A 59,928-nucleotide genomic window follows, 5' to 3' on the forward strand; every position below is an offset into this window, starting at 1 on the left:
CATTTGACTTTTGATATTTTTCACCATGTTTTCTCATATTTGAAATTTCGTAACCAAAGTTTTCAACCATTTCCTTCCTCATAGCACGTCTTCTAGTTCTCTTTTCCGATTAGTATGCGTTCATCTTCTGTCGAAATGTTTTAAATTGGCATAAATCCCGTTTTTCCTCCCAATCCCTCCGATCTAGCCATCAAGCATTGGCATAAAAAAGACAGAGAAGAAGAAGCCAAATCGTTTTTGCCAATAGTTAGAAGAAGAAGAAAAAGAGATAGTGGGTGGAGCTAAAAAAAAAGAACAGAAGCAGAAAAAGACAGCGATAACATGCTGGCACCGTTCGACCCCTTTCCTTCAATTTTAAGTTACCAATTTTCAGAATTCGTCTTCTTTCCAGTCCCCATTCCATTCTCCCATCATATTGAAAATTTCTGTTCCGGTCGAAACGCCCTTGGCCTCCGTAGGTACCTATTTAGTTTCGTTGCCTGCCACTAAGTCGCCTATAATTGCAATTGTTATGCTCGTATTCTCTTTATGCACCTCATTTTGTCTCCTCCCCAATCTTTTTTTCTCCCGGTTGATTCTCGTTCAATTTTTTCACTTTTTTTCTTTTCGTGCGTTCTTTTCTTTTCGAAAGACCGAATCTTCAAATTTTTCCAGTCTACATACTCAATTATGTCGGATCACGAGAATGCCGCTGAAAACGCTTCCGAGTTCCAATACAAGCAACCACCACAGAAGACAATCGACGAGCTGCTCAAGGCTGATCAGGTAGGAGATGAATTCGATACTTTTGGGACATTCGAACAAAACACGGATTTAATAGATTTCTGTCCATTGACATCATGTGATCATCTTCATCGATTCTCAAATACAGAATCGAGATTCCCATGAGATACTTTGATCGCAACATGAGAAATCCTATTTGTCAAGAAAAACTGTGTGTGAAATAATATATAGGAGAAAAAAGCCAGAAAAGTCTGTCATGAGAACTGAGAGAAAAAACTGAACACTTTGAAAAAACAGACCACTGTAACCGAGTCTTGGGATCTGCAATATCTCATCCAGGCCCCAAAAGCTAATAAAAAAGACTGGAGATTCAGTTGACTAGTCTATTGATAAGATTCAGGTCTCGGAAGCTTTACCGACTTTGGTACCAACTGTCAACTAATCTTCAAGGGCTGATTTTGTCCAAGAATTTCTAGAAAGATCCTAATTGAGATCTTAGGAAGATTCCTTAGAGTCCAACTTTACTAAACCATTCAACGTTCCAGGAAGACGAGTCACTCAAGGTCTACAAGGAGAAACTTCTCGGACAAGGAGTCGTTATTGTCGACGAGAAGAACCCATTACGTGTCATCGTTCGCTCTGTGGAGCTCCTTATCGATGAAAAGACTGCTCAATCGTTCGACTTGTCTGATCCAGCAAAGCTTTTGAATTCGGATTTGTCGGTTAGCATCAAAGAGGGATCGAACTATCGTCTCAGCTTTGCGTTCCACGTCCAGCGCGAGATCACTTCTGGACTTCAGTAAGTTTTTTTCTTCATTTTTTAGAGTTGTTGGCAAATTTTGCAATATCAAGAACTGAATCATTCTGAATAATCAACAATTTTAAAGCTACAAGCACAAGGTGAAGCGTTCGGGAATCACCGTTGAAAACGAGAAGTATATGATGGGAAGCTATGCTCCAAAGCTAGAAATCCAGGGTTACAAGTCGCCAAATGAGGAGGCTCCATCGGGTATTAAATAAACTCGATCATTTTTCAATCCTAACCATCTTGTTTCAGGAATGATCCATCGCGGAAAGTACAAGGTGCACTCGAAAATCACAGATGATGACAAAAACGTCTATCTTGACTGGCAATGGACGCTTCACATTACCAAGGATTAAATATGTCTCAAATCCTGGTCATTCCCCCATAATATTTATACCATTGCAATTCGTCTCATCACTCTGAAAATGACTTCTCCTTCTCCCTCTCACTGCTATCCAAAAAAGTTTTACCGAAATCAAAAAAAAGTTGTTCAATTGTATTTAATCGATTGATACAGAAGGCACTAATTGTGTGTTGTGTTTTTTCTCCAAGCTGATTCCATATGAAGTGGTATGCAAAACTGAAAATGTTGTATTTATTCAATTGGTTGGAATTTTATTAATTGTTTAGTGGCTCGAAAATTCGCGATAAATCGAATTGTCAATTTTGCTAGTTGTGAATCGGCATAGAGACAGCGTTGTTAAGTGGAGTGATGAGGGAAACTTGATGATAAGTGATTTCAGATTCATGCAAAAGTTTGGAACAATTTCCATAGAGAACAGCTTTTTCCAGGAACTTAGGTCCCTCAACAATTTTTTTCGGAAAAGGAACCAAAACTGATAATTTTCTGTATTCCCACTTTCCAGAACTTTATGGTAGTCCTTCTTAATAAAAACCCAAAATACAATGAATCAGAGTTCTCATGAGAAGCGTCACATGAGTAAAACGAGAGATGTTGTAGAATGCGTATAATCAGAGTCCTTCTCAGTAATATGAGAGATTTCCCGTTGTTTTCACCGTTTATGACGGGAATCATATATAATTGAATAGCTCTTATTTTGTATTTTGTACTGGTCCACCATTCTGTTCCATATCCCATCATTTTGTTGTCTTCACTATTGTAAGTTCTCCAATTCACACTTTCTTTCAGTCGAAAACTTGAAGCATGAGCCTATTAAAGTGTCTGAGAGACGTTTGTCTTATAAAACTTCCCGTTTCCGGAATTTTTCTCGACTTATAGTTCTGCTAATCACAAAAAAAAATTGAGGCTATTTTTATTTTTGTGTCATCTCGAAACATCTAAAAATATTACACTCGAACCTAAACTGTATGACGAGACAAAAAAAATCATTACAATTGCGATTCCAAGCGATAGTTTTGTTGGAATCTCTCCTTCGCAAACCCTATCGATTTGAAAAATATGACTGGCTATTTTGTTGTCAACCTTTTTTTCCTAAATTTTATTTTCCCCATTTTAATTTTCATTTTCTCAAAGAGGTGAGTAGCCCCAACAATCACGCTCTTTTCGTATTTTCTTGTTTTCAAAACATCTCAACTTGAAGCATATAATTATCATGACATTCCTTATTTTTCTGTTTTTCCCTATCAAGCTTGCTGGATTTATCTCCTTACATCAGCTCACAAATTTTCGTATTTCGAAAATTGTGTCACACGTCCTCCAAATGTTTTCTCTTTTACACACTTTCTCGTTACAGTAAGCACAAACGATTTCTCCGATTTATACTTTGTGGCTAGATCATAAGATGAATCTTTTCGGAGTTAGATTCTGCGTCTCTTCTTACTTGATATCCTCATGGCAACCTGCCAAGTACTGGTGGAGGACGTCGCTCTTTTGCGTTTTAATTTACTTCTGCCTTCTTTACTATACGAGTGAAGACCTATGTTCTTGTGATCATACTCGTTTCATCAACAGTTTCGATTTTTGTTTGTGAAATCACGAAAAAAGTTCTTATCGCAAAAGTATCCCATTATCAGGGGCAGGAACAAGTAAAAATATTATCAAACTTTTTCATCCATTTTTTGACAGATGCGCTCAACTTTTTTCCTTTTCTCTTATTTTTCCTTGTCTGGTTTTGATTCACGTGTCGTATTCTTACTTACAAGGAAAGGTCAATATTTTTTAAATCCAAATTGAGATGAAAACTTTAGGATAGGATAAGATCAGCCTATCTAGACATTTCTGACAATATCTGACCTATAAAGACATTTCTGACTATTCAATTATCCGATCGCCAGTTTCAGCCGAGTTACATCAGTTCCTACTCCAAAAAAGCGCGTTTTCAGTGCAAAAACAAAATATTTCTTGTTGTTCTATACTTAGATCTCAATGACATTTTACATTTCAAAAATTTTCTTTTCTTTTCTATACAAGAAGTGGTTGGATAGTTCGAAAATTCTGGAGTAATTTTGAGAAAGCGTCTGAAATATAAAATGTCATTTAATTCTGAGTATAACACAGCAAATTTGATGTTCTAAAAAGTTCTAGAAATTAGGAAAATATTTTTTCAGTTGCTGTCTTTCGCTGAAAACACGTTGCTTCGTAACTGATATTACTCTACTGAAACTGGGGCATGGATTCTAAAATTTTCAAAAATTTTTAGATAGGCTATAACCTATCCTTAAATGTTTATCAAAACTTGTGTATACAAGTTGTTGAGGTTTCATTGTTAGTCACTACCCATTTTTCAGTATATTCTGTGTCCAATGGATCCTCCCAATGAAGATGAACCCGACAACCCTACAACTATCCTCGACCTTCCAGACATAATAATCCAGACAATCTTCTTGAATCTGACTTTTTTGGAACGGTTCGTTTGTTGACTGGTTTCTCAACATCTTTTCTCTTTATGCACATTTTCAGAATGTCTTTCTCGATGGTTTCTTGGAAAGCTAGACAGATCATGATTAATGACCCTCACAAACCGCTTCGATTGATGTTTATTAGAATTGATGGAAGTTTGGAATTGCGAGTTGACGATATTTCGTTTTCAATGTCTCCCTATGAAATGAGTGACTTCCCTAACAGAAGTTTACCGGGAAGAAGACATATCAAAGTGAAACGATTGGAAAATGAAGAAGGAACAGAAAGAACGTTCACTAAGTACTGGGATAATCCAACCGGCAGTTTCAACAACTTCATAAAAGTGGCTCAAGAAGTACGTGGAATTGTAAAACTTAACGGTATAATTTTCGCCCTGCGAGACCTACCATGCCACATATGGAAACTCCACGATATTCTTCGTCCAGTGAAAATCAGTGAAATCAGTTTTGACGAATTAACCGACAAACACGACAGACACATTTACGGTGTTGTTCGGAAGATAATCGAGTATATTCTTCCAAATAACAGTTTTTGCATTTCGTTCGACCCCTTCAAGTCAGTGGCAAGAAATCAAACACTCCACAAAAAACTGCAAAAACAGAGGAAAGCTTGGATGTCAAGAAAGTTCGACCGTTTTATTCTTTACAACTTTCCGGTCTCACTCGAAGACGTCATAAATATGAGAAGCAGAAAAGTTTACTGCAAATCCTATTGGACGAAAAGGATGATGAGGACATTCTGTGAAAAATGGACAGACGACAACGACAGTAACCTTGAATGGATGCAAATGGAAAATCCCCGGCTTTTCGGACCTGACAAAAATATAGAGTCGGTTTTGAGCGGATTGAAATATGTGAAAACCAAAAGAGAATTCGATACTGTGAATGTTCATGCTGACGAACGTTTTCACACAACTAAAGTTGGATACGATATTTGCCGAAAAGATGGAACGCTTGCTAGTATTTTCCACGTGGATCACAACAAAATGGAAATGTATGTCTGGCCAGAAACTGGTGTGATTCTGAGCAAAACCAATCCCTCCCGGTTGCTCTTCAAAAGTCTAGAATTGCATTTTATTGGAGAAAGCTCGCTAGATCAACGAAATTTTTATCTGACTGTTCGGATGGAGGAGGCAACACACTTCTATTTCAAATGCTCGTTCTATGTTCAGAGAGAACGCATCGATGGTCTTAATTAAGAAATTAGATTTTAGACTTTTCCATAATTATTTTTAGATACGTTCATACGGTCAAACAAGGTCAAAACTCCCTTGTAGGAATCACTTATAACATCGGATGTGTCTTTCCTTCAAATGAACTCCAGATCTACCAATCTCGACATGAGATATCTCCATGGGGTACAGACTGCGGGTTCTAAGAAAAATAATATAATTCAATATCTCAGGTTCATACAATGAAGGACAATATGAAGTGTCATCCAAAATGATCGATGAGTACGACAACGTATTCGTCGTTTACGACTGGACACTTATTGTGATTCCTGGCACCGCTAATTTTTTTCATATGCGTTTTTGTTTTCTATAGTTCCGGCCTTGCTACCTACATTCATGTATCATTCTTCATTCCCGTATCATTCCTTAATGTAAGCCTACCGTCAACTTGGAGCCAATTTATCTCGCTCCCGGTAAGAGATGTCAGAATGTGGTAAAATGGCGGAATACTTTCAATTTTATGATAAACGAGTTGTCAGTTGACTATTTTTTTGACATCTTCCCCGGCATCAAATTATAGGTATTTATAACCGTCAATATATCTGTTACATTCTATTCATTGTCTTAATGAAAAAAAAATACTTTGAATCCTGGAATATTTTTCATAAAGTTAAAAAGTTCATAGACCAGCCGTAAGGCGTACATATTTACCTGGAAGTATAATTAAGGTTTAATGATTTTTCAACCCATCTTCATCTCTTGAAAAGAAATCATTTTTCCTAAATGAATCTGATGGTTATTCTCCGAATTTCGTTTTGGATTGCTACCGTATCAGCAAATCAAACTATCTACGACGCAATGAACAATGCGCGAAGATCATATGCCGACTTACAAGGTCTCAGTATGTGGAAACTAGTAAGATCTCATCCTGAACATTTCAAAAGTATCTGGAAAAATTTCAGAAGGTTCGCCCATATCTCGAAGAAAAAGCTAGAACGTTCTTCTGTGGATTTGGGACTCAACCGAATTTTCGAGTATATTATCAATATCATACACGAGAAAATCTCACAAACTTTCTTCACTACTGGGGGAATCAAAACAGCACACATCCCGAAGATGACCGTGAAGAGTTTATCAAAATGTTTCGAGATCAGAAATATTGGTTCACTGAGGTTTTGAATCCGGTCCAGTACTTTGTTGGGTGCGGCATAAATATTTGTGAAGGTTTCGAGCGGTTCATGGATAAAATCGTTTGTTTATTTGGGCCAGAGTAAGTTTGTTAATTTATATCTCAAAGTTTTACCCATTTTTTCAGGACCAAATTAAATTTCGACTCGCCAGTCAGTGAGACGAATATTCCCGAAGAATCTCGTTGTAAACCTTTTGGAAGATTTGAGAATCGACTTTGTGTCAAATACCGTTGGGCTTATAAGATGTTGAAATAAAGTATATGAACATCGTGTTATATTTCATTGGATTTCTTGATTTCCAGAATTTGTTAAATGTTTAAATCCAGGGTTCAAATTATTTATTTTGCACAGGTTTTTATGCCGATCAGAATTTTGAATCACAATCGAAAAAGTCAAAATTCATCAATTATTCTGGATGGCTTGTTGAGCAGGAATATGACGATAGTGAGTGTAGCGTCCATGCTTTTGGTAAATAACACACAAGTAGCTCCGGTTGATCTCACAGTAGAGCACAGCGGTGACGCCGTCATCATTGTCGTCGAGGAACAGAAAGTCTCCAGGTGGAACAAGATCAAAAAGAAGAGCTGCCATGGCAAACATGGTTGGACGGACGCCCTGTAATCGCATCAGTGATGACCTAGAAACGTTTCATGTTTACTTACATTTATGAACTCCGGTTCTTGCTCTCTTTGAATGCGTTCTGGTGGGAGATTCTGGTCAATGACATGTTCGGCAAAAACGCGGTTCTGCTCCATTCCGACCGAATAGAAAATAAAATCTGAAATACGCAGTTTCAGATAAGCTTTATATAGAATCCGATGGGAGGAGACTTGCATGGGAGATATGATATATTTATCACGTCGTTAGAGACGAAGATGTTTTGAAAATTCAAACAAAATACCGCGGAATGTAGGAGAGAAGTGTGATTGTATGAGATAAACTCGGTACAAAACGGCAGGGATGCGTTTTTTTTGTAAGCGAACGTCAAGGATTATAAGATCACGAAGAGAATCTGTTCGAGAATCATGAAAGTTCGTGAAGGAATTTTCAAAATGATTCATGATTTTTAGGTTTTGCTTATCAACCGGAGCGATCACAAATCGACGCATAACTTGGTTCAAAATTGGAGTATCTGTTAGAATCAAAAATTGAATTCAGAACTTGATATCATAAAAAATTTTTCTGTCTTTTCAGAAATTTTTTTAGGGTCAACAGAAAAGAATGGACAATTTTTCTGACAAGAAAAAAATTTCAAGATAAGAGCGTCCATAAAAAATAGTTATTTTACAAAAAAATTTGAAAAAAATTTCAAATATGAAGAACCCGGGCCCGCCGGGCCCTGGAAATTGTTGGCCCGGCCCGCGAGCCGCGCCCTGATTTTGCAAGTATGCTTGATATGGATCCACGAAATGAATAGCAAATTTCAAAAAAAAAACATTTAAATAATTTAAATAAGCCAGGCCGGCGCCACTAGGTCTAACTTTTTTGAATCACTATCGCTGGTTTGAAGTTTTCGTATATTTTGAATCTATTCGGAGTATTACTTTGTAGATCTGGTCAAGTTCTACTCTTTTTTGATTTGAACAAATTCAAAGTTTGAAGCAAGTTATGGACCTTCCAGAAATCGGGTTGAGTTGGCCCAATTGGCAAGAATATTCCAAAAGCCATACCGAAAAAAAACACAAACTTATTGATAAAAAATAAAGTTATTCGATGGCTTTCAAACGCCGGCATTTGACCGACTCATTGTCTAGACATATTTGACATTTTCAGCTTTTTCAACTAAATTCATTAAGACTTATCAAACCTTTCATTTTCAAGTGTGTTTTTATAAATTCCCAGTTGAAAATGTTTAATATCTTTTCAATAAAATGTTTTGTTCAAATGGTTCGGAAATTCTAGAAATACATGATTTTCTATATTTTATATTTCTCTCTGGTTCAGTTGTTACTTTTCGACCCCTCGTCTGAATAAAATCTTCCAGGTACATCTCTCCCATTTCCACTACTCGCTGTTAATCCTGAACATGCCCAACTTGGTTTTTCCACGGAGGCTTGTCCAACAGACTATAAAAGACCTCCCAATCCAACAAAAGTGCTACCATACTCTCCACTCATAAACTTTTTCTCATGTTGTCCATCTGAATACTATCACCCTAAAAGCGACAAGTCCACGCCTACTTCTTCAGGAGCTACTTAGTTAGATTAGAGATTTTATGGTTTTGGTACCACTCGTCCATTTCCCGAAAAGTTCAGCTTTCTCAGTTACTGAAGTCATGAATTTCTCTTCTCTTCTCCAAATTCTACTCCTCGTTTCCTTTCCGATCATCGGATCCGGAACCCGTGTACAGTGTGATATCGTTCTCGAGTGTGACCTAGAGACAAGCTGTTACTCTCTCAAGGGTAAGTCAAAGAAACTAGAGTTTCAGAAATTTTGAGTCCTGATTGAAGCACTTTTATCAACTGTTCTACTGGAATGATAACATTTTTGTTTGTATTCTGATAAAACCCAAAAAGCTGGGCTAGAAGTTGATAAGAATTAGATACATGCCTCGAAAAATTAAAAAAAAACGGCATTTCTACCATACCCACAACTTGTACTCTGTCATAAAAGTATGCTTTGAAAATTCTAGTAGAAAATCCCTTAAACCGTTAAATTTAAGCTCAATTATTTTGATTTCTGTGGAAGAAATCAAAATTTTGTCAATAGATAAAATATTGTCCATAGTATGATAAATAATTTATTAGTTGACTAATTCTTGATATCGCATGAAGTGGGATAAGTCGGCTCAAAGTTCATAGTTGGGGTGATATTCTATTAGAGTGTTAACGGTATTTTTGTCTGCCACCGCAATATAAATAAATATATTTTTGTAGATCTTGTCAATGTCTACTTTTGGGATTTTCAATTTGATGAAAAAATTTAATTTTCGAGAGAGTTATGAGCTGGCCCGGTTGACAAGTGTTTGTATTCCAGGTGGCTTTCCATTCGTGTATGGAAAGCAGAAGGACGATTCTCGAGGTAAAAAGTACAGCATGTTCTTGGCGAGGAACGTGGAGACACTCCGCTGCGTTCTACTGGACGCCGAGCAATACGAATTGTGAGGAACCGGATGCATCGGCTGATATAAACAAAAAGAATGTGCTGAACTCTGTATATTTATCTCTTATAATAAACTTTTTTCTTTGATTTTTCTAGAAGAAGAATGTAAATGAAAAGGATGTTTAGATAACAATCTCTTTTGAATTGAGAATGGCACGCGTTTCTATAGGTTTCAACCCGCCTCATTTTTTTTTCACTTTCCACCAGTCAAATGATACAATTATGATACAATCTCGCCTGCTGCTGTTGTTGTTTTCTGTGTTTCTCCCCCTTCCTCACTCCCTCTTTTTCTCACTCCGTCCTTCAAAATCAATAACAACTGTATGCCATTCGATGCACTCTTCGCTCATACTCAGCACACACATACACTCATACATAAGAAAACAACCCCGTGTGCCCCATCGGTCGGTGCCGCAGACTTGTGTGCGTGGAATATTCAGGGCACGCACGCGGCACGCGACGCGTCCTTCTCTCCTCCCTCTCTGTTCCACTCGGGACCCCGCGCATTCTCATACTGTTATTGTGGCAGCGTTCGCCTTTCCGCACTCTTTTTAGGCCATTTCTAATTCTTTCTTCGCTCTCGCTCGTCGCGTTTTTGCGCTTCTCTCGGTTTTCTTTTGCTTTTTCTTGCTCTGCGTCTCTTTTTCAAAGCTTATTCAGTGGATTTCTGAGCAGCACTCTGTTTTCCGCATCTCTCGCAGAGAATTAAAACGAGCGGCTGATGCCAGGCGAGGGACCCGTTGAAACCTATTAATGAAAAGACTCGATTCTCAGTCATCGGACCTTACTTTAGGTTAGATTTTGCGCCTAGAATACAGTATCCTTCCGCTTCTATGTATCTATCCGATGCAGTTTACAGCGCTTAACCCTTGTCTCTGTAGGTCTAATTACTCCTTCAAACAGTAATCAGCTCTGCGCTATTTTTCGTTGCCTGTCACCCGTTCTATCACGAATAGCCATCTATATTCTATTCATATGCTATGAGGTGCCGCGTCGTCGTTGCCAACAGCAAACTGTTGTTGATTTGAAAGGGATATCAGAGACTGTGGTCGTTTTCTAGACGCAGGCATTTTTGGCGCGGGAATTGCTGCAGCCAGCCGTTGCAAAAATCTATTCTCTTTTCGATCTAACACCTCTCGCTATTCTCTTCTTCTCCACTTACAGAAAATATAATTCTGAATTTTTCAGAGAAACATTGAGACATCCGAGGATGTCGATCCCCAGACACAAAACCAATAATGAGGTATAGAGATTCTAGTGACGTTTCCAGAAAACTTATGAATCATTTTTCAGATAAATCAGTACCGATGCGAATTTTGCAATCAGGTATTCACCAAGTCCTGTGCCTTCAGAAGTCACGTAGCTACGCACGGAAATATTCATTACGGCTGCAGCAAGTGTCATTACCGCAGCAAGAAGAAAGGATGGGTTTTGAAACATATCAAAGAGGGTCATAGGAAGCGTGGAAGAGTCATTTCTTACAATTTCAAGCTGACTGATGAGGTCCTAGAATCTTTGGGTGCAACAAACGTTGATGGTACAGGAACTTCAAATGTTTCGAATACTACTGGTTCAGGAGCTCCGGGTGCTTCCACCTCAGATGACCTAGGAACTCCAGGTGATTCTACAACTGATGGGCCAGGAACATCTGCTGCCTCATCGTCGGATCGCACAGGAACCTCTGTTGTTGAAGCCAGCACAGCGCTCAACGTCGTTACAAGCAACACAAATTCGGTCGCACATGCTTCTTCGGCTTCCTCTCTTCCCAGAGCGCACAATATCTTCAGCAACTACGGAACACGTGGAACAATCAAGAAAAGGAAGTTGGAGGATCATGCTGCACAATCTCCCACAAATGGATCTGCGTCGAGCTCTGTTCCACGTAAGATGATTCTGAACAATTTTTCTCAAAATATAGATTTTTCAGCACTCCCGGTGTCGAAAAGTACTATGAGCCGAACAACACCAGCTTCAAAGGTTGCGGTCTTAGCCCAATCTTCTACTTCAACTCCCATTGTCAGTGTCGGGACTCCATCGAACCGCTCCGTAACTCATCCTGTGAATGTCTCCATCCATGTCACAAGAAGCAGTACTGCTGCATCATCTCAGAAGGTTGCTGCTCCAGCTGCTCTGAAGGTCTCACCTAAGGATCAGAATTCTGAAATTGCTGCTTCGTCAGTTAAGAACGTTGCTTCTACTGATTTGAAGATTGCATCTAAGTATAGGAAAGTGGAAACATCTACGTCTTCAGTTCAGATGGCTGTTCCCACTACTTCGAAAATGGTAGGAAAGGAACAAAAGGCTGCACAAACTGTTGCAAATGGAACTGCATTGACTCCAACTGTCACTGTCGGGACTCCGTCGAAAGCCGCCGTTGCTCAAACTGTGAATACTCCAATCCACGTCACAAGAAGCAGTACATCACGAGCTGACACTCCACCGCCGAGAAAAACATTTACCCTATCTCCATCTCCCAAGCGTACGCCAGGATTTGCTTCAAAGACAGCTACACCAACTCCACAGGATGTTGCCTTACACATTTCTACCCGATCAGGAAGTACTATTTTGCCAACTCGAGTCAAAGCGACTTCAAGATCTGTCGTATCAAACAGAGCGATGCAATCTTCAAAGCCCGTTTTACGATCTGCCTCCTTCACTAGCAGACTTATTTCGATTTCTGGAAAGTATGGAGAGCCGACTTCAAATACTACAACTCCAAGATCATCTTCTCAAGCTGCGAATCCTTCTTCTTCTTCAAAGGCTAATGCAACACGACCAGGTGCTAGTACTGCTACAAAAGGTAAGCTAGAATAGCTGAAGTTCAATCGACCAAAACCTCTTACAGAATCTACACCAACAGCGAAAAAAGTTTCCCAATCTCCAACGGTTTCGACTCCGACTGCGGTCAAATCAATTAAATCCAATAAAGAGGATGCGAAGCGAGTAGAAGTGAATGTTTCATCACCGGCAGAACCTACAGTAGAAGAACCTGAGGAAGAACCAGAGGAGGAACCAAAAAGGAAACCAGAGGAGGAACCAGAGGAGGAAGAAGATCTCAAAATGTACTCAACTCCAAAAATGGCTCCAGCGGATTCAAAAGTTGTTTCAACAGTTCCATCAACGGAGAAGATGACTTCTGCTCTATCGACTCCAAAAAGAAATGGAGTTGCTTCTGACACTTCAAAAACAGCAATCGACGCTTCAAAGATTGCATCCAATGCACAGACAGGTGGAACAACTACATATTTAGCTCAGAAGGTTGGTCTTACTACATCGAATGTCGCCTCCGAGAATCAGCATGTTGGAAGAGCTACATCAATGGCTCATCAGGTTGCTCCAACTTCTCTCAAGATTTCTTCGACTGCTCCTGAGGTCTTATCCAAGAAGCAGATAATTGAAACTGCTCCATCTTCAGCTCAGAAGTTGGATTCACCTACTCCGAAGGCCGAAAGCGAGGTTAAGCAAATCGAAACAGCTGCATCGTCAGTTGGCAAGGTAGCTGTTCCAACTGATCTCAAGGTTGCACCCATGGATCAGAAGAATGAAATCGATTCAGTTCAAACAGTAATTTCCACTGTACCAAATGTCGAATACGAGGATTTGAAAATCGGAAAACCTACGTCTTCAGCTCAGATGGTTGCTCCCTTTACTTTGAAAGTCGCTTCCAATGATCATGATGTTGGAACATCTACATCTTCAGCTCAACGGAATGCTCCAACTTCTCCGAAGGCAGCTTCGGCTGCTCCTGAGGTCGCATCCGAAAAGCAGATAATCGAAACTGCTGCATCTTTAGCTCAGAAAGTGGATTCGGCTACTCCGAAGACCGAAATCAAGGATAAGAAAATTGAAACAGCTGCATTGTCAGTTCAAAAAGCGTCACCACCTATTCCAAATGTTGCACGCGATAATCTGGATGTTACAACAGCTACATCATTGGTTCAGCAGGTTGCTTCAACTTCTGCAAAGTTTGCTTCGACTGCTCCAAAGGTCGTAGCCAAGAAGAAGTTAATTGAAACTGCTGCATCTGCAGCTCAGAAGGTTGTACTGAATGGTCCGAAAATTGCACTTACTGATACGAAGATTGAAACGACAACATCGTCAGCTCAGAAAGTGGATTCATCTACTCCGAAGTCTGAAATCAAGGATGAAAAGGCTGTATCTTCAGTTCAAATGGCGTCATCACCTATTCCGAAGGTCACACCTGACGATCAGGATGTTGGGGCAGCTACATCATTAGCTCAGCAAGTTGCTCCAGCATCTCCGGAGGTTGCTTTGTTTTTTCCTGAGGTCGTATCGAAGAAGCATATGGATGAAACAGTAACATCGTCAGCTCAAGAGGTGGATTTTCCCACTTTGAAGGACGAAATCAAGGATAAGAAGGTTGAAGCTGCTGCATCATCGGTTCAAAAGGTGTCACCACCTATTTCGAAGGTCGCATCCAACGACCAAAAAGGAGTTGTGTCTTCAGCTCATAAGGTCGCATCAAATGTTTTGAAATGCGAAGCTGCTACATCTTTATCTCAGAAGGTACCTAAAACTACTTCGAATTATGCATCGAACGATCAGAAATTTCAGACAGCCACGAAAGTTGCTTCAACTGCTAAGGTCACAATCCTGGATCAGAAAATGGAAACTGCTTCATCTTCAGCTCAGAAAGGTTCTGCTCCGATTGTTACGGAAGTTGCTACTCCATCTGTTCCAACAGTTGCACTTATAGGCCAGAAAGCTGAAACAGCCGCAGTCCGAAATCTTGTTGCAACTATTTCGAAGATCACAGCTAAGGTTGAGAAGGTTGGAACTGCCACGTCTTCAACTGGGAAAGCCGCTTCAGTTCGAAGGGTCACATTCAACGATCAGTATGTTGGCCCAACATTACCTTCAGGCAAGCCTGCTCCAACTATTCTGAAGAAAGCATCTAAGCGTAAGCACGCTGAATCATCAGTACAGCAGGTTGTTGATCCAATTGTTCGGAAGGACATATCCAAGAAAAAGAAGACTGCTTCACCTTCAGCAAATAAGATCACGGAAACGACTTTAGCAGTTGATACAACCCCAACTTCGGTTCAGAAGGTTGCTGAAGCTGCTCCAAAGATCCCGGCCACTGCTCAGCCAGTTTTTCCAATTACCATCTATACAGATATGCCGGTTCTGACAACTCTTCCTGCTGAAAAGTCAACTATTCCAGACGTCCAAGAGTCTACTCCACATGTCCTGACAGCTTCTAGAATTGTCAAAAAAGCTGCCAGACGCAAGCCAAGCTCCGCATCAACAGTTGCTGAGAAAACTCTATCCGACGATGAGGCCCTAATGCTCTTTGATGATGCACCCACACTGGATGGGCCATTCGAGAAAACAGAAGAACCTCCACCAAAACGTCAAAAAGTTACAATTCCGGTTCCAACATCACCGTTTTCACCTCGGAAAACGTTATCAACAACTCACCAGCCTGGACGACGATACACGCTGAGAACGGCCATGATTGAATCGAGACGTGCAATGCTTGCTGCTCCAGAATCAGATTCGAATTCGGAGTCGGGTTCGAATGAAAGTTCAAAGCCACCCACATCTGGAGCGCCAGAGAGACAATCATTTCCAATCCTAGAATCACCGACTTCTTCAGAACCACCGCCACAACTATATCCAGAGCCAGAGCAACAACTGTCTCCAGTCCCAAAGCTACCGACTTCTTCAGATCTAGATCTACAAAAGTCTTCGTATTCAGATGCACCGACTTTTCCAGAAACAGCGCCGCGACTATCTCCGGAACCAGAACGAGAATCATCTCCAGTCCTAGAGCCACAACAATATCTAAATCTAGAGCCACCCGGTTCTCCAGAACCGGTGCCACAGCTATCTCCACGTCCAGATCCACCCAATTCTCCAGAACCAGAGCCATTGAATCTCGAAGTTTTGGCACCTCAAAACAGAGACCGCAGTAGAGCGCCGGAACAGCCTGTACAACTGCAAGCCGTCTATCAAACGCAGTGTGCACTATCTCCAGCCACTCTTGACCGATTTCCCTATACTTGCCACTTGTGTCCAAGCCGTTTCGCAAACCACACTCGAGCGTCATTCCACATCATGTCTCACCGAAAATCAGACCATCTTGCTCCAAAGGAAGTAAAAAAACTCTGGGAGAAGCGTCAATTATCTAATAAGACGTATAAGCTTGAATCTAAGAATTTCCGAAAATGGATAAATTGTCCATTTCTCAGCTGCCCTCCCGAAAAAAGAAACATCACTATGCATCCCATGGGGAAGAAATATGATCCCAATGGCGAGGATACCAAGAATCAAGCAATGTATACTGGAGCAAATGGATCGCTGCCAGGATCGTCTTCTGGGTAAGTTGAATTAAAATTGACAGTTGCAATTTGATTTTTTTTCAGATTCATAGGCCCGCTCGTTCAACCACCAGTTAAGTGGCTAGCGAGAAAGGATCTTATGGTGGGACCTATGATCAACTACGGACAAAAAATGATCTATGAGAAGAAAATCCATTTTCTTTGCTCGCAGTGCCCTTACGTCAACTCGGATATTTCGTCTCTCCAGCGCCACTTCCGCCATCACATGCACGAATTCAGGCGGACCTGGAGTTGCACCCAGTGCTCGTACAGTTCTTACCATTTTGCTGATGTCTATAAGCACGTCAAACTTCACATGGATATTCCAGAAAGTGAAACAGAGGTAACCGTGATTAGTACATTATCTCAAAACCTTACAACTTTTTTTCAGTTCAAACGTTGGGTTCACTACGAAAACAAAATGGACAATGCTTATAGAAAGATGAGTCTAGTGAAAAACAGAACCGTAGAGCCAGCGGTCCCGATGTCAACTCCGAGCACTCGTCAACTTCGTGGAAGGTCGATGGAGGTTGAACCATCTACTCGTGTTCTCCGCACCAGAAAATCTACCACATCCAGTGCACCACCAGCAAAACGGAGAGCAACCGATTCGAGCAAGAAGGAAGCATCGGAAAGCAACACGAGACCAAATACGAGGCAAAGCGCTAGAGCCAAGCAAGCGCCCAGTCAACCTCCCAGTGATGGTCCGCGCACTAGATCCAGACGGAGTGCCAGTGCGAAGCAGGAAAGCTACGAGTCAATCAAAGATGTAAATCCAGAAGCTGAAGTCGGTGACAACCATCCGACTGAAACTAACAACGTTTCGGATAACAGAGTTGAAGATGACCATCAGGCACAAAGCTCATCGACCACCGACCAGCCTAACCTTAGCTCATTTGGTCCACGATTTTACGTCCGAGGCTCTGCTCAAGAGGAATGCCAAGTGGATGAAATGATGAGAACGTTCTTTAAGTGGAGAGAGGGCAAACCATTCAAACCGAAGAAGAAGCCAGATCCCGACTCAATGACTCCACTCCAACGTTTGCAGCGTGGTTACAATGTGGGATTGGGTCTTTTTGGTAATAAAGATTTTGGTCTTAATCGCCCACGAAAGGATTGGGACAAGGAGCTAGACTGTGAAAGTGAGTTTCTGCAAAATGTTTTGGTTCTTTGAAGTTGGGAAATCCTATATCATCTGAACAAGTAATCGTTTTTTTTTCAGTCTCGCGCCAGTGCATCGACTGTGGATATAGAAATCAAAACATCATTGAGTTCCGCAAGCACCGCGACGGACACTATGAGAATCCGATGATTTGTAAACTCAAATGCGATGAATGCAACTTCAGAGCTTCTTACATGGAGCGCATCGTCCATCACAACATCGAAACACATCATTTACGCGATGTCAGACTCCTCGAAAGCCTTCCTGAATTCGAGCCAGAAGAGGTGGAGGGACCGATTCGTACCACTCAGAAGAGACGCCGCAAACGTCGCTGGTGAAAAGTTCACCATTTTTTGTTCATTTTTTTGTTTTATAATCCCCCTAAACCACGCTTAACTTATTTTTAGTTACATTTTTTTTCTCGCCCTTTCAGAAATAACATTTTCTTAATTGTTTTTTTTTTCAATTCCCTACAGCGTTACCATTTCTTTCCCGACAAACAAACCACCTCACCATCTCTCATGTAACATTGTCATTTTTCATCCCCGAGTCTTACCACAAAAAGCTTAACCGTTTAAAAAAAAGAATTGTCTACCAACCGTTTTATATTTTAAATCCGTTTGTATCACATATTAGGTTGGCAAATAAGTTTCTTTCGATTTTGAATGCTCAACTTTGAGATCTGGTCAGTGGGACTGTTTTTCTTGACGGATGTGTTTTTGTTAGATAGAGTATCTCACGGACTTGATGTACACACTTTGCCTCATTCCTACTTATTGTCGTTGGCGAGCATGTCGCTTGCTACCGTCCCTTATCGTCTACACTTTCAAAATGCTATTTTATTTTCATTTCTTTATGGTTTGAAAAACTGTGATTTTGACAAGAAATAGAAAGAAATAGATAAAGAAGGATCTCCTACTGTTCCTACCATCGAGCATTGGACTGATCGTTTTGAAGCCAAAAATTCAGAATCGAAAGAAAGAACTTAGTCCAAACGTTGGACTTGAACCTATCGAAGATTACTATTGAAGCGGGTCCGTTCCAAACCACTTGTAAAATGTCAAAGGCATTGTACATTAGTCAGCCAAGTATTGTGAACTGATTGAAGTCTCTTGGCGACTTGAAGAACTGAGTCGATTCGTACCCCCATGTTTTGAAGGACTATGGTATGGATCACCATGTAGACATAAGCATGTTTCAACTATCATTCCTTCACACGTTCCTTCACACGATAGTCTATTTACCGAAGATGAGAAGTGGGTAAGTTACTCTATCAATGTGCAGAAGGGTCAGTTGATTGCCAAAGAACAGCTAGCTCTGGACGTCCCGAAACCTAAATTTCCCTTGAAAAAGGGGATCCATTCTGTTTGATGATCTGTCAGAGGAATGGAGACAGGGAACTTTTATATGAAGGTACCACTATAACTGCCACCTTGTACACTGCACTATAGGAAATATTAGAATTGGCAGTAGAATAGAAACGAGGAGAAGAGATCAAGGTTTGCTTCCAGCACGACAAGGAGTTGACCTACTTTTTCAATCGCAACTCTCTTCGTTCTGGACCGATAGAACCCAGAAATTTCCTGGATGTTGGCAGACAATTATCGATGTTCATGGACACCACTTTCATTAATCTATCACCCTTCGCTTTGAGAGAAATGTGATCAAAAAATTTGCCGAAATCGAAAGAAACTTATTTGCCAACCTAATAGACATATCCAATTATATTCTGAATTTTCTACCGTCCGCTCTTACCCCTCTTTTTTATTGTGAATATATCTTGAAATGTCTTTTACAGACTGAATGAATTGTCTCGAGCGGGAACAGCGCTTTTTGTTTGAATTTAAAGGTTTTCAGATTTTCGGACTTTCCGCATTTGAGCAATCGATTCAGAAATGTCTTTGATTCAGTTATTTCTCGATATTCAGGCTATCAATCTTAAATGTTATGTTCTAAAAAAAGTTCGCTGAACCAACTGTCGTCAGGTTAAATGCATTGTGTGGAACACACGCCACTTGTTATTTGCAGAAAGTTTTAGGCCAAAAAAACAAAATCTTGAATAGACTCAGTTCCAGTTTTATTTTATTTTTAAACTAAGGATAAAACAGGAAAAAATATCCCGTTTTTTAGCAGATAAAAATTTTACACTCACTATGAATTTTTAAGTTCAAATATTTTCGAACTACATTGTAAAATATTCTACAATATTCTAAAATATCCATTTCTTTTAAACTTTGCAATTTTTTGATTATCATCTCATTTCAACTAATAAACGCTCCAAAAAAAAAAAAAAAAAAACGTTGGGTTCACTACGAAAAAAAAATGATCTGAAACTACGTTTAAAAGCTTGTCGTAAATGATCAGTGTGTAACACACGTTGCGCCGTGTTTGCAGAATATTTTAGGTCAGAAAACAGGTAATTAAATAAATTTGGTTTAAGTTGCGATTTATTTTGAATGGACGCTAAAAAAAGAAAGAAAAAAGATGCAGAAAAACATTACAATTTCAATTAGCTAAAAATTTCGGATTCACATTCTGAATCATGATTATAAAAGTTTTGAAATTAGATTTTGGAATATTTCTAATAATTTCGGATCCGATTTCTTTTCTACATTGCGATTAATTATTTATTTTTCTCTCATTTAAAATGAAAACTGCACAGAAATAAGCTAAAATTGCATGGAAATTTTGATCGTAAATGCACAATGTGTAATACACCTTGCGCGGTGTCTACAGAAAAAAGTGCGTCGATCACCGCCAATGGAGCAAATTTGATGATAACCAAAAGAATTAAGTTAATTTTGAACTATAAATGTTCATTTAAAATCACTTCGGAGAATTAAGAAATAACATTACAAATCACAACATTACAAAATCAGAATTTGGTTTAGAAAGCATTTGAAAAATCATTCAGAGAAGCGGTCAACTCCTTTGCAATACTATCTGTTTTTCAACTAAAATGGATACAAATTCGACGACAATTACAAGACAAAAAATCTACTTGGGCGTCGTCGGCCACTTCTGATCCCAGATTGGTCAGATTTTAGATAAACCGCTACGAAAACCGACCAAACTCCGACAAGTTTATGAGAAAATTTCCGTACTAGTAGTAATTCAATTCGTGGATTCTCAACCAAAATCTTATCCTTGCCTCTCTGAACAGCCTTTTTTAGGTAAAATCCGACCAGGACGTGGCCAATATCCGTTCAAACTCCAATCTTTCTACTGACTCTAAAAAAAGTTACTGAAGAAATGAAGGATATTGAACAAAGACCTTCAAATCAGATTAATAAAGTCATCATATCATTTTTGGCTATCAACTGTGATGGTAGATGCTAAAATAGTTCTTCTCGGATTTTTCCGAGCCCCACTATGGCATCGTCATTCTCCATGATCTGAAAAACATTTTTTTAATACCCACTCTATATTGCCCAATTGCGAGTAATATAAATATTCATAACTGCACAAAAATCGTTTTCATTACACAGGGGGAAATGGATGATAGATGGAATAAATATTTTTGAAAATGGAGTAGAAAAGGGAATGACAATTGACAGTATTCACAACATTGATTTCAGAAGTAGACAGCCGGCTGTTCTTGTATTTACAGTTTATCATTTTCCTCCTGCTCCTTGGTCTCTGAAAAAAGGTATATGAATAACCGATTCCAGAAAAAACAATATCATACTTTTCTCGGTTTGCTTATCAAGCCAGTTTTCCATTTCAGCAGCTTCATTGTCCGTTGGTAGCTTGTTGCTCACAGCGGCAGCCAACCCCACATCGGTCTGTGGCTCCGCGTTCGCCTTGTAAGCGTCTTGAGAAGAGGAAGCGGTTGTTGGACTAGCAGTAGCGCCAGTGACCTCTAAAAACAAATTTTGTGGTTTTTCAACAAGTTTTCGACTTACTCATTGCATTGAGTTGGTCTCCGAGGCTCTTTCCGTCTCCAATATCGATCAAATCTCTTGCCTCGGCGGCTTGTTGTTCTCCTTTCCGGTTACTAACAAAGCGATCGTACTTTTCAAAAACGCTGTTTAAGTTGTCGTTGACCATAAGGAGCTCATCTGAAACATTGGAAAACTAAAGTAAACACTTTTCACCACAAGACTTACAGGTAACCTCCTCGCTGCTTACAGATCGGATCAAATCCAAAACGCGAAGCTGCATGGCGCGGCATGTATCATTTAGATCCGAGAGGAGTTGGAGCTCATCAGCTGTCTCGTTGCGTGGCACAACGTCGGTGAGGGTCTCGCGGAAAACCTTGATGTTCTGGTTGACGACGTCAAGATCGGTACGCAACTTGGTCAGTTGATCCGAGTTTGGAGCAATTGGCTCTTGCCCAGTCTCACGAATAGTCAGCACGTCGTAGGTCTGGAAGAGAAAATTTTAATGGATTCTTCAGATGTTTCAAATAAGTTTTGAAATCTAGGAAAAACAATTGAAAAAAACCATCAGCTTTAAGAAAGCTCATCAAATCACGAAAACAATATCTAACCGAGTTCGGGTTTACAGCTTGAGCGTAGTTTCTTTTCGGTGCTGGTTGCTGTTGCTGTTGTGGTACCTGAGCATCGAGAGTTGGTGGTGGTGGTTGAGTGAAAACAGTCTGAACCATACAACACATACATCACAACATTTATAAGTTATATCGAGCAACTTACGCGCTTTGGTGTCTTGATAGGAGCAAGAGTGTCCAAATCGGCAGCTGGAAATTCAACTCCCTTGCTCTTGAGGTCATCGTACGACTGGACAACACCAGAGAGTGTTGGGTCTCCACGGAAAGCATCCGCCCAGGCCTGTAATTTCAATTATTTGCTTTTGAAACTGTCGAAAGGATGTTATTACCTGAATGAGGCTCAATACTCGTTCCTGAATGATTTGTGGGGCATCGAATTTGGGGCCGATCAGTTTAATAAGATCTTGGACAAAGTCCTTGTTGCAAACGAGCTCATGGAATTGGTGATTGCAGTTCTTGACAGCAGTCTCCAGAACAGTCAAGGTGTACATAACTACCGCGTTGTTCTTGGACATGGCGTTATGGAGCCGCTTCTTTATAGCACGGACAGCATCGCGAGGTCTGAAAAAGGCTTGTTCAGTCTTAGGAAAGCGCATTGGTCTTCTAACCCATCCTCAGTCCCATTGATAAAGTCGCAGATCTCCATGTTGAGTCCCCAGTTTTCCGTTGCCAGGAGGTTAGCATCGGTGGCAAGTTCTGAAAATAATCATCGATCATGCAACCACTTTCACCACATTCTGCCTTCTAATCTACGTGCAACAATTCATCGCCCTCTAATTTCGAAATCTTCACTTTCCCATATTCCACTTCCTTCTTCTTCCATGTTTTCAGTTCCTCTTTCACACACGTCGACGTGTCACTAGAAGGGGCGCAGTCCGTTTTCTCCCGAATTCATCTTTTTTCCTCTTCTCGCCTTTGGAAACCGGTTCACTTTCGGAAGGATATGTGGGAGAAAGACAGAGAACTAGAGATGCCTCTACCGGTGATGGAGAGTCGTGGTGGTTCTTTGCGACTGGTCACTCGACGACGTGTAATTTCGCAAGTGCGAACGTGCCCAACACAATATATATCCGTAATAATCCGGATTCGTCGTCTTCAAAACGAACGACGACGACGCGTTTTGTCATCAACCTTAGTAGTTCCCAAACAAATAACGCATAATTGTGTGGACGGTTAGGAAAAACTGGCCGCTCAGAAAGAAAAGAAGCGGCAGGTGAAGATAAATTTACTCAATTCCAGAACCCATAATTGGATTGGGAGGCGGTTTGTTATTCAAGAAAAAGTTCGGATGTTCAACCCATCAACAATAATATTATGGAGAACTGGCAAAAATGAGGTATTACAGCCAAATGTGACATATTTTTCAGGTCAGGCCTAGTATCTATGGATACATGAGACGTAGTGCATGTTATTTCTGAACCTACTTGAATCTATGAAAGCTTTTGTTAGTTTTGGCAGCAATCAGAACTCTACACTTCGCTATTGTTATGAAAACTCACCAATTTTTCGTCCTACTGGGGTGTTGAACGCGTTTCCTTGGAAGAAGTCCGACACCGATTCTCCAACCTTGGCGACAGTCTCACGAGCCGTTTCAGCGGCCTTCGACACTTGCTCAGTTACGTTGCTCATTCTGGAACGATTCATCTTGATAATAGAAAATAGTGAGATCTCAGGACGGTTATGTAAGAGGGGATGATGGATGCACAAATCTTATCTGTGTAGTAGTAAATATGTCAGTTTTAGGAGTTGATATATCTAAGATGGGAAGGTGTGTTTGTATTCGGTGTAGTGTTTGAAACGTAGCTGAGCATTCGAATTCAGCAAAATGAAGCCCTAATTGAGAAGTTCCATAGGCAAAAACATGTTTCATGTTGGAATGCGCTGAGCCTCGTAACATGAAGAAAATCGATGACCAAACGACAGCGAGCAGTTAGTCGTTTTGCAGTCGTGTTAGCAAGAAGCAGACATCAAACCAGTAATAGCGGGGAATACGGGGAGAAGCTCTCACTTTGTTCTCTCTAGTGGACACTATAGGGGCTCGCGTTGCTGGAAAGAGCCTTCAAGAACACAAACACCACAACAAACATTCTCATCAAGAGCGTAGCATGCGCCTGCTGCTTGAAATAGATGACGAATGTATGCATTACCATTGCTGTAAATGGCAGAAGCCGCGGCCGCTGAGCCCGAGGGATAGGGCTCACCGGAAAACATGGCTTTGTTTGAAGCTGGAAAAAGGGGCACTAGTGAACAACAGTGTGTTATTTTTTGGTCGGATGGGAACTAATTATTACGAAATTCCTATTATTAAAAAATTTCGCCTATCTTATTTGTCACAATGCAAGCAAAACAACTATCGTTTGTTCAACTGACACTTTTTCGGAATTTTTTTAGACAGAAAATGCTCTCAAAAGGAAAAAAGTGATGTTTCGCAACAATTTGTTTGTGTTATTCGAGTCACACAGAGACACAAATACTATTGATTAGTTGTGCAAACTGGGGTATAAACAGGTGAAAATGTTTACCTCCTTGGTGGTTTTTCAGACATCTTGATATAGAGCTTGAAACTTTGAAAAAAATCGATAAGTGAAAGTATCTAAGATTGAACTGTTTGTGGTTTGCGATACACTACTTGTTTGTGCTTATCTTGTGCCCTCTCGCGCTCTTCAGCACATATGACAAACATTGTGACGTACTAGAAGTTTCGCGTACCGTGAATTTCTGTTTTTCGGTTTCTTCCCCTCTCATTAATTTCAGGTATTCCATTTAGACCACAATTGGATTTTATCTGTGTGCTGTTGGCTAACCAATCGACCTGATTTGACTAGTAGATAAGATAACCTCGGGCCGCGCGGCAGGTATTCTTACCGATCAAAAACGCAATACGGGGGATGCGATGAGATATCGTGGAAGAGATTACGTGGAAAAAGAAAGGACCCGAAGATGGCCTTGACATGGTGCTTGAGATAGATAAAGAACGAGCGACGACATATATCAGTTGACCCCCATTTTTTGCTTACGCGGATAGTCGGGAAGGGTGAGAGGGGGGAGAAAAAACAATGGTGGGAGACATTGATGAGACAGAGAGATTGACACAACGAATACAACGACGACTCTAGGTTTTGCCTGTCATAGCAGTTGGTTGAGCAGGAGACGTGCGAGCGACGCTATTCGCATTTTGTTAGTGAGAGAGTGTGTGAGAGAAGGGACGCAGACGCTACGAGTAGATGGGGGGGGGGGGGGGGAAGTGTAGGGTTATGAGGCAAAGAAGAACCTCTTTAGTCGGGACGAAGGACAATTGCTGGACAATTGAGAGATGTATAGATGACACATGGATATGGGAGGTCAGTACGGAGAGAAATAAAAAAGACGATTGAAAAAAAGAATGGGCTCTGAAAAAAACAACAGTTTGGAAAAAAAACCAGACGATATTAGAGTTTCAAAGGATTTGTGTCTCACTGTCTTTAAATCGCTGTCAAAAATATTCATTTGTTTGAAACTTCATGAATTTTTATCAGTAAAAATAAGGGCTTCAGGGTATCTTGCCACCGTGACAGTACAGGAAAATAGATTGGTTTCGTAAAATGAAACATTTTTAAGTTTTAAATATGTTATTCGTGATGGAACATTTAAAAAATCGGAAATCTTGTTTTGAAAAATTATATTTGGGAATGCTCTGCATATCAAAGTGTGTCCTACCAGAAAAACACAATTGCAAGCCGTGAAATAGCTTTTGCAGGCTGAAAACTTTCCAATCACCTAAATTATCACGGTCAAAAAATTTCCCGGAGCCCAAATTTATTCTCCCCTATCAGTAACCTAAAAAACTTCTCAATAACAAAACAAGTAACGTAGCTCCTACTGTGAGCCAAATTAATTATGCACACCCGCTTTGTTATTGTTCTCCATTCTACTCTACTACTTGGTTTACTGGTTGAGCCAACTAAAAAAGAAAGGACCATATGCCAATTCTTTCTTTTTTTTCTTCTGGACGTTGCATGTGTGCACTAGGAAAAATAATTTCAAACACACTGGGTACCAGATTGCATACAACAGAGCATTTGAACATGATAAAAGGAGAAAAAGAAGCAATATAACAATTATACATGATGATAAATGAAATTTCGAAGATCAGAAAACCGAATAGTATGGCAATTCTTTTCAGGAAAATTAATGACAGGAACATGCTTAATAATAGTGTCAGTGTCTACCATTCACACCTCGGCCAGCCGTCCATCCAGGAAACATGCTGTCATTTATGCATTTGTGCTCTGCTGCATTATTTACATTAGGAGTGTAGTTCCCGCGCTCCCTCTCTTCTCCCATCCAATTTGTCATATTTTGTCATTCCGCGCGGCGGCGACGACGACGAGTTCCCCTTTCTCTCTATTCATTTTGCCCGTAAATGCCGTTGACCCAAAAATACTCTAACTTTCTATTCATTTTATTCTCAATTCATTATTCTCTCTTCTTTTCCCCCATGCAGTTGACCCAGTGTCCTTGTCTTACTTTTTTCTTTTCCTAAAAGATGCAATTTGTCCCTTTTCTTTCGCTGAGGGGTCGGTGTACGTGAGTTGCCGTCGTATGCAACGCGTCTCTCACCGCTCGCCACAAACTGCACGGCCAATGAGCGCAAGTGGGCGGGGCAGGGGGTGGGCCAATAGTCGTGTTCCACGACAAAGTAAGCGTCGACACCCCATCCTTTGCTGAAGAGGACATTCCCGATCCATTCACTATTCATCGTGATGTTCCGGCTCGTCGGTCTGTTTTTCCTCGTCTTGGGCGCCTCGGCTGCCGTCATTGAAGAAGAAGAGAATGTCATCGTTCTTACTAAGGTATGTTTTGATTTCTTCTAATTATAGGTGCATAGTATTCTGGACTTAGTGAAAAACAACTTTATTTTCAGCATAAGAACTTGAATAATAATCTGAAACGCGTTCAAAGCAAATCAATATTTTTTTCCAGGACAACTTTGACGAAGTGATCAACGGAAACGAATTCATCCTTGTCGAGTTCTACGCCCCATGGTGCGGACACTGCAAATCCCTTGCCCCAGAATACGCTAAGGCCGCCACTCAACTCAAGGAGGAAGGATCTGAGATTAAGCTCGGAAAGCTCGATGCCACCGTCCACGGAGAAGTCTCGTCTAAGTTCGAGGTCCGCGGATACCCAACTCTCAAGCTTTTCCGCAACGGAAAGCCACAAGAATACAACGGAGGACGCGACCACGATTCTATCATCGCCTGGTTGAAGAAGAAGACCGGACCAGTCGCCAAGCCACTCAACGACGCCGACGCCGTTAAGGAGCTCCAAGAGTCTGCTGATGTTGTTGTTATTGGATACTTCAAGGTAAGAAATAAGAACTAAACGAGTGGATCGAGCGCCCTTGACCGATTTCGGTAATCCTTTTCGGACCCGATTTGTGTGCGTATGAGTGATCTCCGCGCATCCATAATAGGCGAAGACGTGGGTCAGTGAGAGAGTGTGTACAGTAAAGAGACGCTAGTGTTTAGCAATTTCTATGCTGACGTGGACTAGGTAACAGTTGGTGTGCTGACGTGTGCTAAGATTTTTGTGTCCTGGGAATGCACTAGATAAGATCCAATGAACTATTATGCAACAATGATTGATCGACTGTAACATTTAATAATAAAATCTTTTCAGGATACCGCATCCGATGACGCCAAGACCTTCCTCGAGGTTGCCGCCGGAATCGACGATATTCCATTCGGAATCTCCACCGAAGACGCTGTCAAGTCTGAGATTGAGCTTAAGGGAGAGGGAATCGTTCTTTTCAAGAAGTTCGATGATGGACGTGTTGCCTTCGACGAGAAGCTCACCCAAGACTCCCTCAAGACCTGGATTCAAGCCAACCGTCTTGCCCTCGTCTCTGAGTTCACCCAAGAGACTGCTTCCGTTATCTTCGGAGGAGAGATCAAGTCCCACAACCTTCTCTTCGTCTCCAAGGAATCATCTGACTTCGCCAAGCTCGAGACTGAGTTCAAGAACGCCGCCAAGCAATTCAAGGGAAAGGTCCTCTTCGTCTACATCAACACCGATGTTGAGGAGAACGCCAGAATCATGGAATTCTTCGGACTCAAGAAGGACGAGCTCCCAGCCATCCGTCTTATCTCTCTTGAGGAGGACATGACCAAGTTCAAGCCAGACTTCGAGGAGATCACTACTGAGAACATCTCCAAGTTCACCCAATCTTACCTCGATGGATCCGTCAAGCCACACCTTATGTCCGAGGACATTCCAGAGGACTGGGACAAGAACGCCGTCAAGGTTCTCGTTGGAAAGAACTTCGAGCAAGTCGCCCGTGACAACACCAAGAACGTTCTCGTCGAGTTCTACGCTCCATGGTGCGGACACTGCAAGCAATTGGCCCCAACCTGGGACAAGCTCGGAGAGAAGTACGCTGACCACGAGAACATCGTCATCGCCAAGATGGACTCTACCCTCAACGAGGTAAGTTGAATGAAGCTTCTAGGTCTGACTTCCAGTTTCTAACTTATAAAATTTCCAGGTCGAAGACGTCAAGATCCAATCCTTCCCAACCATCAAGTTCTTCCCAGCTGGATCCTCCAAGGTCATCGATTACACCGGAGACCGTACCATCGAAGGATTCACCAAGTTCCTCGAGACCAACGGAAAGGACGGAGCTGGAGCTTCCGAGGAGGAGAAGGCCGAGGAGGAGGCCGATGAGGAGGGACACACTGAGCTCTAAATCAAATCCAATCACCTGATACAGTTCAATACTTCGGGGTTCTTCGGAACCTGTTGTTAAATTTCACAAATCGTTAATTTATTTTACCCCTTAAATTTTTTTCACTTCTTCACATTTCCACCATCCCCTTCCCCCTTCTCTCTCACCGGCTCATGGCATTAGTGTCATCTCATCTTTATTAATAAGGCGAAAATTGGCGAACCCCAATTTTTTGTCAGTTTAGATGACATGTTGCCCTGTGCTACTTATTTTGCTATCTCTTGCTTCTTTTGTAAAGTCTCCCTTGTGTTGTGTAAGCAATGCAAGTCACTTCTCTCATTGCATTCGTGTCAAACATACTGGGTCTTCTAATAAAATTTCTACCAAACGAAATTAGCTGTTGGTTTTTTCAGAGTTTGGAGTTTTTCGTATTGCGGGGAAAGGATTGGAAGCTGAATTTAGAAATTTATGGCTTAAACCGTGTCGAAAACGGCTTATTGTAGGGATGCTCGCGTTATGAATAGAAACACTTCCAGATAAACGATTCATTCTGCAAAGATCAAGCTCATGGTTTTAATACTTAACATTATTTTGCTCAGTTTTTAGGCAATGCTTCATGTGAAGTTCTCAAAACATGTGAAGTTCTTCATGTGAATTTCTCAAAACTTTTAGCAATTACCATAAAATTTTCAATAATGCACTAACATCTTTGAAAAACAGCAAGAGAGTTTGTGATATAAGTATAAGGTGAAAAAGCAAGTTCTTCTGAAAAAAAAATGCAATTCAGTATTCTTTCTTTACTGCAATGAACTTTGTGGCTAAAACTTATTTGAAGGCGCATCTTCGGACCAGAAAGCTAAAACCGAGAAAAATAGGAAAAGTATTCATTTTTGAAAAATCAAGAAGCTTCAAAGCCGCGTGGAGTTTAACGGCACAAAACGACTATTTTCCTGCTGGTCTGATTGTGCACCTTTAAATAAACGTTCCTCGACGCCGTACAATAATTATATGTGAGGAAACTTATTATTCTGGTGATATTGGAAACGGAGCTTCTGAAATTATTCTTGAATTCAATACAATAAATATATAATAAAAAAACCATATTTTTCTTGGTTCATAGTGTTTGTTAAAGGCCGGCCCGGACAGTTGGCGCCAGCTTCGAAATTTAAGAAAAATAGCTTGTTTTTTTTTGGAGAAAAATTGTGTATAGCACCTCATTTTAAAACTGAACTGTAAATATCGAACTTTAATGCTCAAAACAGGCCCTGATACTGAAAATTAGCCGACGAAATATCAGTAGGTGTAAAAAAACGCATAAGGGTGCTCAAAAACTGATTTTTCGTTTTAAAAACTTTCAAAAATTCATCAAAAAATTTTTTAAAAGATATGTTGACCAAAAAATTCCTATCCGGGCTTTCCAGGCAGGGTCTTCAACAATGTTTGCAAGTATGACTTTTAGGGTTTTACGTGAACCTGTAAGTAGGTTAGTTTTATTTTTCTGCTCATTTTTCAAAGATTTGATTGGAGAACAGATTTTGAAAAATTGGATAATCAACATTCGCCCCTACTTTCTTTCAGATACGTTTGGAGTATGTCAAAAAAATGGTTTATGTCCTTCAAGCAAGAGCCCGACTTAAATCACACATTTTATCAATGAAGAAAACAACCTAATTAGCTAAGCGAGCAGAAAATCAATAATATTTGGGCAAGATGTAACAATTTTTAGTTAAATTGATTCCATTTCCGGCCTGTTTTAATTGTTTTAGGAATTATTTGAAACTAAACGAGTTTCTTCGAAAAAAGAACTTTGTCAGATAGAAGCCTTCGTCAGAGAAACTCTTCACAAAAAAAAAACCAAATATCTATCAATCGGTGTAGTTCTCCGAAAGTATCCGAAAATTTCAGAGAATTGGATATTCTATTGCCCTACTCTGACAAAGCTTGATTTCAATCAACTTCAGCTTTAGAATTTCTTTGGAATAGTTTTTCCTGTACGCTGTTCAATTTTTATATTTTTTTTTCATTTTTCTGTATCACAAGAACTTTCAGCAACACCTCGAAATGCTGCTTTCCTTATTTCTAGCACAAAAAACTTGTGAACGTATTGTTCATTTCTCCTTCTGTATTTTAATTTTTCTGGCTCAATATTAGATATTAACAAGGGAATGTCGTTCAGAAAGCTCTTCAGAATTTTTCTAAATTGGCTCATTTATAGAATCGAGTATGGGCTTTTACGTAATAATAGTTTCTACCTGCAAAAATCGCCGAAACTCGAGAAAAATCGATCTGAAATTATAGCATTTCCACCAGTCTCATCGCCTCCCTTCTTCTCCCCTTCCTCCACGGCATTGCGTGCAAGAGTAAAACAAAAGTACAAAAAAAAAGAAAATTTCATCAGTGCGTGATTTAAATAAAGTTCCACTTCAAAAAGAGCAAAATGGACCAATTTCTGGAGAGTTCTGAAAAAATTTTCAAAAATTCGTCAAAGAAAGTGTGGGACTCCATGGTGATTTTTTTCAAAAAAAATTGTTTTTTGAAATTATTCGAAAATCATTGCAGATCATAGAAAATTTTCAAAAAAGTGTTTCCCATTTGCCAAACCCCTCGAAAACGACTTTTTAAGTTTGAAAAAATAAGAAAAATAAAAATAAAGGAACGAGGACCCGAACCAGCATGTGTGCTTTCGTGGTCCTTCCTTCTAGCCAGTATGCTACCGGAGAATGGAGGCGATGAGACTGGTGAAAATGCTATAATTTCAGATCGGTTTTTCTCGAGTTTCAGCGATTTTCGCAGGTAGAGACTAATATTACGTAAAAGCCCATACTCGATTCTATAAATGAGCCAATTTAAAGAAAATTCTTACAAGCTTCCTGAACGACATTCCCTTGTAAGGATAAAAATGAAAGTTGATCTTACGAAAAGATTATTCATGATCTATACGTTTATTAGAATTACGAAAATTATTTAATCTTCAGATTTATCAAAGCCGGAATTGGAATTTTATTTCTGATTTCTTGAACACAAATACGCAAATTTCGTTCCATACTCTGTTTTATAATTTGCAAAAATATCATTACCTAATTTGTTCCATTGAAAAATATTTGTAGGTTGCTTCAGTTAATTCGTTAAGCTCGAAAAATTTTCAAATACCGATACATAGTCTGAAAATGAGTCACAAACTGATCGAACAGATGAATAAGTGAATTTGACGTGGTTTGAATAGAAACGTTTGTAACTAAAGGATGCGCTTTAATCTTTTGGGAATAAGAGTGAGTAGAAGTTTATGGAAAAAAAAATACTAAAACCTCCCGCAACTATTTTTATGACACAATTGAAATGACATGTTAATATTCGCAGCATTTAAATTGAGTATCCCCTCTAAAGTTTATCTTCCAGGAAACAATTACTGGCAATAATTGCTTTCAGTTTTATAATTATCTTTTCTTTTCTGTTGTCTTTATTCTCTCCTTACTTTTTTCAGGAAAGAAAGACCAAAGCTTAACACACGTGACGAAAAAGAAGAAAAGGTGTTCAAAATGCACCAAACTTCCGGTTTCGTCTCCAGTCGTGTGCAATGTTTCTATGCCAGCCTGAACAATGGATCTGAGCAGACACGTCTTCCTGGGTTGGTTTTTTTTTCCCTTTTTTTCCTTTTTTTTTTTGAGTGAAGTTTCAAAAAACGTAAATATAATCCTGTTGAAATTTCTTTTCAAACCTTGTTTTATGCCAAGTTTTCAAGAAAGTGATGTGTTTCTAAAAATGTTCTATCCAGATTTCCACTGTTGATAAATCCACCTACATATTCTGACCTTAAAAAATCCGATCATCATTCTTTTCGGTGTTCGATTTTTTCGATAGCTTTTGATATGACGTTTGCAATTTAGAAAACTGGAAAAGTTCTTAAATAACTGAACTCGATTAGAACTCTAATAAAAACGTTGTCCTTTGAAATGAATGGCTTGAGTTCATAACATCATTCTCGATTTATTCTAGTTATAGTTCAAACTATCATTCTTACAAAGCTTCAATATTAAATCAGACTAATAAAAGGTGAAGTGTCAGAAAGATTGTGCTTGTTTGATGTAATTGTATAGAGTTCTGCAAACTCTCCTTATACATTTATTATATAATTGGTCTAGCGGAATTGTTTAAAAGGCGAGATGGAGCAGTGTAGTTAGTTCAAGTTTAGTTTATTTCTATGAATACTACAAATTTTTTTTTCATTTCAACAATTTCCGACGTTTTGTGTTTCTTGGCAGAGTAAATGAAGTCACAACTGCATTTTCCGGAATAGCTTTTTTTACAAGTTGTGATCATTTTAGGTATCAAGAACATGTAAAAATATACAGAGACCCTTTTAACTATCTTCTTTGAGCCGATGTATCTCGGTTATCTCGGTTGTTGTGAAACGCATCGAAAAATAGTAAACAGACAAAAAGTTTTTATTATTATTATAATAAGCATTTTGTCAGTTGCACACTTTTCACTATCCTCCACACAAACCGAGACATCTAGGCCATAAAAACTACAATTTGGGTGCCATTCTGATAAAATGTTCACGGAAACTTGAATGCATCAGACAAGACCCCACCTTGTGATTTAATTATCTCAATTTCAGTAAACGTTTGAAAAAAATGGTAAACTAAAAAGACGTTGGCTAAGTTATGACAAACATCCCAACCATTGACACCTTTTTCATATCTTTCCATGGAACCGAGATAATTGAGCTTGAAGTGATTTCATGGTGGCGTTCTTTTAGAACATTACTGTGGCTATAAATCAGAAATCTGACCCTGGAAATTTCCTAGATTGTATATTGGAGTTAGAATAGTTATAGGCCTAATCTTCCAGTTTCAAACATGAAAATGCTAAAATTAGGTTATCCACTGACGTTGTGAATGGATTAGGGATGTTCAGCTATTTTGGTTCCGTGGAGATTCTTTTTTTTCATCTCCAGAGGATTAGTGATCACTTTTGTTGAAAATCATGTACTATTTTTTTTGCACCCTTGTGAAAACAACTTTTTTCTGCAAAACTTGTACTTTCTGACTTAAAAAAAAACAAGAACTAGACTGTAGCCCTTGTCTAAGACCTATTCCATATTTTTCCAGAATAAGTACTTTCTTCTCTGGTTATTTGTCACCGACACGCTCATTTTGTTCCCACCAGTTCCTTGGTATTCTGATCAACGATTTTCTCTCGTTTTTAATAGTATCTGATAAACTCTTATCATCTGCAATTTGCGACTAATTGTCATAGAAAAAACTACCAACGCGACCACCACGTGATTATTGCATTTGTAAGCGTGACCATCAGTCTTTGCAACAATGTCAGTAGTTGACAGTTTTTTTCTTCTTCTCCTTCTTGAGTTTTTTTCATGGTGTATCGCAAGAAAATCTAGTGGAACGTCCTTGATCCGTTCAGATAATCGGCATTTGTAGATGGGACAAGATTACAACTCTGATCCACGTTCATTTGGTATTTTATATCTTTTTTCCTCTTTCAGGCACAGAATTCACACACACAAAAACAATTCTGCAGGAGTCAATGACTGAATATTGAGAGAGAGAAAAGTACTAGGGAAGAGGCGCGTGGTTTCAATGTGGCGCCTATTTGTGAGAGTGTGTGATTCAATTTGCCCTCCCTGTTTTTTTGGTGTCTCTGTGTAAACTGATCTTAAATGAAAACCAGAAAAAAAAAATCGACCACAAATTTTCTTCCACCAATCACAAAGTGAACCGATCATTGCTCTGCAATAACTATTTTTTCATTGAATATCTTTTTCATAAACTTTTATCAGTATGAGATGCTGCACACAAACTATAAACTGATTACTATTTATGCCTTTTCCTGTTCATTGCAAGTTTATCACATTCCGTTTCCGCTCCGTCAGCGAATTCCGTAAACCAACGTTTTTAGAGATCAAAAATTTCAAATAATTGAATTTGAGTACATCAAAATTTCTTGATTCTTAGTATAGTAAGTCAGATTTTCTGAAAATCAGAAAAGCACCTGTGTGATTTTTTGAAGAAATTCGTTCTATCCTTCAAGCAAAATTGTGACTTCCAGTTTTTGATCAAAAATTGTTTTCTGCCAAAAAGATGAATTCATCGGAATTTTGTTTGCTCTGTTCTGCTCCGAAAGGATCCATTTCTTGAATTTCACGCGCATGTAAACCGACGGGATATGACGTCAACTGTATTCCATTTCAACGATTTTTAAAAATTGAACCCTTAAGAACAATTTTTCGAATCACCGCTTTTTACGTTTTTTTCAGGTGGCCCGTTACTATACAAAAACAACAACCTGTGTCTATGTTTGGCCCATTTGCCAACACAAAACTAATATTGACTACAAAAAGTGGGAAACCATTTTTTGTATTCTCCTTCACACTTTCAGTAATAAGGCACTTGTATTTCAAGAATCTTTTCTTCCACCTCTTTTACTTCATCAAGATTTTCTCATATGCCAATTAATGTCTATTGAATTTAACGTTTCTTCTAGTTCTTCAATCAAATGTTCAATTTCACTTCACCCGTGAATTCAACGTGTTTTCTGCATGACATTATATCGAACCGATGAAGAAGATATTTATTCCACGCATTTTTTTTCTGCAACTTTCTAACCATGTTGTTATCATGATCGGGAAATGTATTGATTACAGTTGTTCAGACATTAAAATGTTACTTCGTATCATCATCTTTGATACAGAAAAAACTGACTTCTTTTCTGTTCAATTTTTTGTGTTGAGTTTTGTGGTATGAAGGGTTAGAACAAATCAAATATTACGTCCCAGATCACCTGCATTTTCCCGTAGCACGTTTTATATGAATACGACTAATTTGAATTAAAAAAAAACAAACTATAGTGAAATATGAACTTTTGTGAAATTCGAACGTTTTTGTTCTCGTTTTTCAACTCACGTGCTTTAGTGTTATCTGAAGTTTTTTTAGTGAATTTTTGCAAGTCACTCCGATTGGTCGTTCTGAGTTGTATCTATTGAAGAATTTTCAACTTTCATGCAGTTTTGGGTTAGTGACCTACTGCAAACAGAATTGAAACATTACATTTCAAAAAGAACCTAAAAAAAGTAACCAAAAATTGATCGAACAGAGCTTCGAAATTTTTGCTTCTCCGTTCTCGGTTTCATTCGCCAATAGACTCCCAAAAAACCTCAGTTCCGGTTACATGCTTATTTTTAATGCTGTGGTATTTCAAGTCAGTTCTGAACTGAAAACTGGTTTGAGAAAAACATCAAGCTGCAGTGTCCGGCAAAAGGTTTTTCATTTTACCTGTTTTGGATAATAATAGGCAAATTTGCACTCCTAAAAATACAGTAGACATTTCCGGAAGATACTGAAATTGAAAACTTACACAAATAGCACTGAGTTCAGAGTCACGATAAACTGTTTATTTTTATTTGATTTCGATGAATTTGTAAAAAAAGTTTCTAACTATAAAAAGGCAGTTTTATTTTTGTTTTGTAGAACTAGAAATGTTCAATCTTATATAACTGAATACTTTTTCACATCCAAATTCGTACTTTACTATGTAGGTCAAATTAATACTTCTGGCCGGTTCTGTATACTGTTCAAATCACAATTATTGAAAATCTAGTTTTGCTCTTTGAAAGTTTTCGATCAGCTTTTCCAAAATTTTAATTTTTTCAGCGAATTTGCAAACACAAATATATTTGACCTTGAGACGCCTCACATTTCGCAATTAACGGACCTTCTCAATACCTACTACATCGTAGTGCGAAGAGCACTCCAATGAACAATAAGACGGTGTAGCAGTGTTCTTCTCTTGACACATGTCTCTCTTCTCATCATCTTGATTCTTCTCTAAACACTCTTTTCTCTGACACACGTTGTTGCCATTTCCCAATCACGTGTGCACCGGGAATATTCATTTCTCACGGTGAACTTGCAATTTTCTCAATTTTCCCCACACCAGCTCCTGCTTTATTGTTCTAGATTGTTTCGGGAAGAGAAAACGGGAATCAATTTAGGGGAAATGATAGGAAGGGACAGTTTTGCTGACTATCACGCCACATTCGTCTATTGATTTGACGTGCTTCTTACCCTTTTTTCTACTGATAAGAGATCTCGATGTGTCTGACCGACGCATTTTTCGAAAAGTGAAGAAAGTTTGCACTTTTCCTAAAAAAAAACTGTTCAACGGCGTATCATTTGATGTATCTTTCCCCGATCATTCGAACAGAGAGACGGAGAGGATTGGGGAAAGAAACAAAACACACGTTAGTTTTACCTTCATTCCTTTCCTTCACGTCCCGCTCTCTTGATTGTTTTGTTTGCCTTCTTGTCTTCTTCTCATTTCACCCCAAACGTCCGCCACCCCGAAAACCCTACTTTATTGATTTCTTCACCTTATTACAGAGGTCAAATGTTGGGGACCTACAACACGGAGACCAAGCCCGACCTCTTGGACGGTAAGCGTTTTTGAATTAGAATTGCTATTTTTTTGTATTTTTCAGGAAAGGACAGTTCCATTTGCCATATTTGTAGCGACGTGGCCACTGGAAGACACTACGGAGCAATCGCTTGCAACGGATGTAAAGGATTTTTCCGGAGGACCGTAAGAAGAAATTATGACTATCACTGCAGATTTGAATCCAAGTGCGATATTGATAAACGTAGGTTTTTCACAATTATCATGGCTCGAGTTGTGATAATTTCAGATAATCGAGCAGTTTGTCGATACTGTCGGTTTATGAAATGCATAGCTTCTGGGATGAGAGATGATCAAGTTCAAAGTGAACGGGATGTTATTGGGAAACGGTACGTTTTTAATTTCAATTCTATGAAATTCGCCAGTTTTTTTTCATGCACCCGAAAATTGCAGAGAGAAAAAAGACAATGTCAAAACCTACACGGCACATGATCCAACACCGAGAACATCTCCAGAACTCGCTTTATCACCTAATGAAGACTATGAGCAGCTCCTAGAAAGTCTTTTAAAATCAGAGATGACAATTCAAAGTCTCCGAGAAACAGTGATCACTCAGACCGGAAACGTGGAATACACCACGAAATCCAAGAATGTTTGTTTTTTGACTATACTTTATTTTTCATTTGAAAAAATTAAATCGGTTTCAAATTTCAGCGACTTGCAAATGCGGATAGCACTGCGACACTGAACGATGTTCTCAAATCCATGCATAGTCAGCTTTTGTTGGTTATAGAATGGGCCAAAACAATTCCAGAATTCACGCAACTTTCTGGGGCAGATCAGGTTAGCAAAAGAAAGCATTAAAAAAAATGCAAAAGTTCACTGCTAGTTTCTGTGCTTCAAGAAAAGCGGATTGAGAAAAATTGTGATAAGAGGACGTGAAATTCCATTGCCCATGTGTTCTGCTGGTTTTTGAAACCTACCGAGAAATAATATAAAAAAAATATTTTCAGGCTGTTCTTCTTAAAAACTTTGCTGGACAACACGTGACCCTCTGCGTGGCTTATCGCTCTGTTGGAGCAAATGATGCATTAAAATTACTCAACGATTTGTACATTCCAAGAGCTTCAAAAACAACACCACATTTGAAAGAATAGTAAGAATGAATATAGAAATTTAAAAATGTAAAAATGTTTCAGTGTTGATGGATTCTATTTGAGAGACTGTGAAAAGGTTATGGATCAGTTGGTGGAGCCAATGCGGTTTTTGAAACTTGATAATAAGGAATTTGTCGCTCTCAAGGCTTGTGTTCTGTTCAACCCAGGTAAATTCAAAATGCACATTTTGTTCAAACGAATTTTCAAAACCCTCAAATTTCAGTTGCTCCGGGTCTCTCCCCACCTGCTTGTAATTTGGTACTCAGTGCCAGAAGGAAGTTTTTCGCAGCTTTTGAAAAATATGTGAAAGTCAACAAGCCATTGGAAACAACACGAGTTGGAGATCTAACCTTTTTCTTGCTCACACCACTTTCCGTAAGTCTTTTTAGCGAAAAAATCTGAAAATTAAAAAAAATTGATTTTCAGGTTCTATCGAAATCCATTTCTGAAGATATCATGTTCACCAAAGTCAGTGGTGTTGCTAGAATAGACGTTTTGATGGAAGAGTTGATTTTAGCAGAAACAGATTATGGAGAGGATAGACAAGGTAAAGAAGATATAAGATGACCCCATTTTTTATACCGTATGAAGCCGTTTCAGATCAAACCCCATGTTCAGTGATTAATGACACGCCATCATGCAGCCAGGACATTTGTGGAATCCTTCCAGATGATCTTCTTCGGACTTCAACTTCCAGCAACTCTCCCACTAACTCGTGAGTCATTCTTTTGCTAAGAAAACAGTCTACTGTCTAGTGCTCAGTGAGCAAACACCAATTGTGCGATCTTTTTGAACCTCCGTTCTTCTTTTTGATACTTTGCTCCATTTTGATACTCCTACGTCTATCTTGCTGCAAAAAAGCTTCGGCCATTGACGCGAACGAAATTGTGGATAAGGTACATAACGTGAGGGGAATCTGATAAGTTAGAATTATGAATCACCTATCAAATCAGTGATTTTGTAAAAAAATTTAGGTTATAAAAGGACACATCCCTATCACACTTCATCCGACTTTGTTCCATCCTAGATGGGCCATCTATGTTCTTGGTCATTTGAACAACAAAATATCTAATAGTTTTTTCTTGTTTATCCCCCCGTTGGGATTCCCCACGCGCGTTCAATAATCCCATAATTTCTCACAAATCAACTTTTTCAAACTCCCTAGCGTTTCATAACAATACCACCATGTTGGAAATTTCTTACGTTTTTCTTATTCTTTTGGGAATCGTCATACACTTCAAAAATTCCATCATAAATCAAACTAACGGCTAGGCATCAATGATGAAAAAAAGTCTGGAATGGGCGAATTGAAATTTTAGTGTCTTTTTTGCAGAAACTTGTCAGCTGGGCTGATGCTCAAAACCGATGATGTGATCATGTCAGGCATCGCAGCACAATACACAAATTCACAGTAAGAAAATTTTGAAGATTTACTGAAAACAAGGTGGCGCATAATTAACCGGCCTAATAATTTTATCGTCTCCGAGCAAAGTTATCAATTGTGAAATTTTCGGCACTCTTTTAGAATCACGGAACAAAAAATAAAATCACGGAACGAAAATTTTGGGTAATCCAAAAATGCTATCTTCTTTACTTTGACAAGTAGTATCCGAAATACTAACTTTTGCATCAATTTTACATTGTTTAATACCCGAAAGTATACTAAAAAAGGGTATTTCTCAAGATACGTTAGTTAACAGGGTACATAGGACCTGTAGAACATCTGAAAATTCAGTTTGAAGCTACATCGAGCAGTTATTGAGCTTGCTGACATTTTAGGGTGTTCCAGATAAAAGAAGCATGGCGTTTCAGCCTAAGCCTGTGATTGAAGAAAGCTTCCTCAATCCAAAAATATCATCCAGTTTTTGAAAAATGAAAAATCCGAGGCAAGAAATTTCATGCCAAGATTTCTACTCAATTTGGCCCAAGGATATTCTTATTCCGGACCAACATTTTGTTCCAAGATGACATATTTGAATTAGTTTTGAATTAGAAAAGATTTCTTCAATTATAGGCTTAGGCTGAATCATCGTGTTTCCTTCATCTGGGACACCCAAAAAACGACGGCAAGTTTAATAACTCTGCTCGTTGCAGCCTCTAATCTAACTCTCATATGTCCCATGATCCTCAGAACATCTGGGAAAGGTTCTAGGTAACCTATTAACCATGTATACTATCAACTAGTGTACCTTAAGGACTCAATATACCAAATTTCGGGTGTCATTTTGGATACTGAGCAAAGAAAATGTAATGTCAAGGTTAGATCTCAGGATAGGGTTCGTGAATGAACGTCCTAGAAATTTTTGGATTACCCAAAATTTTCGTTCCGTCATTTTATTTTTCGTTCCGTGATTTTTTCGTTCCGTGATTTTTTGTTCCGTGGTTTTTTGTTCCGTGATTCTAGAAGAGTGCCAAATTTTCTTCATATTACATAACGACGCATAACGACGGGCGACAAACATTACGCCGTTCATTATTAGACAATCATAAGAATACCTAGACGTTTAAAATCAGATTTCCATCAATTTTCGTGCTTCGAAAATTCTTATGTTTCAAGATATACATGATTTTATCGGTCCGGGTGATGTGCGCCACCCTGTACAAAAAAAGATGTCGAAGCGGTTCAAAAATGAAACGGTTCGGAAGAAACATTTTGAATCTGAAAAAAGTTTCTGAAAGAAAGTACCTGTCTAAATCTAACCGTTTCGAGCTCGTTATGCTGAAATCTCACATTTTTTCAGAGCCCACCACACTCCACGATACAACGACACCCCACATGCCAACATTCCCTACACTCAATACAATTCTGTATACAATCAGTATTCGAACGGATATTCTTAAAAATTTCAAAAATCTTTCCTTGTGTTAACATTCACATATTGTCCACTCTCATCTCATGTAGATATCCGTTTCATGTTCTCAAACTGTGATTCTTCTCTCTTACACCGAAAAATCCCCACTCACAAAATTATTACTCGTTTTCCTGGAAATGCCATTGATTTTAATTTCAAAACGGGTGTCTTTTTTACTCATTTAGTTCAGGTTCTATTCACTTCTATTGTTATTTTCCATCTCTGAAGTCAGCCATTTTTCCTACTTTATCATGTTTTTTTCTGAAAAATATTTATACAGTCTCATATTTTGTCTCAATTCCCTTCATCATGAAATTTCTAACTTTTTTCATTTTGGATATTTTCTATTTCCGTAAAACTAGAATCCCCAATCGGAAACGGGTTCTAATTGACGACAAAACTCCAGTCCCGTTTCGGAAGGGTCAAGCGCTTTATTACATTTCGCTCGACATTTGCAGAGTCCTAAAAATGGACCAAGTGAAAGGGAAGTGATGATTCAATCCACTCATGCCTGAAAATTGGATCGAGCCATTTTAATGTCCACTTAAAAAACGTACGTAACCACAAGTTTTTGCGTGGGATCTCCAAAGTGAAAATGGAAAGTTTTTCCCTCCGAATTTTAAATCAGATTATTTGTTCTAACATTCATTATTCATTGACAGGTGAAAGGTGTGTAGTATTTTCGTACTTCTTTCACCCACGTCCCTGAATATTTGGTAATGAAGATGGAATTAGTTCATCCATAAAAGAAAATGTGACCATGTCATGTGCACAAAAATCATACGAAAAGGAGCACCACGTCAGAGGATCACCATTACATTGAACTTTGAGATAGACTGGAAAAAAAGCAAGAACATGAATATGCAAAAAATTACGATGTTGATGAACTTTGTTTTTCTTGCATAATTATGAGAGATGTTCTAGAAAAATTAGCATTTTGGCAGGATGATCATGGAGTCAATGCAAAGTTTTCTACATTCAGAAAATGATATAAGATGGACAAGAAAAATGGTCAGAAACCAACCATTCTACAGAATAAGAATTTAGGGATGAAAATTAGAAATCTCAGAAGAGGCTTTCAGGAAAGGTTAATTCAGGAGAAATTGATAGTTATAGAAGAAAAACTTATTGCAAAATTTCTCTTTTCAAGCTACAGGGTGCGGCAAAAGTACGTGTGCATAACTTTGAAACAAAAAACCCATATTGTCGTTTGCCATACAGGGCTCAAACATATTGCATTTGATACTCAAAGACATTTACAATCTATCTGCCAAATTTTCAAAAAATTCCCACACCCATTCAATAGTTACAACCGTTTGAATTCACTACCCCAGAATTTTTTCTTTTACTTGGACTGCTTTTTTGGGTTTCAGAGTAGGTTGTAAGTAAACTGGAAGGAAAATTCTTTGGAAAGGTATTTTATTGTTAACTGCAAAAAGTGTAGTTTGTAAAAAACAAAACAGTCTATGATTTTCTTGAACTGAGCAGCAATTGTTTTCTCAAAAGTGGTTAAAATTAATTTTCTGCTTCTATATAACTCTGCAACGCAACTTCTATTAATTTCATTCCAGCATGAGTTTAGACCGGACAGATCCTAGTAATTGTGTAAAAACTTTGTTACGATAATGAAAATGAATTTTAGTTTTCGAAAAACATGCTGCTTTTTTAACCAATCAGTAACTACTATTCAGACATGGTTTTTCGCTGATCGTTTAAAACTTCGAAAAAATCGATTCCTCTCGAATTCCTGCCGCTTTGAACAGTTTTGTTGTCAAAACAAAAGATTCATCAAACTGCCTATGCAAGTTGGCCTGCAAGAACGCCTCCTGTTTCATTTATTACTTAACCATACAGTCTCATGTTTCATGCACGTTATAAACAGGACTCATAGTTACTAGAAATCACAATTTCCCAGTCCCGACTTAACCAGTAAAAGAGGTAGAAAAGAGTAATCTTGAAAAAAGCTTCGTGCCTCAAGCAAAGTGTTATCAACCACTTTTCCAATCCTAGCGGGAAAACTAAGAAAACTAATTTATAAAACCAAAGTTATTGTCAAATTTCAGCGTTGAACTTATCTACCTGCCAAGTTTCAAACTTTTCCGATTACTTAGAAGAAAGTTGCTACGACTTGTTTATGCATACGTATTTTTGCCGCACCCTGTATTTTTGAATGATCTATCCGAATAAAAAAGTGTCAGAACAAGACAAGCTTAGTTTTATAACACCAGTACTATCTTGAACTTTTCCCAAATGCAAGTTTGCCGTTTTGAAGTTTAAATCGTCAATATATTTGAAACGTTTCAAATGTTTCTAAGACTACTTCCTCAGACTCACAACTAAAATATTACACGGTAGAATTAAAAACTGAAACATTTCTTTTTTTTTTTGAAGAATTTCATTCCGAAAAAAAAGCTTCACAAATATTCCAATCGAAATTCGACTCCGAAAATATTCGAAATTTTCGAATATTTCGGAATTTAAAAATCTATTCGAAACACCTCTGAACGTTGCTTAAATATGTATAAGAAATCGGCTAGTAAAATAAACTTTTCCCCCATCCGCTCAGACGGTAGCAGCCCGGCCCCTCTAGGGCTTACAAGATGAAGGTCTCGAATGCGAAAATTAAAAAAAAGGTCCCAGACCCACATCTACGTCATACCCAACCTTTTTATTCAGTTTTCGGGCCCTTATACAGCGTTTTAGACACCTTTCTTTTTATTTCATCCACTTAAAAGCCCTCCGACTGGTCATAAACATTATTCTGAAACAAAAGAACAAGGTTTTTTTTCTTGGAACACTATTTAGTTTGTTTTTCTTCCTCATTTTGCGAGCCCCATCTTGTTTTCAAGTCTGAAACGGTGGACGTTTTTTGTTCCATTTTGCCGACATAATCCATTCACCCATACCCTTGTTTTCTCATGTTTAGTTTTTTTTGTGTATTTTATTTTGTGTGTTTTGAATTTTTTTTTTGTCTCAAGTTTGAAATCAAATCATCAACTTTATTTTTTGAAATTTGTCATAAAATCATGCAAAGGCTTCGGTGTGATGAAACTAAAGACTTTATGATTTCACAAGTTTTTCAAGAATAGAAAACTGGTAGCATTTTTCTAAAGGATTCTTAAGAAAAGTTATGCTGTAAACTAGACACTCTCATCACTTTTTATTAATCTCAAAATGTAAAAATCCTCGGAAATCGCAGAAGTTCAAAACGTCTTTTTTTTTGTTCCAAACAAGATAAAATTAATTTCTGAGAAAGCTCTCAAAAATTATAGAACTGGAACATGCGCGTTTTAATCTTGATGAAATGTATATAATCTTTTGTTCCAAAACGTGAGGCATTATGGTTGGCTAGGGGATCATCATGACAATCTTCGTTCAACGTCACAAACGAAGTCTTCTTTTCATTTCATCCCAAAAATTTCATTAATTCAATTTTTCGGCATCGTGCTGTTAACTGATGTGTAATGTACCTAGAACAGCCATAACTCAATCTGACTAGACGAGATCATATTATCACTCTGATGAAAATAACAAATATACAGTGATATCAATGATTGGGTTATCGCCGTCTCCCGAATAAAAACAAAAATAGTAGAAATTCAATTTTCCTAATAATTTTTCTTCAATTATATTACGGTTTTGTTACATTGATCCATTTTACCAGAAAAATGAGCAATTTAAAACCTAGACAAGAAAAGTTATTGCACTTACAACGTGAAACAAAGCACGTTCAAATAGTTGTCCATCAACTGTTCTGTCCTGGAGTTGTCATTTTTCTCGCTGGAGGGACCATGATGTCATTCAATTGAAACGTCGCGCCCACGATTAGGAAATAGACAATAAGGAAATGCATCGGCGAGATTTGTGAACTCTAAATATATTCAATTTTTCTCTATTTTTGACTGACACGTCTACTTGACCCATCTCTTTAGGAGTAGTACTACGACTACTCGTATTTTGATTGGAGTATGTGAGATGGATATGGAAATCGGAACAACCAGATAACGTTGATAGAGAAGGAAAATAAAATTGGTTTTTTTGGTTGAATTCAGAATTCAAAGTTCCGTTTAAAAATACGGAAATTTAATTCCTTTTTTATGGCTTAAGTAAAAACCGTTCCATGATGTATTTTTTGAATTTTCAATTAAATCTTCTATTTCAAGGAGAGAAACGTGGATGGAAACTTGATGGATACCTCACAACCCTAAAATTTGAATTTAGATTGAATGTTCCATTTTCGATTTTGGGTAGATTTATTTCTGGTAAACCACCTACGTAGGTAGGTGGAAGAATGATGAATGACCTGGTGACCTAAAAATTTGAATTTAGATTGAAATCTAATGTCACCCAGAACGTCATGGTCCTCTGGTTTCTAAAAATATACCCATTCTCCTTTTTGGACAAAGACAAGGGAAGAAGAGGAAGTTCTTAGGAACACTTGACGCAAAAAACGTTTTGCTTCTTACAGAGAGCAAAGAATCATCCCGGATAAAGTTTCAGGTTACTCAATCGGTCATGGATGAAAAATTCCTGCACATCCCATAAACAAATGACGAAATCGTAAGATCTATTGTCTCTCTTTGTTCATAAAAACTTGACGACCATCTTAGGGTCTTTATGTGCATTTGACCTATTCATATGGATATGATTAGTGAGCATTGAGGATATATTTTTGATATACATGCTTATTTTATCCCGATCTCAGTTTCCGTTAGTTGACCGGAAATCTGGAAATTCAAGTCACAATGTCAAAAGATATTCGTGTGCTCACGGAAGAATCTGATGTGATGTTAACTGGATTTTCAGACATAATCGAAATTTGTTCAATGATGTCAGTGCTTGACATTTAGAACCCCAAATTTCAAGAAACATCAAATATTGTATTAAACACAAACCAGAAAATTCGAAAATCTGAGTCACATCTCTGAAAAAATATTTGTATTATTGTCCATACATTTTCCTGAGATCTGATTCTTCTCAGAAGTCACTAAATAACCTTCGATGACACAGCGCGTTCAGAATTTAATCAAAACCCTCTGACGTAAATAATATTTTTCCCAGAAAAAAATCCACTGAAAACACATTCCGTATCTGGTATGAAGAATAAATAATGTTTCATTGAATAGTATGACTCCACATACACGTTCCCGAGATAACAACAATCTTTTCAGTGTTTCATTCTCTTTTCTTTCCTCCTGGCTAGACTCTTTTTTTCGATTTTCCAGACTATTTTTACCTAATCTCATATTCAGAACAACTACATCATGGAGGCTGAAAAATGGAATAAAATTAGAGACGTACGCCAGGAGAGATATTTCTGAAACTTCCTAGTCGAAATCAAGTTAAGGTTCTCCGTGGACTTGTCCAGGTGTTTTTGACGTGCCGTTTCTGACACCAAGATTTTGATTCACCTGTCTCCTTATGATTTGATCGAATTTGTTTCTAATTAATTCTAGAATTTGCACCTGATTTTATGTCTTTGTTGTAGTCTTCCCATACTTCTTGTCTTCAATAAGTCCCAGAGTTCATAGATTCGGTTTCTGTTCACTGGGCACCTGGTCACGAACATCAGCACCTACCGTAGATTTGGTGGAAGGTATGGCTCTGACCATGAAGCTCCGCCCCTTTTGTTCCCTGCTCTGGAAACCTCTAGAAACTACACGATATTTCAAAATAAAGAACATCAGCCCTCGGGTGTCCTCAAAACTCCGCCCAGTTGGAAAAATAGCTATTTAAGCTTGAGGGGATGCTGAAACTAAAATTATCTTTCCCACTTTCTCTCCACCTCCCAACCTCTCAATAGCTTTGCCTCTGGCCCAGCTGACCATCTTTCTCGCTTCTGGAACTCTTGAGTGGGAGGTCCTAAGGAACAAAAGATGGATTTTATTTCCGTCTCTCCTCCTTTTTCCATTCTTCGGCCTCCGCTATTTTTGTAAAAGTCCTCTTCACTTTGCTCCCTTGTAGATATATGCTAATAAAACCTCATGAGTCAGTTAGACTTACCATAAACGTGATACAAGGTTTTTCTAGTATAAATTCTGCCAACCTAGACACCCACTCTGGAAAACAAATTCATCATCTAGGCATCTATTTATTTTACTAGTTTTTTTCTACGTTTTAGGTTTTTGAGTTCAACTATATTCGTTTCAATGTTTATTCTTCATCACGAGCTTTTCCCATCTTTTCCGAATTTCCAGAAATCTGCCCTCAGAAATGTCGTCGACTAAGATGTTCATCCTTCTCGCACTCGTCGTGATCGCCTTCCAATTTGTCACCATCTCGGAGGCTCGTAACGCTCCACCAATGACTCGTATCCAGGTAAGAGTATACGTTTTGTATTATTCCATCAGAAGTTCAAGCACATGCCCATCAAATTTTCCAGTAGACTAAGCATATGAAAAACAAGAAGAACATAGAAAGTAATCAAACGGAAGCTATGTCCTTGTAGGTAAAAATGATGTCAGAGGGCGCATTTTTCTCTGCAAAAAAAAACTTCCTATTTTCTCTTTCTGACATTTTAGGCTAGTGGGTGGTAGAGCAAATAAAGGAGTAGAAGGTTTTCTGAGACTAAAATAAATGTGTTTCAGGAGGTCTTCCGCAGTCTCATGGCTCCAGAGGAGATCCGTGGAAAGAAGTACTATCAGCAATACATTCCAAACGCCGGAGACTACTACAACGGATGGTAGATGACAGGCTCCTTTCTCTTCTTCTTTAATTATTTTCAACATATTTTAATTTATCCTTTCTTCCATCTCGATCAACTCACCCATCTCCATCCAACCTCCACAATTACAAAAGACAATGATTTTCAATTCACCCCGCCCTTTTTTATTCTAGAAAGAATCTCATTATTCTAGTTGCCACTGAAAGTCGCACTTGATTGATACTTGACAAAAAGAGAGCATTTGTTAATAAAAAATGTTAATAGCACACGTGTTTTCTTTCTCATTCAAATTCTTACGCCGAGTAGATGTTTAGGGTTCAAGTTTCATTCAACCGAATAAAAATAATAGAGTGTAGGCGACAAGAAAAGTGAGCACTGGGACCGCCTGACTGGGCGACGAATTGCAGTAATCGTTGAAGCATGTACACTTGAGAACACGGGTTCCAAAGAGCGTAGTCTGTTCACACATGTCTACTCCTGAAAATAAAATGGTGGAGGTTTTGTATGGCACACATCAGCAGACAGAAAGCTCACCTCCGAATGGGATCAAAGCACAACCTCGGATCATGGATATGATGCTTCGTTCACGATCGACGAACATTCCCACTGAAAAATGAATGCGTTTTGGGTCCACATGGCATTTCGTATTCGAAAGCTTGACCTGAACTATTTAGGGCAGAAAAAATCTAATTTTTCTACAATACTATTTCAAATAATAATAACGTAGTATATTTCAAAAACAGTAAATGAATTTCACTATTTTGAAGCATCACAGAAATGGTTGAACGAAAAAATCAGCTCAATGTCTAATAATTTTTTTGTGATTTGGCCACATATAGTACCGATCAGTAAGATACACAAAAACACATTTTTTCAGTCGATTTTTGGACATTTTGGCCGTTTTCAGGAGTCTGGAGCTCGGCAGTCAAGTTTCCCATAACTTTAAGTTTTGGAGGTTGAAAACAAATCTAGATGAAACTATGAATACATAAAATTTGTCGAAAATATCTAGTTTCAAGCTGTTCCGAAAGACACCCTTTTTGGCTCTTCTGTACTGAAAACGCGAGAAAACCGGAGTCTTTCAGAAATCGGTAAATAGCTGGAAAACTTGGAATCCTCGAGATTTATTAAATCCAATTTTTCAATTTGTTTTACTCTCACCTGATATTTCAAAATGATCGGAAGCATGACAACCAAGCTCCGGACTTCTTAAAATAGTTAAAATGCCGGAAAAACAACTGAAAATTATGTTCTGTATCTTATTGACCAGTACTGTACATTATGAAACTCACTCTATTTTGATTTTCAAAAAAAAATTAAAGTTTTAGAGAGCCTGATTTCAAGCCCTCCTTGTGCAAACAAGTACCTTTTCAGTTATCGCAAAGTTTCAGAAAACTAGCGAAACGCTACAAAACTTGATATACCTACACCAGTTGGCTAAGTCACTTAAATTATGGGCGGCGATCTGCTAGTCAGCCTTTTTCCAAAGGTTTCAGCTCAATTTTTTGTAGTAAGCACATAAAACCAAAAGACGCTCCCAAGCTTTTTAAAAAATTTTTATTCTCGAATTTGTAGATTCCCTATTAGCTAATGAACACCATTAATATCATGCGTTGGGTGGTCCATAACTATAAACTACACACGTCGCATGCCTTTTTGGCTATTTAAGTGAAAGTCCAGCACAGATAGACACACAGACAGACACACAAAAAGTTTCCATGGTAAGAAGTAAATAGGGATGCCGGAAGTTCAGTGCAATTCTGACAAATTTGAATTCGAAAATAGAAACATGTGCTATTTTAGGTGGAAAACCGGAACTTTGACTTTATGTGTTTTTTTTCAGAAATCATGTTGCTCGGAAAAAAAGGGAATAAGGAAGAAAAACTAACTTTTATCCACTCCACCCGACAATATCGCGATTTTCACACATCCAAACAGTCCGTATTGACAGGAAGTCGCACTGTAGACACATTCGATTCCTTGAGATGAAGTGCATTCGTAGCAATTGATAGAATTAGAGCTGGGTACTAGTAGCAAAAAAACGAATATGGTTGAAATAATGCTATTAGAAACTCTTCTGAAATTCTGTAGCATTTTCGTGCGGGAAATATTGTAAGCATATGCGATGGTGGTTCTCTTATTTGATCAGCATTCCTGGGGAATCGTCTTCTTCTTCTGACTAATACATATGTTATGGTCATTTCTTTTTGAATGTAATCGGTTTGCTTTTCCATTTCTACACATACACGAAGCCATCTGAAAAGAGAAGACGCCCATCCCTTCAAAAGTTGTACTTGTGTTGACTTGTATGCTGCATATTGTGCCGGAATACCATGCTCAATTAATACGAAAGGATATTCCCTCATTACTTCTGCAGCCGTGAGAAAACGGTGATTGTCACAGCGGGCTGCCATAGCGAACAACTAGTGTTCGTCTTAATGGTGGAATGCTCCTTGAATAGGCTCACTCAAATGTTCTTATTCCCGTATAAATCGGATAATGATGGGCACCTCGAAGCAAAGTATCCAAATGTCACGAAAATTGCCCTTGATTATGCGAGTCGCTGAGTGATTTTAGCTCTCTCTCTCTCTCTTCGTCGTTTTCGAAGGTCATGAGAAAATCAAAGTGTTGAGAATGGTGGCTTTGGTGACACACATGTGACACCGGGTAATTTGAATGGAGAAGGTACTGTAGAAATCCTCAAGGTGTTAATTAAAATGTTGCGTGGGATCTAATGTTGCATTGTATTTCTTGCATTTTGCTATATAAACAAAACAATATTTTGTAATCTATCAGAAAAATTTTAGCAATTCTTGTGAAGCCAGACTGGTCGGATGATGACTGTTATGTATAAATCTGTTGCACAGCACGTTGCCACCCCAAAAATTAGTTATTTGCAGATTCGTGATCATTTTCTGAAACTAATTTTAAAAATTCAATTACTCAGACTTTAGTTATTTTGAAAATAGTAACCACCGAGCTGTTTTCATCAATGCAATACAACTTTCAGAAGGTTAACCGGTCAATTTACCCATTTACTTCATAAAGCGGCCCCCTGTAACTTCACCGGGTAATTTGAAGGGGGGAGAGTACTGTAGGAATCCTTGAAGTGTTAATTAAAAATGTTGCCTAGGTTCTAATATTGCATCGAATTTCTTGTGTATTGGTTCATAAGCAAAACAACGTTTTGTAATCTATCCAAGATATTTAAAGGGGTTTTTAGAAGTTTTGAACCCCAGGCTGGTCGGATGAGGGATGTTATGGCTAAATAGGGTATTGTCACCCCTAACTTTGGTTATTTGGAGATTCATGAATTTTTTTTTCTGGACACACCTTTCAGAATTCAGTTTCCCACGCTGTTTCTGGAAAACACCACCAAGCTGTTTTTACCTATTCAAAACAATCTACAGAAGGTTAACCGGTCAATCTTCTCCCGTTATTCTATAAAGTGGTCTCCTATAACTTGTATTGTCTTATGTGCACTCATCTATCTAATCCTTCCCGCGCTTAATTACAAACTCCAAGATTTCCTGAGTCCCCATTATTATTATTTCTGATAGAAAGTACCGTCTTGCGGAAAAGTGTATACTAGGGTGACGGAGCGAAGAGATATAGCTACCTTATCTTCCGATGCCATCCGTTTATCGACAAATCATCTACGTCCCTTCGTCTGAATCGTAAAACGATATATAACCTCGAGTTGACCTTTACAGTACATGGAATGTGTCGCTTTTTAGTGTGAAACTCCCTCAAGGAATGAAGAGCGCGCTATATATTGTAACAGTGTTTGCACGTCTTGAAGTACCCGTACCGTATTTGAGCACACCTTTCCGTCCGGATGGCCAAGACAGTGAAGAACCAGGAAGTCGGATACAATGGAACCCATTATAACTATACCTTCCGTTCCTGGATGCGGAGAGCAAAAACAAAGTGCCGACGGCGTCGCGGTGGAGGAGGTCATTGGCATAGGTGTCTCAGTTTTCTTCTATTCAATTTGGTTAGCAAGAAAGTATGAGTGATATTACAATAGAGTCAGAGATGATGAGTGTCTTTGCAAAGGAAGGCGGCTCTTGAAAATTGAATAAGGAACTGCACAAGAAAAAGGAGACAAGGATAATTAAGGATGACACGGGAGTATTGTTTTGAACTGCATGAGTTCCTTTAGGCTCTTTAGACCATCCCGACCTCAGCTCAGGTGTTTCATAATAGCATGACTCAGTATCTTCTCAGTTCATTCTCATATGTGTTTTATAGCTTCCTGGAAAAAAATGAGAAAAAAAACATCTGAAGTGATCACAAATCCAGACGACATTCTGCATGAGTTGAACCAAAGAGAATAAAATAGAACTAGAATTTCCAAAACCAAAAGTTATTTCCGGCATTCGTCGTCACGAGTGATCTCTTGCCGGTCGTAAAAGTTATGATGGTTCTTAAGTTATGAGTTGAAATTTTTCATGTGTGAGACGCCATGTGTCCGAGATTCCTGGAGTGGCCCATCCCAGCTTTCCGTCACGTAACCTGCCAGCAAACTGGATCTATCGGAGGAGTAGAGGAAGGGAGATGCAATGACCTCACCAAAAGTTACGCAATCCGATTGTTTAGAGGTGATGAATCCGAATCCCCTCTGTCAAATAAGCGAATAAATCGAAACAAAAAAGTTTATCCAGCGCGCTGGCGTGATGTTAGATGGTAATCGTGCATTAGCTGCCCTCGTGATTGCCTCTGACCCCCTTGTTCGATTCCGATCGCCTACAGCCAGATTACTCTGTGTGAACAAAAAAACATTAAGGAAGATGGAAGAGTTTTTCTTTTTTGACAGGTCGATCTATTGCTAGGTGAGAGAAAAGAAAAAAGAAAAAATCACACTCTCTCACTCTGCCAACTTCCTTAGTCGGATTGCACTAGTGAAGGACATTTAGCAACAGTCTTGAAGCAACTGTCCCATTCAGAAGGACTGTCTCCGGCTGGATGACTACCCCCTCCCTTGCCTCTCCGGTGGCGTAACATTCCGGTTTTCAATTTTTTTTCGCGAACAACGATGTCAACGGTTATCACATTGTCCATCAACACGTCTGCGAGTCTTTGGGCAATGTTATCTTTGTAAGGAATACAAAAAATGGTTAGAAAAACCTGAAATTAGACGAGATTTTCGATCGCGCACATGACACACATGCTAAACACAATCAGCTGACGATTCCTCAACTTACCGTTTACAAGTTTGAAAGTTTAGCTAGGATGACCAAATCTTAGTTCACAAACAAGATAAGGTTTTGGGCGGCGTTTTCGTTGAATTTCGTTTAGATCTCTAGGTTTTTAAATTGGTTTAGTTGTGAGAGTTTCGAGAATTTTTTCATTCGATCTGTTTTGAGTGGATTACGGTAGGTTTGAAGCAAAATTATCATTTTAGGAAGATCTTGAGATTCTTGAAGACATGTTTCTAACTGTAATATTGCCGTCTGAGAAAAAAGGCTGAGAGCGGAACTCATGAAATTTTTCTTGAAGGCGCATGAGCGAACCACCGTATCCTTCGAGCTTATTTTGAATATTTTTCTCCTATTGTCTCAATTTTCGGCAATTTTCTTTGATTCTTAAATGAATTTAAACATTCTGATTCGTGTTTTTCCTATTTACATTGAAAATAAGGCAAAAATTGTCACAAAGTTGAAAAAAATAAAATAAGCTCGAAATATACGGTCCTTCGCTCTTGTGCCATAAAGAATTTTTGCGCCATATCCGCTAGTCTTTTTTTTCAGAAAGCGATTTATCATTTCTGTGTTATCTTGAGATTACATGTTTCTAACTGTACTGATCCCTATCGCTCTTATCTGTCCGTTCATGCCAGCTGATCAGCTGGCGGCAACGAAAATCTCGCAACACGACGTCGCCGGACGAGAAAAGAAAGATTCGAAGAGGTGCGGCAGGCAGCCGGCGGGCACATTGGCTAATTGCGCAACAATCGCAAGGTCGATCACACTTTTCCAATCCTAAATGACCGTAAAAATGCGCCAACCTAAAGAGGAAACCATGTTGTAGAACTAAATGATAAAAACTACTAAACAGATAAGCTCCAGAAGGTTGTGGTAGTGGTGGTTTAACGACCGGTGACTTGCTTTACTTTTTATGATAGCCAGGGTGGTATTTCAAATGAAGGTTGATCATCATCAGGGAATTAGGCCATTGATAGTGCGAAATCGCACAGTTGTCCCAAACTCATTGATATGTTTGCCATTTTTCAAATCTAGCTTATTTTTCAGCTTATTTTTCCAAAGAAATTGTTATTACTCACGATTTTGTCCCAAAGGATTCTGACTAAATTGAGTCAAAATACAATGTGCTAGCAGCTTCTGACGTTTATAATCAAAAAGCTATTTTTTCTTCTCTATTTTTCATTCTTCATCCTTTCCAAAAACAATTTCGAAAACCACATCATTTACTAGATTCCTGGTTTAAGAACCCCTCTCGATTCAGTTTCGATTTTTCTTTTTCAACTTTTTTTGTGTTCATCTCAAAAATGCCAATCCACCTACACAACAGTTTTTCAACAATTTCTAGGTTGAAAACGTTCCTTGAGAAGAGAACAATTATTTCGATTTTACTCCTCCGACAAAATAAAAAACGTTCAGGTGCCCTCTTCTCAAAAGACGGTTTCGGTAAATGTTCCAAGTCTGTCCGGAAACTTACCCTCATTTTTCAACCTTCTTACGTAACCGCCTCCTCCCATTTCGATCGCCGATTTAAACGATTAGCTTGGCGTTTGACCTAAAAAAGCAAAGCTCGTCTCATTCGTTTCTTGGGGTTGCGTAATTGTTTGAACCAGGATTCTTTCTCTTCCTGTTTTATTGTTACAGTAATCCTCGTTTTTCTGGAGCCAACAAGTCATAAAACTCCACTTCTTCATGCTAATCTTCGAGAGAAAAAGTATTTGAATATCCTCCACATTGGCATGGATTGTAAAATTAGTAATACAGAACGTCTAAAGAAAGTGCAAACTGCGTCTTTGTTGTCCCTCATTTCTCTTTTTACCTTCCCCTCCTCTCCCTTTTCTTCAATTTTTCAACCTACATCTTCTTGTCACTTTGCGTTCACCTGTCTGCCTTCTGATGTAGTATATTGAACCGTTTTCCTTATCCCTTCAACTCATCTACTGCCTTACTATTCGTTTTCATTTATCTTTTGTCTTTTTTCGCAGAGATATATACCAGATATCTATCCCGAGGGTTGTAGGAGAAGAAAATGAAGAAGAGATGAAAAGAAATAGAGAAAGATATGTGCTATGATAGCTACTGATTATGTAGCCGTCAAGGAAAAGGAACGCGACCTGTACGGGACGGAGATGGGTGAATCCTTATTATACGAGCGCCTAGACACGGCCAAGGCCAATCTCTGTTCGTGCCGAGAATCATCCCTTCTTTTTCTTCGGTGTGTGGAGGAGCGTTTTCCTTATCCGTAGATGCCGCTATACAATTATGCCTACTGTAGTTTTTCTTCCCAGAACTTTTGAAAAAAACTATTTGAAACAACTACAGAGTGAACGAGAGGCGATGAGATGACACATAGTCGACAATTTTGAAATTCAGTCGAGGGGTCGGACGTCGGTGTGCCCAATTAAAATAGCACATTGAATAGATAGTTGAACTTGTTGATGCGGATCGAGAAAACCGGCCTCAAAGCGTTGTATGATTATGGGGTCGAATGGCAGGAGTAAAGGTTGGGAGAGGGTGGTAAAAAAGAGACCCCGAATAAAAAAATGGCGAGACAGAAGACAAAAATTCGAATATAATAGCGATGTTGGATAGTTTATTCTAGCATTGCGCAACCGCCTCTTCCTCCCGAATCAATTTTACAAAACTGGTTTTGTCGTGTTGTGCCCCCATGTCACTCTCTCCAAGATGAGAAAAAAAAAGAGAACACGAGAATCAAAGATACGCCTGATCCTCAACTCGAAGCAATCATGCTGCCGGTCAGTAAAGCAATTGTGATGTCTTTTTCGACTGTCGTCATTCTTTTCTTTCTTTGCGGGTCACACAGATGCTTCGTTGAAATTTTGAGAACGCGTTTTAGTTTTTTCTCACAGCAAATAGATAGTGCAATGGCATGATTTCATAGCAGCTTGTGAGCATCTGTTCCGAGGCTCCGGCTCCTTTTTTAAGATGTCCTTTTTCCAAAAATCTTTATTACCAATGCACTTTTCTAGCTCTAATGGATGCCACTTACTATCTCGATAGGGCTTGTTGCCATTTTCTCTCACCTCGCCCCCCGCGACTATCTCTACTCCCCGCATGGTATAGCCCCGCCTCCCCCCGATTTCGGGTAGGCGGGAGGAGTCATAGCCTTCAGCTCGCTACTTCACCACCACCACTTTCCTGCTTGCCATTTAACAAGGGTCAAGCAATGGGTACTGTAGTTAACAGAAGCTGAGGTTGATTCTTGGATACTGACTGCTCCGTGAACTTGAACATTTCAAACCTCTTCCAAAATTTCCGCCTCTCGAGCACTTTTACCTTCACGCTGCTACTTGAGCCTACAGTACCCAGCATTGTCCAATGGGCTGCTATGTATGCTCTTTCGCTACTTCTCATAATAAGTATCGAAAAAGTGGTAAATACCCTAGTCGGTGTCAGCCGCCGACGACCTTCTTCTCCGGAGAAGAGCCGCGTCTGAATAACGTTTCGAGTGTTGTACGCGAAATTTTTCAAGTACGGTGGAGGTGGTTGTGGTAGCCTCTTCCTTCTTCGGTTCTTCATTCTTCCTTATTTCTCATATTCCGTCCTCCCAGTATTTCTATTCTCTATTTTTAAATGTTCTTTTGTTTTTAATTTTAAATGCCTTGTTCCAGAATGCCTTACCGTGCCGAACTCAAACGTCCCGACTTAAAAGGCTCCTTCCCGTGCTCGATTTGTCAAAAGGTCTTCTGCCACAGTTCCTCGCTGAGTCGTCATCGAATGCAAGCCCATTTCAAAAGTTATACATGTACCACATGCAACAATGAGATTCCAAGTAAGTTTTGTGTTCAAGGGTGAATCAGTATAGCAGGAGCTTGACTAACAATAGTGTTGAAACAAATTATTATTATTATACCGCTGTATTGAGGTTTTTTAAATGTTTCTTTTGTACAGTTTTTTTCCGCTTTTGTTGAAACTTGAAGAGAGGAAGAAATCACTTAACTCAAGAAAAAGGAAACTTATCGAAAAAGGGGAAGTAGCGAAATCTATCTTCTTGATTGATAGGTACAACGAGATTTCTCACTTTTTCTCTCAGCCTGAATTCTGAATTCGTTTATGTTTCTTTTCGAGGTTCATTGTATATTCTGATCTTTTTCGAATCTAATCGCCTTCTTTTAGCCTATCTGTCCACTGTCCAAAATGCGCGAAAATCGTTCGATCTCCATTACTGTTTACTAACAAGCTTAAGCCCACCTTACCTGCCCCGATTAGCACTCCTGTCTATATTGGGCACGTGTCAAACATGGCAATACACTCGTCTCGGCAGTCCTCCCGAAGATGGAGTGGAAAAAATTACATTCTGTTGTCCAAATATTGACACCTCAACCTTACTACTACTGTATTCTTTATTCTTCTTAATTGTAGTCGTGTATATGGCATGGCAAACTGAGAGTGGGAGGAGGCAAACACAGTAAGGTAGCTCCGAATTGTCAATTAGGTAGGAGGATAAGCTCGCATGATGCCTGTGTAAACGTGTTCGAGTTACAGTAATCCCAATGGATCGAATTAAGTTGGGGCCTTCTTTGATATGATTGTATCTGTCTGGCTATATAGGTCGGCGTCAAAGAAAAGGACCACACCTTGTTGGACCATATTACACTATAGGTTTTATAACAACATGGCTACTATTTGTCTCGCTGGACCCTAATTGCAATAACCCATCTTCTCATTTCCCTTCCGAGAGCGGCTTCCTGTAAGAAAAAGAGGCATAAATAAGCGACGGTATGTATGTATTACTTAATGGTTTCTTTTCTTGGAAATGAAAGAATGAGCGGGAAGGGGGATGAACCTCCAAGGTCAGTCATTTAATGACCATCCGTCAGCTAATTGTTGGCACGACACTATCGCTAAGTGAGCTTGAGTGTTGGCCGAAAAAAAACCAATTGTCTCCAACTTCTTCGCAACCACTTCGTCCGCAACCTTCCGAAAAAAATTGCAACCTCTATTTTTTCTTCTCTTTTCAACAACCCAGCCCCATCCTCACAATTGATTGGTTGTTCGCGTCAATCATTTCTTACGGTTCGACGAGCATGAGGGTCGTTCAAGAAACTTCATCGCAACAATTGTGTCCACATTTTTTTTCTGGTGGAAAAAAGAGAAACGTGGCAGCAGAAAACAGAGGCGGCAGGATGTTAGCCGCACGATCAACGGGATTTAGTTATGTTACTCTCTTGCGCAATTGAACAATAAGCGGATCAACCTGTTGAATAACGAAACATAACATGAAAACGGTTTAAGCGTTTTACAGCCTGACCTCTTGTATCTCTTGTATCATCAGCTGCCTATTTTTTGCTGCTTTTGTCGGCGGGAAGATAGACAAAGAAATACAAAAACAATCCATAGTATTACTCATTGTCCACCGTCTGTACTATCCAATTCAGGCACTGAATTTTAAATAAGGGGTGGAAATTAGGGGAAGACCATTTGTCACATTGGCGCCTAACATGCCTTTATACGGTTCTCAGTGTGTTTTCAATGTTGCGATACTCCATTTGATTGATAGACATGGCTCGGTGGCACAAAGAATAGCAATTAAGGGGAATATGGAAATTGCGATAGGTTGTGTTGTTGGCAAATCGTGTGCGCTAATGTTACATATCGGGGGATAAAATTGGAATTTGAAAGCCGACACTTAGTGAATGCGAGCCTCATAATTACCATAACAAAATTGAATGAGGGCTCCTAAGACACACCACATCAAAACGAATCATATTCCAGGCAACGACACCCTGCGCAGCCACATGTACCGTGTACACAACATTACCAGAATGTTTATGTGCCGATGTTGCAATTGGGCTTTTCCCGACAAGACAAGTCTTCATATTCATATGCAAAGTATGCTGAAAAATGGGACACCGGGAGAAGCAGCGGTACTCGCCAAAAGCTCGGATGGTAGGAGGCGACCGAGTCAACATTGGGAGGCTACGGAATTTCTTTCAGCAGTGGATAGTAGCTCGGAACAAGGATCACCAAGAGGCTCACCAGTGTTTTCGGCGGATCTTATGATGCAAAAGAGAATGCTCCAAGCTGCAGCAAACAACAATAACATTGGATCCATTTTCCCGAATCTGTTGAAAAGTCCCGAATCTTCAAAATCAGTTTTCCCACTGGATCTATCGAATATGGGTCCCTCTCAATTCTTATCAGCATGGCTTGCAAACAATCACCCTGTGAACAATTCGACACTTAATCTGGCAGCCCAACAAACTCCTTCCAAGGTGAGCAAAATAGTATCAAACACACGTTTTCTGATTTCTAAAGTGTTTCAAATTTAAGGATTCTCTCGAGTCTCCCAACATGAGCGATTATGACGAGTTGGAAGTGCAAACCACTGAGGAAGATCTCAAGTTTGAAGTGGAGAGCACCGACGTCAGTCCTCGATCGGTCATTGTAAAAACAGAACCGACCTGTAAAAGAAAACTGGAACACGAGGCTGATATTGATGTGGAGGGTGACGACGTAAGAAACTAAAACTCAATAAGACGCCTATTAAATGTTATTTTTTAGGGAGAACCACCACTAAAAATGAATATCGATGAGAAAGACATTCATATCTCACATGATCAACCATCCCCAACAGTTTCTGACTCGCACATTTCCGGAGGGTCTTCGAGTCATTCCGGAGAGAGCTCAAAGTGCTTCGATTGTCAGGTTTGTAACATCAATGTTTCTGATTTGATCCGCTAATAGAGCATCTGCAAAAAATAACAAATTTCAATGTTTCAGGTCGCCCGGGGAAAGCTTGTAGCCGTCGAGGATAAATGTCGTGCTTACGAAAAAACCATCAGAGATTTGCAAATCCAAATCGACATTTTCCGCAAATTCCAAGCAGGTCCGATGCCTCCGGTTATGCTTCCCTCCCCAATGATGCCTATCCCGCCTCCTGGAGCCAACAGTTTCCTCCAAAATCCTGCGATGAGAATGTTGCTGAACAATCTTGTCCATATGAATCGCCCGCCAATGATCCCATAAATCATACTCATCCGTTATCTTGATACCAAAACCCTTCAGTCCTGTTCAGTCTAGTGATACCAATGTAGTCATTTTTCTCCCCCCCCCCCCCCAA

The 59,928-nt window shown here is 39.1% G+C and overlaps 10 protein-coding genes across 10 annotated transcripts; 8 read left to right on the top strand and 2 right to left on the bottom strand.

Moving 5' to 3' along the window:
- Positions 1-669: 669 nt before the first annotated feature.
- Cbr-rhi-1 lies at positions 670-1,884 on the top strand (the record flags this gene model as incomplete). The annotated part of the gene is made up of 4 exons (XM_002644502.1): positions 670-765; positions 1,269-1,522; positions 1,611-1,732; positions 1,781-1,884. 4 exons carry the CDS (start codon positions 670-672, stop codon positions 1,882-1,884), a joined length of 576 nt encoding a protein of 191 aa, XP_002644548.1.
- A 2,526-nt stretch (positions 1,885-4,410) lies between these two features.
- CBG27691 lies at positions 4,411-5,914 on the top strand (the record flags this gene model as incomplete). Its single annotated transcript, XM_045239611.1, has 3 exons — positions 4,411-5,363; positions 5,606-5,727; positions 5,775-5,914. 3 exons carry the CDS (start codon positions 4,411-4,413, stop codon positions 5,912-5,914), a joined length of 1,215 nt encoding a protein of 404 aa, XP_045099531.1.
- Positions 5,915-6,333: 419 nt separating this feature from the next.
- Positions 6,334-6,986, top strand: CBG27692 (the record flags this gene model as incomplete). The annotated part of the gene is made up of 3 exons (XM_045239612.1): positions 6,334-6,456; positions 6,504-6,811; positions 6,857-6,986. 3 exons carry the CDS (start codon positions 6,334-6,336, stop codon positions 6,984-6,986), a joined length of 561 nt encoding a protein of 186 aa, XP_045099532.1.
- Positions 6,987-9,006: 2,020 nt separating this feature from the next.
- Cbr-spr-3 lies at positions 9,007-17,677 on the top strand (the record flags this gene model as incomplete). The annotated part of the gene is made up of 7 exons (XM_045239613.1): positions 9,007-9,133; positions 9,708-9,831; positions 11,022-11,076; positions 11,127-12,633; positions 12,679-16,177; positions 16,223-17,319; positions 17,400-17,677. 7 exons carry the CDS (start codon positions 9,007-9,009, stop codon positions 17,675-17,677), a joined length of 6,687 nt encoding a protein of 2,228 aa, XP_045095427.1.
- Positions 17,678-20,943: 3,266 nt separating this feature from the next.
- CBG14483 lies at positions 20,944-23,478 on the bottom strand (the record flags this gene model as incomplete). The annotated part of the gene is made up of 9 exons (XM_045239614.1): positions 20,944-20,978; positions 21,028-21,201; positions 21,245-21,400; positions 21,449-21,707; positions 21,832-21,939; positions 21,995-22,129; positions 22,179-22,410; positions 22,458-22,545; positions 23,349-23,478. The coding sequence occupies 9 exons, from the start codon at positions 23,476-23,478 to the stop codon at positions 20,944-20,946; spliced, it is 1,317 nt and encodes a 438-aa protein (XP_045095428.1).
- Positions 23,479-25,101: 1,623 nt separating this feature from the next.
- On the bottom strand, positions 25,102-25,179 carry CBG27693 (the record flags this gene model as incomplete). Its single annotated transcript, XM_045239615.1, has 1 exon — positions 25,102-25,179. One exon carries the CDS (start codon positions 25,177-25,179, stop codon positions 25,102-25,104), a length of 78 nt encoding a protein of 25 aa, XP_045099533.1.
- Positions 25,180-26,591: 1,412 nt separating this feature from the next.
- Cbr-pdi-2 lies at positions 26,592-28,576 on the top strand (the record flags this gene model as incomplete). Its single annotated transcript, XM_002644505.1, has 4 exons — positions 26,592-26,681; positions 26,812-27,195; positions 27,511-28,317; positions 28,376-28,576. 4 exons carry the CDS (start codon positions 26,592-26,594, stop codon positions 28,574-28,576), a joined length of 1,482 nt encoding a protein of 493 aa, XP_002644551.1.
- An 8,385-nt stretch (positions 28,577-36,961) lies between these two features.
- On the top strand, positions 36,962-40,965 carry Cbr-nhr-35 (the record flags this gene model as incomplete). The annotated part of the gene is made up of 12 exons (XM_002644506.1): positions 36,962-37,007; positions 37,053-37,211; positions 37,257-37,356; positions 37,421-37,619; positions 37,682-37,810; positions 37,981-38,123; positions 38,167-38,291; positions 38,348-38,499; positions 38,551-38,671; positions 38,725-38,839; positions 39,458-39,535; positions 40,866-40,965. The coding sequence occupies 12 exons, from the start codon at positions 36,962-36,964 to the stop codon at positions 40,963-40,965; spliced, it is 1,467 nt and encodes a 488-aa protein (XP_002644552.1).
- Positions 40,966-47,204: 6,239 nt separating this feature from the next.
- Positions 47,205-47,662, top strand: CBG14486 (the record flags this gene model as incomplete). The annotated part of the gene is made up of 2 exons (XM_002644507.2): positions 47,205-47,294; positions 47,564-47,662. 2 exons carry the CDS (start codon positions 47,205-47,207, stop codon positions 47,660-47,662), a joined length of 189 nt encoding a protein of 62 aa, XP_002644553.2.
- Positions 47,663-56,477: 8,815 nt separating this feature from the next.
- On the top strand, positions 56,478-59,834 carry Cbr-ham-2 (the record flags this gene model as incomplete). Its single annotated transcript, XM_045239617.1, has 6 exons — positions 56,478-56,637; positions 58,581-58,754; positions 58,803-59,080; positions 59,139-59,321; positions 59,370-59,513; positions 59,589-59,834. The coding sequence occupies 6 exons, from the start codon at positions 56,478-56,480 to the stop codon at positions 59,832-59,834; spliced, it is 1,185 nt and encodes a 394-aa protein (XP_045095429.1).
- Positions 59,835-59,928: the final 94 nt, after the last annotated feature.

Source organism: Caenorhabditis briggsae (assembly GCF_000004555.2).
Source record: "Caenorhabditis briggsae complete genome, chrX, whole genome shotgun sequence".
Lineage (NCBI taxonomy): Eukaryota > Metazoa > Nematoda > Chromadorea > Rhabditida > Rhabditidae > Caenorhabditis > Caenorhabditis briggsae.